Here is a 72,089-nt window from a genome sequence, read left to right on the forward strand (position 1 = left end):
CGCATGTGTGTGTGTGTATATATATATATATATATATATATATATATATATATATACGTGTGCAGAGTGCAATGGTACCAAAAGTATGGAACCAAATTTGCACTCTGAATGGAACCAAACTGCACTCTAAATGAAATGCAACACAAATGGGATGAATTAATCCATGTCATGTGACACACAAAGCACCAATCAAATGACAAGGATCCACTCAGCCATTATATAATGAATCATACGGGACAAAAATGTATGGTAAGATGGACAGTACATGACATCACTCATACAAATAATGAATGTCAAGGATCATACAATCCATGAATCAAATGACAAGGGTCTATTTACGTGTCATATTATTTTAAAATAATAATAATAATTGTCAGGTTTGTTCTCGGCTAGACATACAAGAAAAGAGCCAGACAGAGAGCCGACATGTCTTTAGTGGCCTTTGCAAAGGAGAGACCCACAGAGCCTGACAGTCTCGTGCAGTTCTCTGATGTCCCCTCATTGCATGGCCCTTTTATTGAGTAAAAGAAAACAAAAGACAAGAGGAGTGAGCTGAGTCCATCGTCACAACATGTTTGTGCAGATACATTTGTAATCAACTGAATCATTCATGTGTCGTGTAGATACGTTTGCAAACAACTGAATCATCCTGATTTTTAGGTACAGAGTGACAACTGAATCATTGTGTCATTAGTGCAAACAACTGAATCATTCCTGATTTTTAGGTACAGAGTGAGTGGTTTTTGCTGAAGCTTGCTAAAAACTATAAATAGGCTGCAGCTGTGAATATCTGAAAGAAAACAGTTTGCAGATTCTTAACATACAGAAAGAACAATTTGCAAATGAGCAGATGTTAATAGATGATAATAAACGATAAACATCTTTGACAATATAATTTATCTAACAATAATAATATGAGCGAAGTGTCGTGCAGCGGTGTGAAGCTCACGCATGGTACAGGACGTCCTAAGCAGGAAGTGCCTATTTTCAAATCCACAGTAAAACAGGAAATGTTCAAATGTCAAACACTTCCTGGATTGACAGACGAGATCCCATGGAATCTCGTGGGAACTCAGTGGCAAGCTCACACTCAAACAGGAAGAGCCAACAGGAAATGTTGAACACTTCCTGGCATGGGTGGAGCTCGAGTGGAGGCCGGGGCTTCACTGGACTCCCCTGAAATCTGATTGGACACAGATGATTGACATGTCACCACACATCTGCTTGAAAGACCTGCATTTTCAAATCAGTGAGTCACATTGACTGCTTGGTTCCCTGTCCAGTAGTTTGTGCTGTGTACCACAAAAGGTTCTAATCCACCTTAGTAGAAGAAGAAAAATGTTTGCTTCAGATTTGAACTGAACACGCCGTTTGAACTATGGACTTCTAATCACACCAAACTTATACTGGTGAGTAAACGACCGTATTTTATGCCAGAAATGAGGTCCAGGTTGTTAAATGCAGCATTTCTCCTTTAATTTGGGTTGCCTTATATACACATGTTTAAGCTAACAGACAGCAGCTGGTTCATGCTCTGTTAGCTTATTGGTGCAGCAGACAACTGAAATAATCCTTCAAATGGCGATACCTGCATCAAATTCAGCACAAATACAGCTGGAGCAAAATTAATGGAGCAATTTTAACTTTTGACCCCTATACAAACTGAAACTGACCTTTGTCGCTATTCTTGCTGCTTTTACCTCATAACTCCATAACATTCAGTCACAGATTGTCCAAACTATACCTTGTTTGGAAACTTTATGATCAGGCAAATAATGTGGTGTAGTTTTCTATATGATAAGAGCATCTTTTAATTTTGACCCGTGTAATTCTTCAATTGACCAATTCTTCAATTGTGGTTCCTACCTGGCTGCCTATTGAAAATTCAAGTGGCCAATCAGTTTTTTAAAGAGTTAATGTCTATGGATTATTTGTGCCAAATTTGATGCTTATATCACCATTTGCAGGATTCCACTCTAAATATTCTCTTATCTGCTGCACTATATATGAGATGTAAGATGTTGCTCCTCAGTGTTTCTCAGTTGCCCTCAAAAGTATTGGAACACTTGGTATTTCATACATTTTAATTTGTTTGTTCCATTTCAAATACATTTTTTTTTTCTAAAATTACCTTCCTTAACTCAAACTGAAAGCAAATATCTCCAACTTGATATAAATTAATTAAAAATCTAAAATCCAGCTTCCTGATGAAGTGGTGTAGAGGAGGATTTTTTTAAAAAGAAAACCTGAAAGTTCAGCTACAATTTGACAGAAAGTATATTTGAGATGAAAGCCTAGATTTGATGTTTTGTTGAAGAAACTTTTGTATTTCTTTATAACTGATGCAAATAAAGTCCATATAGCTGCTCCTAATAGGTTTTTTTGTTGGGTGCAGATAAAGCCACGATTCAACTGATGTTTTGTCAGCATTTATTTTCCAATAAGGCGTCTTCTGACCACACCGTGAAAAACTATAGCGAAGACAAACAAAAATATACATATCTGGTGAAACTTGTACATAAAATTAAATTAAATTAAAAACATCCACATTCAACAAAAATAATCTCACGTACCGTGTGCGCTCTCCACACCAACATATAGGAGTGGCTGGAATTATTTTCTTTAGTCACAGTCTTTATTTTTCAACTTCTTTTTCTTTATTGCTCCTCGTGTCTGTGTCTGCCATCTCTAGAAGCTCGTCATCGTTCTTGCTAATTCAGACACGTGACTTTCCTGCCACTACCCAATTAAACCACTAGAGGTCTGTAGCACAACACAGGTACTCCAATATTATGTGGATACAAAAATAAATAAATTACAACCATAAAAATATTAATGAAACGTAGCTGCGACAGCTACACTGCCACCAAAATTACAAATTTCTTATTTACACACAAAATAAAGATTGTAATTTTCAAAACATTAACCTCAGAACTGTTTGTTTGTTGTTTTTTTTTTGTTACCTAAGCTGACTTATTTTCAAGTAGTACCACCAGTTTCTGAACCGGTCACTCAAGAATAGATAACTGTTTCACATGTTCTCCCTTTTTTCCTAAATCTCTCTGTCCTATTTGGATCTTAACTTTTCGTACCAAGCCATCATCATCTTCTTTAGCCTCTATTACCTTTGCTGATTTCCATTCATTTCTAGCAACGTTCCCTCCCTTGACAATCACTACATCTCCCACCTGTACATTTCTTTTGGGTGTATGCCACTGTTGTCTTAGGCTTATAGTCGTTAAATACTCTTTGCACCAACTGTGCCAGAATTGTTCTGACAAATACTGTACTCTCCGCCATCTCCTTCTAGCGTACAAGTCTTCTTTGACAAAATTGCCTGGAGGTGGAAGTGGCTTTGACTCTTTCATCGTAAGTAAATGATTGGGTGTCAAAGGTTCAGTGCCCTTTGGGTCATTGATAGTAACAGTAGTGAGTGGGCGACTGTTTATGATTGACATGGCCTCATAAAAGAAAGTTCTCAACGAGGTGTCATCCAGCCTTCCTGTGGCTTGTGCAAGGACAGAACTCAAAACATTTCTGACACTTCTGATTTGACATTCCCAAACACCGCCTCGGTGACTCGCTTCAGGAACATTCATTTAAAAGTCACATTGGTTATTAGCTAAATAAGAAGCTAACCTTTCTTTGTCAAGCTCCAAGAGACCCTTTTCAAACTCATTCTTAGCTCAGACAAAATTTGTACCTTGATCAGATCTAATCTGTCTCACGGCTCCTCTGATCGCTATAAAACATCTCAGGCCATTTATAAACACATCAGTGGAGAGATCTTCTAACATTTCGATGTGAATAGCTCTGTAGCTTAAACACACAAACAAAAGACCATAACGTTTGAATTTTCTCCGCCCTTGTTTTGTGTGAAAAGCTTATAGTTAGGGCTGGATCAGGTGACCCTGAACCATCCCTTAGTTATGCTGCTATAGACTTAGACTGCTGGGGGGTTCCCATGATGCACTGAGTGTTTCTTTCTCTTTTTGCTCTGTATGCACCACTCTGCATTTAATCATTAGTGATTGATCTCTGCTCTCTTCCACAGCATGTCTTTTTCCTGATTCTCTCCCCTCAGCCCCAACCAGTCCCAGCAGAAGACTGCCCCTCCCTGAGCCTGTTTCTGCTGGAGGTTTCTTCCTGTTAAAAGGCAGTTTTTCCTTCCCACTGTCTCTAAGTGCTTGCTCATAGGGGGTCGTTTTGACCATTGGGGTTTTTCTGTAATTATTGTCTGGCTTTTGCCTTGCAATATAGAGCGCCTTGGGGCAACTGTTTGTTGTGATTTGGCGCTATATAAATAAAATTGATTTGATTTTGATTTGATTTACTATCCAATAGCCGCTGGCTCTAAGTGCATTTAATGTCTGGCCTCTACCCTGGTGTTGTGTTTTCTTGTGACAATGATCAATGACAATGATAATGATTCCCAGTTTCTCCACTCACAGAAGCCAAACGTTCTTCCAGAGTTATGTAATTATACTACAATAGTAGAATATAAAGAAGGGGGAAAAAAAAAGAGACAATATATTCGTCAATCGCAATTATTTGTCTGACAATTAATCGTCTCCAGAAATTCCTAATCGTGACAGCCCTACTTGAGATCAGAGCGCAAAATGCTTGAGGATTTTCGAAATGCGGTGTTTTCTGTATCGATTTTCTATTGCGATAATTGGGTTTTGCGCAAAACCAGAGGTAATAGAATTATAATATTATTTTGGTTGGTGGTGTGCCGCAGGATTTTGTAAATATAAAAAGGGTGCCGCAGCTCAAAAAAGGTTGAAAATCACTGCTCTAGAAGCATGATCAGCTGGATTTTGATCTGTTTTTATGTAGCACCATTGTTTTGGATCTGTAAAGTCTCTTATTTTCTGTACTTGATTGGCGACAAAAACATGAAAGCGCCTGGCTTCATTTTTAATGTACCCAAGTACTACCTGGGAATCAGTCCAGAAAAATTCCTCGTCAATTTTTAGCTCAAGCTCGGTTCTCAGGAAGTTACTTACTCCTGGTGAAACTGTAGCCGCGGTGAGCTCGAGACATGGTATTGTGACTACTCTAGTCGGAGCCACTCTGGCCTTTCCCATAACCAGAGCACAGTGTACTTTGTCTTCAGCAACAAACCTTATGTATGAGAACTGCCTGTAGCCACTGCTGCTGGCATCGGAGAAATGATGCAGCTCGATCCTTTGCAATGTGCCCATGTCATCAGGAATGAAGCATCTTGGTATTTGAATCTTTGGTAGATTTTCCATATAATTTAACCATATTTTCCATTTGGTTTCCAATGCAGGGGGACTAGGTTCATCCCATCCTATGCCACGTTTGCACATTTCCTGTAGGACTTGTTTCCCCGTTAGAATGTATGGAGAAAGAAATCCTAATGGATCATACACACTTGCAACTGTTGCCAGGATTCCTCGCCGTGTGGCAGGTTTTTCTTTGAGCACAACATTGAATGAGAGCGAATCTGCCTCAACATTCCATTTTACTCCCAAAACACTTTGCATTGGAATGTCAGAAATTCTGCCACCACAGGAATCTTAAGAAGTCTTCTGGAGTGACATGAAAGTGGTGGAACATTTTGTCTACATCACATATAATGGCGATTTGGTGTTGTCTAAATCTGCAGAGTACCCCAATGAGAGTATTGATTAAGTCATAGTTATATCGTATATCATATTGATATGAAAATTCAGTAAGGTATATCTTCTATTATACATTCCAAATCTAAGGTGGAACTCTACTAGTGTTTACTAAGGTACACCGAAATATCTTTAAAGAAAAAAAAAAAAGAGAGTAGAGCCACTTAGCCTGGTCTTGAGAAACAGGGATGGTAGGTTGAAAAGCTTTTTTATCCCATGGGAACTCTCCCTACCCACCTAAGCAGCTCAAGAATATGGTCAGCATGTATATATAATTATATAATATATAATTTGGCCATATTGTACAGCCCTACTGTCATCTAGCTGAAAACTTTGAATATTAATTTACATCTACATTAAAAAAAATGCTTAAAGTGGCAGGGGGTTAAGAGGGCTGTAATTAAGAGGGTCAGCTGAAAAGCAAAAAAGAAAAATGCTTAAAAAGGTGGGGAGTATGGGGGGGCAGAGCCACTCCAGAAGATGAACAGCAAAATAAGGAAAATGCTTAAAAAGGTGGGGGCTCTGAAGCATTTACTAAAAATAAAGTCTAAAGGACCTAAATGACATGGTGAGATGAAGAGCTTTTCAGGCATGTGAGAGACAAATAAAGAAAAATGCTAGCGGTCTGGGGGGACAGAGCTTCCTCAGAAGCTGAAAGGTTTTTGCCATGCTAATGCTTCCCTGAGCATTTACTCAAAATAAAGTCTGAAGAACCTAAATGACATGATGACATGCTGACGAGTTTTGCTCGTTCTTGTCTGCATTATATGCATATTAATAATAATAATAATAGTTACTAGAATACAACTTGCCTAATGATTGTGCAAGCAGTGTACTTTACAGTGATTTAAAGAGTTTGCCACCTGCTCTTAGTAAATGTTTATGGTGTGTTGAAATAGTAAACTTTCTACTTGTTTCAGCAGAATATTTGTTACATAATAAGCAGTTCTTTTGAACAGATCTGATGCAGCTCAGCTCCATTCAAAAGAGGATCCAGCTGAAACTAGAGTCACAGTGCCTCCTGCACTGCACATGAGGGCTGGTAATCCTGCCGGGGTTGGTAAAGAAATAAATCTTTATACAGAACAGTCGGTTTAAACATCATCCTTGATCTGCTGTGTCATTTATCAGAGAATTGCTGTTTTTCAGAAACATTTTCATCATCTCCATGCATGACCACCCTTAAATCTGTATTAAAAACAGTCTATGTTGCAGCAACACAGCCTTGACCCTGAGATGCAGGCTGTGCCTATCTATTTATTTATTTTTTTTAACTGAATGTGGAGTTCAACAACCTGACAAAAAGGTTGCAGCCAAAGTTTGGAACTGGAGATCAGATGTGTGCCAGTCCATGTTTCATTACAAGGACAACAAGGGCATGGTTTAATATTTCACAATATTTCCTAATATTTTATACACATCACACACACACACACACACACACAGTTGCTTTTATATGCAGGTACGACCCTAAATCAGACCAAAATTGGGACAGTATTATGTCTATTTTGACTTGTATTTCATTGCAAACAGTATGAAGCCAAGATATTTCAAGTTTTGTGTTGTCAACTTTATTCCATTTGTTAATATACATCTATTCCTGCATGTAAGGGCTATAACGCATTCCAGGAGAAGCTGGGATGTTACAGTTTTTGCTGATTGCTTACACAAGCAAGACAAGACACAAAACGTCTTGTAAAACACCTCACAGTTTCATCAAAATGAAACCCTTCAATCAAAACCTAACAATCCCTTCTAAAAATATCATTCTAGCAACAATATGTATGATACACGCATGGACCATTTTGAAAATCATTCAAATCTACAAAAACACACTGATGTGTTTTACACAAAACACTGAAGTCAATATATATTTACAGTTTTTGCCAACTGCTTATGATGAGTTTACACATAGGCAAGATGCGTTTCGAATGTCATGTTTGCATCATTCTTGGCACATTCCTGACATTCTTAATGTGACTTAATGCATCTGAATAGGTTTTTTTAATACTGCGTGTTGGTGTGTGACATTCGTGATTTTCTTGGAGCATGTTTTTGGCTTTCAAAAAATCTTCCACAAATGTCACGCACTACTCTGATTTCGCGTCATGTCTTGGAGGTTGCAACTGAGCGTGTTGATCCGTCTTGATTATTGCTGATCTTTAATAGAGTGTGACAGTGTTTTTCTCTGACGTGCGCACAATTAAACCCTGCTGCACCACATTCAGTTTCATTGCTGCAGTATGAAGAAGGACAGTGATGCCAAGTCAGCTAAAAGCCTCGTTCCAATGTTCATCATCGCACTCCTGCAGGTGTTCCACCTGCTGCTGTGCCTGATGTTTGGGAAAACGAGCGAGATGAGAGCCGCATGGAGCCACACATCTGGGTCTCTCAGTCCCCTCCTCCTCTCTGTGCCACTCCATGGCACAGAGCCCAACTAAGCATACAGTCACAAAGTTCTTATGCTTCTGCTGCTTCTTCTGCTGGATTTTGAGGAGCAAACTGGAGCGATCTGAATTGTTCAGCAACTGACGGTTGGATTAATATGGGTGTGTGTGTGTGTGTGTGTGGAGACAATTCACCTAATTCACAACGTGACAGAACTTAATGATGCACTGTTATGCACGATAGCGCGCAACAACGCGGAACATTATTCTTGACCGTGCGTAATGGTTCATGATCATTCTCCAGCAACACATGCCATTAATCGTAACGCGCGGTAACAGGTTTCAGCAGTTCCTGAGGACACCTGACCTCTCTGCTCTGAATCATCACATTTGTGAACAGCGGCCAAGAATGTATACTTCGTGGCATTCGTGACTTGTCGTCGTTATATGTAAACGCAGCATTACACCCAAAAAGCGAATGCTTGGACTAAAACTTCAAATCCAAAACTTCTTGTAACAATAGCTAAAACACAATGTGACAATACCTTAAACACATTTTCTGCTTTGTACGTTGCTTGCAATTCCTCACAGTTGATGCAGAACATTACACACAGTTTCCTACACTAGACACTGAAGTCAAAGATAAAATACCTTGTTGTCATTGGGAAAATACTTTTAATAAAAATGCAAAACACATTTGGCAATTGGAAATACTTATGCACACATCTGAAAACACTCACACAGAAAATTCACCACGACTCGGTCTGACATTTGGCATGAAAAACAGAGCTCAGGTAAGACATTTAGTCAAATCTGCAATCATGGAGGTGATAAGACCAGGAGAAAAAGGAAGAGGACAAGGAAGACAAACACAAAGAGAGATACCTGGACAAGGACATAGACAAAGAAGAGCAAGAAGGAGAAATGTTTCAGATGAAATTCAAGCAACTTTGGTGGACCGTGTGATGAACCACGGCCTCACACTGAGGGAAGCTGCACTCTAAAAAAGATGCTGTCTCAATGAGAAAAACTGATGTAACAATTTGCATATTTTTTCTTTTATTTCAATTGAGTTATTTCATAATGCCACAAGACTTCTCTAGTTACATACGTAAGTTGAAATAACTTTACTTAGTGAAATCACAGTAAAACTATGCAAATTGTTACATCACTTTTACTCACTGAGACAGCAGTTCATTTTTTAGAATGTTGACAAAGGGTTCACCCAAACCTCAGCCACCACACAGTGGATAGTACTGTCAAGTGCAATATCCTTCTGATGTTACCGTACCATGTATGTAATCTGCAGTACTGTAAACACTTGTTTTCTTTGTTTTGAATTTGAACTGTTCAGTACTCTATTTTTCTTTAGTTATTTGTAAGAAATTTCCATTTCTTTGTAAAAAAAAAAATAAAGCAGGGAAATAACACTTTTATTGCTAAATACTGTAGCTTTCAGCTGTTGTTTGAGAAAAAGTAAATACAAAGATTTTGACTTCAGTGTTTTGTGTAAAACACATCAGTGTATTGCTGTTGATTTGAAAGTGTTTCAAAATGATGCATGTGTGTATCATTTAGTTGCTAGAATGATATTTTTAGAAGAGACTGTTAGGTTTTGATTGTAGGGTTTCCTTTTGACAGAGCTGTGAGGTGTTTTACAACAAGTGTGTCTTATCTTGCTTGTGTGTAGAGTTTTGACACAGCAAGCCAAATTTTGCTAAATGTGTGTAAGCAATTGTCAAAAACTGCAATAATTTGAATGGTGGTGTTCGTCTTTGGTCCAGAGCACACGACATCGATTTCTAACTCAGATGCCTCAGAGCCCAGAGAAGTTGATGCTATTTCTGGACAAGCTTAACATAAGCCGCCACACAGTGGATAGTACTGTCAAGTGCAATATCATTCTGACATTGGTGTGTGAGTGTGTCTGTGTGACTGTGAGGCATCACTGTAAAGCTCTTTGAGCTTCTGATATAGATGGAAAAGCGCTATATAAATGCAGTCCATTTATCATTTACCATTCTGATGTTACCGCACCATGTAGACTCAACAAAAATATAAACGCAACACTTTTGGTTTTGCTCCCATTTTGTACGAGATGAACTCAAAGATCTAAAACTTTTTCCACATACACAATATCACCATTTCCCTCAAATATTGTTAACAAACCTGTCTGTCTGTGATAGTGAGCACTTCTCCTTTGCTGAGATAATCCATCCCACCTCACAGGTGTGCCATATCAAGATGCTGATTAGACACCATGATTAGTGCACAGGTGTGCCTTAGACTGCCCACAATAAAAGGCCACTCTGAAAGGTGCAGTTTTGTTTTATTGGGGGGGGGGGGGGGGATACCAGTCAGTATCTGGTGTGACCACCATTTGCCTCATGCAGTGCAACACATCTCCTTGGCATAGAGTTGATCAGGTTGTCAATTGTGGCCTGTGGAATGTTGGTCCACTCCTCTTTAATGGCTGTGCCAAGTTGCTGGATATTGGCAGGAACTGGTACACGCTGTCGTATACGCCGGTCCAGAGCATCCCAAACATGCTCAATGGGTGACATGTCCGGTGAGTATGCCGGCCATGCAAGAACTGGGACATTTTCAGCTTCCAAGAATTGTGTACAGATCCTTGCAACATGGGGCCGTGCATTATCCTGCTGCAACATGAGGTGATGTTCTTGGATGTATGGCACAACAATGGGCCTCAGGATCTCGTCACGGTATCTCTGTGCATTCAAAATGCCATCAATGAAATGCACCTGTGTTCTTCGTCCATAACAGACGCCTGCCCATACCATAACCCCACCGCCACCATGGGCCACTCGATCCACAACATTGACATCAGAAAACCACTCACCCACACGACGCCACACACGCTGTCTGCCATCTGCCCTGAACAGTGTGAACCGGGATTCATCCATGAAGAGAACACCTCTCCAACGTGCCAAACGCCAGCAAATGTGAGCATTTGCCCACTCAAGTCGGTTACAACGACAAACTGGAGTCAGGTCGAGACCCCGATGAGGACGACGAGCATGCAGATGAGCTTCCCTGACAGTTTCTGACAGTTTGTGCAGAAATTCTTTGGTTATGCAAACCGATTGTTTCAGCAGCTGTCCGAGTGGCTGGTCTCAGACGATCTTGGAGGTGAACATGCTGGATGTGGAGGTCCTGGGCTGGTGTGGTTACATGTGGTCTGCGGTTGTGAGGCTGGTTGGATGTACTGCCAAATTCTCTGAAACGCCTTTGGAGACGGCTTATGGTAGAGAAATGAACATTCAATACACAAGCAACAGCTCTGGTTGACATTCCTGCTGTCAGCATGCCAACTGCACGCTCCCTCAAATCTTGCGACATCTGTGGCATTGTGCTGTGTGATAAAACTGCACCTTTCAGAGTGGCCTTTTATTGTGGACAGTCTAAGGCACACCTGTGCACTAATCATGGTGTTTAATCAGCATCTTGATATGACACACCTGTGAGGTGGGATGGATTATCTCAGCAAAGGAGAAGTGCTCACTATCACAGATTTAGACTGGTTTGTGAACAATATTTGAGGGAAATGGTGATATTGTGTATATGGAAAAAGTTTTAGATCTTTGAGTTCATCTCATACAAAATGGGAGCAAAACCAAAAGTGTTGCGTTTATATTTTTGTTGAGTGTATGTAAACTACAGTACTGTAAACACTGTTTTCATTGTTTTGATTTGGGTTTTGAATTTGAACTGCACAGTACTCTATTTTTCTTTAGGTATTCATAAGAAATTTCTATTTCTTTGAAAAAAAAACAGAACAGCGAAATAATTTTGTTGCTAAATACTGTAACTTTTACCTCTTGTTTGAGAAAAAGTAAATAAAAATATATTGACTTCAGTGTTTTGTGTAAAACACATCAGTGTGTTGTTGTTGATTTAAAAGTGTTTCAAAATGGTGCATGTGTGTATGATTTTGTTGCTAGAATGACATTTTAAGAAGGGATTGTTAGGCTTTGATTGTAGGGTTTCATTTTAACAGAGCTGTGAGAGGTTTTACAACAAGTGTTAGGGTTAGGGTGTGTAGAGCTTGTGTGTAGAGTTTTGACACAGTGAGACAAATTTTGCAAAATGTGTATAAGCAATCAGCAAAAACTGTAATATCACAGATGATATGAAAATGCAGTATCTTTACTTGCAGTGGAAGTACAGTGTACTGAGGTAACTATTTAACACTAATATAAAGTTGTATATCGCCTTTCTTTTGGTCACATGACCTTTGACCTTGGGTGACTGAAAGCTCAAACTCAAGAATTATTACTGTTTAATTCAAACAATTAGACGTATAGAAGTATGCTTTCCAACAAACTAGTTTATCTTAATTATTGCTTATAACTTTTTACTTTTGATAATCTTACAAAAATGAAACCTAAACAATTGCACTCCCTCACATTCACTTGCTAATGATTTAACAAGATGTCATTAACTTCAGAGAACTGGTGCAATTTTTTTAATCCACAGGAGAGCAGAACTCTACACTGAAAATCATGTTTTATTGTCTCATCCAGTTCCTGAGATGTGATCATGAATGCATTTTAAGTGGTGACTGCTAATTTAACCTTGACCTGTGACCTTGACATCACCTGCTTTGAGAGGGTGGTCTGCTAACTTTATCTCCCAAGTCTGATTTAAGCTGCTCCTCACATGTTGAAGATATTGCCACAAACAGGAAATGATAGTCTCTGATTTGACCTTGACCTTTGACATATAGCTTTGTCATGACCTGTGCTGTTTTATGGACAGACAGAAACACGGGCATAACTCTTAAAATAGCTTCCATCCAGAGCATTCTGCATTATGGTGAAAGGTTTACGTAAAAGTTATGCGTTTTATTTTCACAGATATAATCGGAAACTCTTTGATTTTTGTTGTCTGACTTGACCGCATATTGCGGTCCTCGGGGTTGGGCGTGGCTGAAATGCGTTTCGCTTCTGATTGGTGTAAAATTGAGCCGGTAGGCGGTGAGACACGTCAGAGTTTATAAAGGAAGAGCTTCGGTTAAATTCAACAGAGAAGGTTGAATTTACCATTTGCAAAGAGTTCTTTTTTCTTTGAAGATTGAAATAAAGTTGTTCCTCCCTCGCCGGTGAGTTGTGGCTTTTAAACTTCAGGAATCCGACCTTCACTTTTATTAACCTTGGCTGTGAATGAAAGTCGCTCTTAGTTTTTAGCAATAGTTGCTGGGCACGCGCCGGGTTGGATATATGATATATTATCAGTCAAAAATAATCTGCGAGCACAGATGTAACAGAACATTCTGATCTAGTCTTACTAAGTGCATGTAACATTCACGTTTTGTTGCTTACACAAGTTTTCTTGCACTTGCCCTCACAGGGTGAGTTATATAATCAGCAAATTGGCTACAGTCATTAAATGTGTTTTAATAATTATTGTTCAAATGTAAAGTGATATGACTGCATGATATTCTGTTGATAACAAAAATAGCCTAACATTTTAAAAAAATCTTGTCTAGGTGGTTGATGTAATAAGATACACTTTTGACAAACCACGCTTGTGTTTCCAGGGGCGACACTATGATTTCTTGGGCCTGTGACAGTGCTCCCATCAACATACACAATTACTTAGAGAAATAACTGAAAACTATTAGAACAAAACTAAACCTGATGGCTTATCTGCCCAGTAAACTTGTGCATTATTTTATCTTAATTGGTTTAAGGTTAGGATAAGTTTAGTTTTTGTGAAATAGATAAAAAGTTTGGAAATTTTGAGCACTACTTCTGCTCCTAGACCAAGGGTTTGTGCATGTCTGGGAATCTTGTACAGTAATGGCATTCCAATACGCTCCAGATCTAATTCTAGAATGTTTCTGATTTGCATCCTATGCAAAACACATGTACTCATAGTTGTCATGGATATTTAACACAAAGTGGCCACTTTGTACAGCATCCAATAACAAACCAGTGTGACCGTATGGCATCCAAGCGGTAACTGCCGTGATTATCATGAGATAAAGGAGGGACGTTATGCTGTCTAAATTGTACAGCAGATAGCTAATGAATTCCACCCTCAAACGTTTGAGTTAGGGTTAGGGTTGTGCATGAGCTGTGATGTTGGGTGGTGCTGTACTGATTGCAGTTTGAGGTTTGCGTACTGTAATATAGTAATAGCAGCAGCCTAATTTAAAATGTTCAAAGTCATTTTATTGTAATAAACCTAAGGAATTCATATTCACAAGACTATTTGGGGGCTCCTAGTGACCAGGATATGTTGTAAAACAGTACTAGCTGCTTTTAATGTTTGAATTCAATAATGTAAAGTACAGCTTAGGTTTGGTACAAGTGGTGACGTTGCTTTTTGCCATATCCACCACATTGTGGAATGGCCTTGGGCCCTGGATGACAACCACCCAGGGAGACAATTGGTCCATCCTTACCTGTTGAAATGAACCATCTATATGCTCCAGCAAGATGAAATACAGATGTCCACATGGCTTTCTTCAGCCACTGGGGTCCTCAAAGCTGCTTGTGCTGGATCATGTATACAGAAATGCACCATATGGCTAAAATACCATAGTTGACATTGTCTCCCAGTGCAAGTGATACTCCTCATGTGAGTCTCCCTAAGTAACTCACTTCATTCGACACAGTCATTCCAGCAGTACCCAAGGATCCTTGGAACCCACATGGACATGGTGCAAAAGATATCGGGTTTTTTTTGCCTTTGGCTACTGTTTTTTGTCCAAATCTCATTCTTTTTGAAAATACACGTGAATGTACATTCACATGTACTTTTTCCTTCTATATATCTGAACATGTGATGTGTGTGACTATTGATGATTTGCAGGCTTGGGGAGTAACGGAATACATGTAACGGTGTTACGCAATTAGGATACAAAAAAAGGTAACTGTATTCCGCTACACTTACAGAAAAAAAGACGTATTCAGATTACAGGTATATTTAGTAAAATGGGGGTTAGTTTGCAGGATTACAATTTTAATGCATTTTATGATATTATCGGTATATAATATATTTTTTTCTTTGAAACGAAAATGTCCCTTCATGGACAGCGACATGATGTCTCCTAACCGTGCAAAATATTGATGAAGTTCCTGGATGTTAATGCATTTTCAATGGAGATTCGCGACTGAACACATTCAGAAAAATTATGTCAGGAAAGTATTAAACTTACTCTGACACCCACACATTCCCAAATATTAGTGTTGAAAGTTACACAGATCTGCGCTGTTCAAGCTGCTGAGCTGAGGCGTCCTGCTGCAGCAGCTGTTCAACGCAGCGCGGCTCCTAAAACCATTACAATACATTTTTATATATATATATATATAATATTATATTATATTTTTACACAATTATCCTTTATTGACCGAGTTTCATTTATGAAGTCAGTGGTGTGGGTACACATCTCTGTGTGTGGGTGTGACTGTGAGCGGCACAGTGCGCGGGTCATTATAATCTCATTATTTTAAGGTGCAAATTAAAAAAGAAAAAAAATCCCCAGTCTTGTCGAACAATTTTAATCACTAACGACAAGGATTTTAACTAGACATTGGTCTAGCAGTGGAAAATATCAACAAGACATAAGTGAAGAGTTAATGGTCCGTGTCATCGGGTGACACAGGTACGGCAGGAAACACAGCTGTTTATCATCCAAATATCACGGACAAAGTGACAAGAAGAACCAAAACCACTTACTTATGGAAGGAAATATTGTCTCCCTTGTTCCTCCATTTGTGGCTTTGCCAACATGCGCAGCTTTCCGGCATATTCCACCTGTTTCTTGAACTTCTATGTGCGCAAATCACTAACTTGCCCAGAATTAAAATGGCGACCACACCTCCTTACTGACAGTATTTACTTCATGGTTTTCATTATGCTGCTGTTCTTATTTTGAAAGTTCAATAAGTGGACTGATATGTTAAACATGGTGCGAATGCTATGTGAAAGACTAAAGTAAGATAATTTTATGTTTACTGAACAAGTAGTAGACTTTTTTTTGTTTTGTATATTGTTCTGCAAGCCACTTTTAATTACAAATTCATCCACACACCACCTGAGTTTTCATTATCCTTCATTAGTTTGGCATTTTTTGTTGAAAATTTAGAAGGTGAACACTGGGTGTGTTTAAAACAATATTGTGGCACTCTTAATTCATAATGTGAAGTAAAACAGAGCATGCTATGTAAAAGAAACAGTTTTATTTTTGCTTAATAAACTGTACTATGTGGTCAAGACTATTTCTATTTAGTTTCTTTTGTCTGTATTAGCATATTTGATATTGGAGTAATCCAGAAGTAATTGAAAGTAATCAAATTACATTACTTTAATATTATGGTACTTGGATTACATTACTGACTACATTTTTCAACAGGTAACTAGTAACTGTATCGGAATACATTTTTAAAGTAACCCTCCCAACCCTGATGATTTGATTACTTGCTTGACAGCAGTCTTTGCATTCTTGATTTATTGTATGGCTGTTGGAAAGATATTTTCACATGACCAACCTCATTACTATATTTATGTAGGTTATCATAGTGCTTTCACTATAATATGCAAGTACCAAGTGTCTGCTATAGATTGTTATTGAGGTATGGTGTGTACCCACAGAGAGGCAGACCGACAAAACTAAATGTAATGCCCTGCATACAGTGAACATCATGGTGGAACATACATAAAACAGCACTACTGTACATTTATGTGTATTGTTTAGTATGCTCCATTACCTACGTTTTTCAGTGTTTCTTTCTAATGTTAATATGTTTATTGTAATGGTGTACACAGTGATGTGTAGGAACAGTAGGAAAAAGTTTTTACACTCCATTGTTGCACTTGTGTGTTGGCTGTAAAGTGCAATACATACAAATTATACATACTGAAGTCGGTGATCAAAATGGCAGTTATGTTTTTTTTTGGGGGGGGGGGTGGCACCTGCTGTTTGGAGTGTGACTGTATCTTATTTTTCTCAAGCAGTGGCTTTTATTTAAAATTATGACATCACAGTATTCCATTATCATAATTGTTGTGTCACCCTGTATGTCTGCATTCCTAGAAATGACGTTAAGCACCATAAAGTGTTTCAAGATCCAGCTGGACAGACCGTCCGATGCAGTATACACTGGAGGGGAGGTGGTGTCAGGCCAGGTCATCCTGGAGCTTCGCAGGGACACCAGAGTGCACTCCCTCAAGATGCTCAGACAGGGCGTGGCCACAGCACACTGGCTCGAGAACCGTGGCATGAACTCCGTCTATAACGACTACACCTCCAAGATCACCTACTTCAGGAAAAGACAGTATCTTATTCGAGGTCAGTAGCAGTTGCAACAGGTGGTTAGGTTTTTCAGAACTTTACCAGATTGAAGAATCCACTACCACTTGATTGTACAAGTTTCTAAGTGTTCTGCCATACTTTCTAGGCTATTATAGGCTAGGTCTAATGATGTAGGGTCAGGGATGATGGTGGTTCAGTTGGTAGGTCGAGGTCTACTGTGGGGTACACGATCCGTCACATCATGTTGTTGTCTTAAAGTACTTTTAATTGACTTTGAATAGGTTTTAAATTTGAATGTTTTAAACTGGTTATGGGAAATGGACTGCATTTATATAGCGCTCTTCCATCTGCTTCAGATGCTAAAAGCGTTTTACAATTATGCCTCACATTCACCCATTCACACAAACGCACTCACACACCGATGTCTGAGTGGTGCTATACAATGTGCTCACTACACACCAACAGTTATAAACTTGTTTAACTGCATTTAACTTGGCTTCATTTGCAATAACTTTGGGTTCTGGATTTTTTATATTTTTAGTGCTGCAGATAAGTGAATATTTACTGAGGGATCCTTCAAACGGTGATGCAAGCACCAAATCTGGCACACATACTCCTTAGACTTTCCTCTTTTAAAAATGCTGAGTGGCCACATGAACGTTCAATAGGAGGCCAAGTAGAGGTCAATTGAAGAATTACACAGGTGTGAAAATTAAAAGATGCTCCAATCATATTGAAAGGTATTCCATATTATTTGTCTGATCATAAAGATTCCAAAAAGGTATAGTTTGGACTATCTGTGAATGAATGTTCTGGAGTTATGGGGTAAAAACAGCAAAAACACTGACAAAGGTCGATTTCAGTTTGTACAGGGGTCAAAAGTTAAAGTTGCTCCAGTTTTGGTAAAAAGTGGTGCAAATTACTGTTTGAGCTAATAGGATTAATACATGGAATAGTTTCGACTGTGTTGAGTGCTTGGTTTGCAAAGTAAAGGTTAAACAATATCAGCATCTATTGGATTCTATGACATGTGACATATGCTACCCTGTAACATGATAACTAAGCATGATACATGATGCAAACTATTCCTTTTTAAAACCATATTCATTCAACTAATAATTTGCAGTACTTTTTACCAAAATTGGAGCATCTTTAACTTTTGGCCCCTGTACATATTGAAATTGACCTTTATCACCATTCTTGCTGTTTCTACCCCATAACTCCAGAACATTCATTCAGATAGTCCAAACTATACCTTTTTGGAATCTTTATGATCAGACAAATAATATGGAATACATTTCAATATGATTGGAGCATCTTTTCATTTTGACCCCTGTGTAATTATTCAGTTGAAAGTTCATGTGGCCACTCAGCATTTTTAAAAGAGTAATGTCTAAGGAGTACGTGTGCCAAATTTGGTGCTTGCATCACCATTTGAAGCATTTTTTCAGTTATCCGCTGCACTATTTGGAAAAAATTACTTAAATGTCCTGTTGGGTTCAACGGGCAATTAAAAATATTCCCATATTTTGACGTTTAATTGTTAAAAAAAATAACTAATTGAGTTGACCCTAGCCAACTGTATCATTATTTTTCTTTTGTAAGGGATCTTGTATCATTTTCAGCAGATCAACCAGACCTAGACTTTGGAAATGTGGTTGGGGTGGGGCGGGGGAGAATTCAAAACCAGATAATGCATCTGGAAAGTATTCACAGCGCTCTGCTTTTTCCACATTTTATGTTACAGCCTTACTCCAAAATGGATGAAATTCATTTTTTCCCTTTAAAATTCTATACACAATTCCTCATAATGAGAATGTAGAAAGTTTAAGATTTTTGCAAATTTATTAAAAATAAATAACTAAGAAATCACATGTACATAAGTCTTCACAGCATTGCCATGAAGCTCAAAACTGGTGCATCCTGTTTCCACTGATCATCGTTGATGTTTCTACAGCTTAATTGGAGTCCACCTGGTGTAAATTCAGTTGATTGGACATGATTTGGAAAGACACACACCTGTCTACATATAAGGTCTCACAGTTAGTGCATGTTAGAGCACAAACCAGCCATGAAGTCAGAGGAATTGTCTGTAAACCACTGAGACAGGATTGTCTCAAGGCACAAATCTGGGGAAGATTACAGAAACATTTCTGCTGCTTTGAAGGTCCCAGTGAGCACAGTGAACTGTATCATCTGTAAATGGAAGAAGTTTGGATCCACCAGGACTTGTCCAAGAGCTAGTCGCCCATCTAAACTGAGCAATCGGGAGAGAAGAGCCTTAGTCAGGGAGGTGACCAAGAACCCAGTGGTCACTCTCTGAGCTCCAGTATTCCTCTGTGGAGAGATGAGAACCTTCCAGAAGGACAAACATCTCTGCAGCAATCCAAAAATGAGGCCTGCATGGTAGAGTGGCCAGATGGAAGCCACTCCTTAGTAAAAGGCACATGGCAGCCTGCCTGGAGTTTGCCGAAAGAGGCCTGAAGGACTCTCAGACCATGAGAAACAAAATTCTCTGGTCTGATGAGACAAAGATTGAACTCTGAATGCCAGGTGTCATGTTTGGAGGAAATCAGGCAGCATCCCTACAGTGAAACATGGTGGTTGCAGCATCATGCTGTGGGGATGTTTATCAGTGGCAGGAACTGGGAGACTACTCAGGATTGAGGGAAAGATGAATGCAGCAATATACAGAGACATCCTGGATGAAAACCTGCTCCAGAGCGCTCTTGACCTCAGACTGGAGCAACGGTTCATCTTTCAGCAGGACAATGACCCTAAGCACACAGCCAAGATATCAAAGGAGTGGCTTTAGGACAACTCTGTGAATGTCCTGGAGTGGCCCAGACCTGAATCAGATTGAACATCTCTGGAGAGATCTGAAAATGTCTGTGCACTGACACTCCCTATCCAACCTGATGGAGCTTGAAAGGTGCTGCAAAGAGGAATGGACAAAACTGCCCAAAGACAGGTGCACCAAGCTTGTGGCATCATAATCAAGAAGACTTGAGGCTGGTATTGCTGCCAAAGGTGCATCAACAAAGTATTGAGCAAAGGGTGTGAATACTATGTACGTGGGATTTCTTAGGTTTTTGTTTGTTTGTTTGTTTTTTAAATAAATTTGCAAAAAAAAGAACTTTTTTCATCTCATCATTATGGGGTATTGTGAGTAGAATTTTGAGGGAAAACATGAATTTCATCCATTTTGGAATAAGGCTATAACATAACAAAATGTGGAAAAAGTGAAGTGCTGTGAATACTTTCGGGATGCACTGTGCATGCTGAGAGAGACAAGTGTCTGCTTGAACTATATTCATACAAAGTCCCCTCTGCAGGACTCTGTGGATTTATGCTTAAGAACATAACCAGTATTAATTTCTCTCTCTCTCTCTTGTCTTTGTGTATGTGTGAATCAGGAAGTAATAGTTGATATGCTTCTCTGATTTGCTCTATTTCTGTGCAGAAACAGTCTGTCACTGACAACCACACCTGCTCCTAATCAATCACCATTCCAGCATTATCTAAACACAGAGCACATGGCAGACAGGATATTACATGGGGAAAACAGTTGTTTTTGGGACTGATCTGGTGCAGCAAATTTTGACTTTGTCCTTATTGTAAGCCATTTGAAACTGGAGAGGTACGTACCTGATACCACTTATTGTTCTTGAGTTATGTTAAACTGGAGGGGACAGACTTGTCTCTGACTCATTGCTTTTTCGAGGGTACATACCTAACATTTTCCAAAGCCCAGGAAAAGACATGCTGGCGCACTAAATATATTTATAGTCAGTGAATGAATAATTTTCCTTTCAATTGTGAGTAATGTGCTGCAAAACTGCTGAGCTACAATGTGAAGCAGCTGCTGAGAGCCATGCGTTCTTGTAGTTGCTGCAGTTTGCAAAACAAAACCACTTATGCCAGGTGTGTTGCATGGAAACCTGGTAGAGATGTCCCCAATGGACAGTGCAGGTCCACCAACCAGATCTGCTAAGATTAAATGCAAATCCATTAGAGCTGAGACCAAATAAACATGACTGGTTTACTGAGGAAAGTGTCCGGCGAGGCAGATTGTTGCAAAGTGCGAAAGCTATCAGACAGCTTATTTTTAAAATGAGTCCAGGAGGGAAAACTGGCCACAGGTCAGGATGTGAGTACAAATAAACAGTAGACAGTGGTTAATGTTTTATTAGAGCCCCGCACATAATGTATCTGGTTTCACCATCCAAAGCCAGTGTGGGTACGTGGGTCAGTGAGGTTGGAGCTCACACAGGGTCTGAGATGACGACAGAATAAATTGTTTTTCTAGACTAGACATAATTGAAACATACGTAATCTCTTAGACCCGAATCAGCATCGCCTTCATCATGTGTTTTAAGGTGTACCAAAAAACACTACATTTAGCTGTAACTAAATTTTTTTCCCCCCATTCGTCATTACGTTTTTTGCATCCGTTTACCAGAGTTTATCAAACTATTTATTCGGAGCAGCTTCCTAAAACCTTAGTGATGTAAGAAGCACAGTTGCAGATATATTCAGTAACATCTGTTTTCATTAAAATAATAATCTGTAAAAAGTGAAGCTTTAAGTTGCCATTTGTTCCCTGTGATTGTCAGAGCAAGCATAGGAATAATGGAGTTAGTCAGTTGTCCTTAAACATTTCTGAAAGTAAATCCCTAAAAACGACTGCAAATTCAGCTATGAAACTCAGGGTTCCAATAGATACAGATGAGCACCAGTGAACCTCCTATTTTGGGCTACATTGGTATACTTTAACATACATAATGACCATATCTTAAAATAAAGATAGACAGGGCTATCGAGCTGCTTGTAAAGTCTCCTTACTAATCACAGGGTCTTGGGGCCTCATGTACGAAGACTTGCGTTGATTTTCTACTAAAAGTTGGCATACGCCAAAACCCTGAATCAGGTGTAAGCACAAATATATTCAGATGTATCAAAGTGTGTGTAGGCATGAATCCATGCATGTTTGGTTTGTACATGCCACTGAATGTGGAATCGAGCACACATGCACACGCAACAAACTCCTCCCTGGCTGCACCTCTATCTGAATATGCAAATATATTCAAATGGACTGGTGCTGATAGAACCATAAGTGTGAGGTGTGATTGACACCCGCCATCGTCTGTGTTTTGTGTAAGAAAAAAAAAAAAATTAAAGAACGTTCAGAGAAAACATGCAAAAACTACCAAAGCTGTGGCTAGATCACCATTCTCTCAGCTCGCTGTAATGTAAAATGGAAATTAAATACGTACTTTCGTGTGTGTAAATGCTGAACTGAGCTGTGCACAGACACAGAAGTAAAAAGATATTAGGTGCACGGCGGCTGACTGTGTGACATTAATATTAAACACGCTTTTATTGACAAATACTGAACACAGTGGGGCTTGTTAAGAAGCTCATCTCTAGCTTCACCATCAAGAAAAAGAAAACATTATTAATAATAATAATAATAAAAACATTTGAATGCACACATGCCCAAATGTGTCTGTGCTGGTATTCATTAGGAACAATTACATGGATAAATTATTTAACCACCAAGCAGCCCCCCCCCCCATTGCACACCGCACTTCCAGCCTGATGCACATTTGCGCATCACATGATTTGAACCTTGATGGAATGAAAATGTTTCCTATTAACAAAAACAATCTCATCATGTGATGGCACCTTCATAGGACTATTTGTGCAGTTAGTAGCTCCGATTACATTTGGGAAACCGGCTCTCGCTGTAAAATGCACTGTAATATTGGAATGTGATGTACCTAGATGAGAATCGGATGATTATGTTCCACACAGCTGGCATGGCTCAGCTCAAGGTTGACTGGCACACGCCTGACCAATCATCCAGCTCACACTGGAATGCCCCTGATGCCAGGATGCCCAGCATGGTCAGCACCTTTGTGGGCACAAACAACCCCTGGCTCCTCGCTGTATTGTGCTCTGGGCCAACTGCAGTTCTGTGCGCCACTGCAGTCACAGTGGCCTTGGTAATCGAAATCAGTTTGAGGCAATTATCGTCATTTGCAAGTAAATCCTCGCGTTCCTTGAATACAAGCTCACGTCTGATTGCACCATTTGCAGTGTGCTTTAACAATGCCAATGCAGCCATTTAGTGCCATTTTACACATCACTTTATGCATGCTTTTATATCCATCCATATAATTGCAAACACGTGGGTGCGTTAATTGCTCATCATGTCGCTGATGTGCACATCACTCTGACTTCTTGTTTCACACTATTAAGTGTCCAAGGATCATCTTTACATGTCCACAGTGGAACAATAACTGTAGAAACGTGGGTATGCCACCCAGGATTTTGGTGTGACGCATCGCACATTTCCATGGTCATTTCACTTTTGATACATCTGGACGTTTACGTGGCGACTGACGTACGCCAGGTTTTTGTGCATAAGCATGCTTTGTACATGAGACCCTGGTATCCATGAGAGGCCACTGTTGCTTGTGGACTTATTGTTGATTGATGTTCTCCTTTGTTGCTATTGTAGAGGCTTCCATTTTACCTAAAATTAAATGGTATTGTTTTGTTTATTGTTAGAGTTCTGCATGAAGGGACAAACCTGTAGCTTTGGTCCAAAAACCAGCAGTGTTTACTATGTATTCAGTATTTATTTATTTATTTTCTACACCATGGAATGTTGTACAAAGATAACACTAACATCAATGGCCACAGTGAACTCAAATGTAACATAAGGACTTCAGCTCATGGCAATTTGCACTCTGTTGGTTACTTTTCTGGTTATTGTTGACAAATGTAAACTTGTCTTATATTGGTTGAATATGCACATTTTTTTTCCGTACTTAGGTTCTGATTTAGTAAAGGTTTACGTGCATAAATTTGTGTGCAAACTCCATACTGCCCACAAACAAATGAACAACCCGATCTCCTAACACTGCATATTGATTGCCTAGATACGAGGTCTGTCCATAAAGTATCGTACCTTTTTATTTTTTTTTTTAATTATATGGATTTGATTCATGTTTTCACATCAGACAAGCTTGAACCCTCGTGCGCATGCGTGAGTTTTTCCATGCCTGTCGGTGACGTCATTCGCCTGTGAGCACGCCTTGTGGAAGGAGTGGTCCCGCCCCGTCGTCAGATTTTCATTGTCTGGAAATGGCGGTATGATTTGGGGGTTTTTTCCATCAGAATTTTTTCAGAAGCTGTTAGAGACTGGCACCTGGAAACCATTCGAAAAATGTATCTGGCTTTCGGTGAAAATTTTACGGGCTTCACAGAGAATAAGGACTATTACTACAGCTTTAAGGACGGCCCACAATGGCGCTTGGCGCGCTGCGCTCCGAGCCGCGACGACAGGCACGAACCACCGGATTATTTCTAAACGGATGGCTGTGTGGAGCTGGGACCATTGTGTGCACTTTCTCTGGTTATCACAAGAGCTGGACATCAACCATTTTCCGGCAGATTTCACTTTTAACAAGAGATTTTGTCGTGGAAAGCCGCGCGGAGGCTTTGTGCGTCACGACTGATTCGCTGTTCGAGCGAGACAAAGAACGTCTCCATTTCGGCGTGTCAGAGGACAAGTTCGGACATGCCCAGCTCTCCACAATTTCTCTTATAACTCACTCGACTGGTAAGCATTGAAAGCCGAGATAGGCATGTATGCATTTTCCATGCCCAGTCAGCCAAAATTATAGATATTCTAACGAGGGCGAATATCTATAATTTTGGGCGACTGGGCATGGACGGAGGGACTCTGAAAATGCCTACCACACGACAAACTGCATGTTTTTTTACATTATCACTTACTGAGATACACAACATGTGGAATCACATTAACAATATTTAATGTCATTTCAATACGCACGACACCAGCAAACTCATACATAAAAAGTTGGCTCACTTTAACTTTTGTCGTGTTGGCTGGTACCGCACTGCTCTCCAAATTCTTTAGGGTGTCCTCGTCAATCTGGCTGCTTTGGCTGCTGTTTATTGTCATACTATCCATGATAAAATCATCCAGAATATCCATATTGGGACCAACACACATTTCTCACCTTTTCATGTTATCGTCTGTGGACAGTTCTTGGGCTGCGCGCGCTATGACATCATCAGTTTATGCACAGCAGGCGGGTATACTGCGGGCAGGTACAGCCAGGTAGCGTAAATGTAAATCTATGCTACCGGCCCCGCAATGCCTCAGTAAGTGATAATAATGTACAATATACGCATATTCTCTGGTTATTTACTTTCTATTTTTACAGTCGGTCTGAATACAACACTGTTTTTGTATGTTCTGTTTGTATGTGCGTAGGGGGCATACAAAACTTGTCTGGTCCTACTCTAGGGCAGTAATGAACTCTGTCTTTCTGAAAACAGAAACTCGACACAGTGCAACATGTTTACTAAAATAACAGCCAAAGTAATTTCAGCGGTGACTAGTCTGATCGTAGTGGCTCATCTGTACAGGAGCAGCGTTTATCTGTGCAGAGCCACATGCTGATCTGAAGCAGTTCTGCCTGTGCTACTGCTGATCATCACCACCAGGTGGCAGTCTGAGCTATAATTTTAAACAAAGACTAAAGATTGCAGAACTATAAAGAAGATAAAACATAATTGATGCCAAAAGGGAACACTGATGCTGCTAATAAAGTAAGAGAGGAATGCTGAGGGGGATAAACCTGAAGTTAATATATTTATTTTACCACTCATTGATCCCACATTCAAAGCTCTTATGCAGCAGACTGTCCTGTAACAAAAGATGAGTGAAAATCACTTTAGATTTTCACCAAATCAAAGTGAGACAGTTAATAGCTCAAACATCTATCCACTTTCTATGCACCCTACTCCATTTAAGTGTCGGGCGGGTGTGGTGGTGGTGGGGGGGGGGGGGGGGGGGGGGGTCTGGAGACTATACCAGCAGTCATATTGCATGAGTTGGGGTGACCCTGCAACAGGATGCCAGTCTGTTGCAGGGCCAGATGTAGACAAACACATTCGCAACCACATGTACACCTACAGACAATTTAAAGTTTACAATTCACCTAACATGCATGTCTTTAAATGTGAGAAGAAGCCAGAGCACCCGGAGGACATCAACGCAATCATAGGGAGAACATGCCAACTCCACACAAAAAGGCCACAGGTGGGAATCGATCCCGTGATGTTCTTGCTGTGAGGCAACAGTGCTAACCACTAATCCACCATGCTGCCCTAGTGTAAACATTATGATAAATATCTCTAGCTAGCCTTTTCATTACTTAAAAAAAAAAAAAAAAATTATTTCAAGATATAAAATAGAAGACCAGCCTGTAGACCCCATGACCAAACTCTGGGAACAAAGGTTCAAAAGTGTTTTTTGGGTTCCCTGATGTATTTGGAACATTTTTGACTTGGGCTGCCCTCTTTAAACTTCCAGACATTTTCAGGAGGGGGCAACAAAGATCAAACAAGTGTCAAAATTTAAAACTGTCTCATTTGTGTCAATATGCATATCAAATTTCTTGTCTACTCATAACGATTCCAGAAATATATAGTTTTTGCATCTAACCTCAAATGAGGGTGCTATGGCCCAAAAGCTAAGTCTAATCATATGTATTTCAACATGAGAAATTCATCATTCCTTTAGTTGTATAGAAATTTTAGTTGTATAGAAACTGCATAACAAACTATATATTTTTGGAATCGGTATAAGTGGACGAGTAATTTTGATATGCATATTGACTAGGAATGGGTCCATTCAGTCCAATTCCTTATCAGTTCCCTTATCAATATCTCCTGTGAATTTTCTGTGTACTAAAAGTAAGCTTTACAGGTTTTCTATGTCACCAACATTTTGAGTCTTAAAGTAAATAAATATGAAATTGGTCACTGGATCCTTAATCTCTGAAAATAAATAGAAATAAACAAAATCTGTCGTTTTTGTAAAAAGCATTTACTTTCAGATATTAATGGCACAAATGTAACGCCATACCTCTGAGCTGAGCTTTTCAGCTGGCTACGCTGCAAGACAGGATGTAATTCATAAAACACGGACGACGTCTCATTTTGAGAGGGGGAAAAAAAGGCTTTGTTTGTTGTCTGTATTACAATGTTTGGAAAGAGGTGCCATTTGATTTAAAACGGAACGGAGGACGAATCTTGTTTCTTGCTCGCAGCAAGACAAGAGTCCCAGTTACTGACTTTAATCCACACAAAAGTGACTCACGATTGACTTGATTTAATGGCTTTGAGAGGGGTTAAGACTGGACTTGTCTCTTCTGAAAAGCAGTGAAGCAGAGAACCAACGAAGCAGCAGGTCCAAACACTGTTTCGTTGCTTCAAGCACAGCTGCTGCAGAAGCGGTTGATTACAGACCCGCTGCAGGGTCTGCAATCAACGTAGAGAAATGATAGTTTTCCAATAAACACCCTCAAAAACAACAGCCACTCTGAAGGACCGATAAGGGAATCATTAAGCCAAAAGGCTATGGATGTCGGTGGATTGAATCATTAACAATTCTCAAAGAACCAGTTCTCGATACCCAACCCTAATATTGACACATTTGGGACAACTTAAAGTTTTTATTTTGCCATCTAGTTCTCTGATATTTCAGCGGTCAATATGTTATGTTCTTCAGATAGACGACAAGTTGAGTGAGTTAAGCAAAGCCTCCATATGCAATTCGCTCTCTAAAGGTGGTTTTGTGTACAAATTTTTATAGTACTTCTTGGAAGTGTTTTGCGATTCTTCTTGTTTATACAGTACAATGCCAGAGTTGGGCTCGTTAATTTTGTATATTGTACTGTCTGCACTTTCTTTTTGCAGTCTTCTAACAAGAATTTTTGATGCTTTAGGAAGCTTCACAATATTTTTGTTTTATAAAGACAAACTTATTTTCAATTTCCTGTGTGTACAAAAAAATTCACTTTGTATTTTATTAATCTCATTCAAAGATTTGGGTACTGTTTCTTTTTCTGATTTATTTCTAAGTCTTGAAATTTTTTGTTAAGCTTGACCTATCTTAATTGTTTGTCTTTCTTATTATGGGCACACCAAGAAATTATTTTTCCACAAATTCTACCTTTTAAAGTGTCCCCTACTATAGAGCAGTCAACCTCCTGTGTTATTAATCTCCAAAAATTGTTTTATTTCCTTTCTCATCTGAGTCACAAACTGGGGGTTGTTTAAACCTGTATTAAGTCTCCAAAATGTGTCGTGGAATGTCACCAAAATGTATAGTGCAAAAAAAATAGGAACATGGTCAAATAAATCCAAAGAACCAATGTCACAACTATTAAGCCGATAAGTCTCTCGCTTAAAGATAAAAAATTGTCTATTCTAGAGTATGTATTATGTGGATGTGAGTAGTAAGTATAATCACGGCCTGAAGGATAAAAATCTCTCCAAAGTTCTAATATCCCCAATTCAGCCATGACGTTACTCACTTTTTTCAGTACATTTTTGGATGCGTCTAGGTTAAAGTTGAGACAAAGGTTCCAATCACCTCCACAGATTACAATTCCTGGGGCGCCAATCATCAAATCAAACACCTTTCTGTAGAAGGCAAAATTACTTTGAGGTAGAATGTAAACATTCTCATCACTCATCTCTCACTCATCTTCAACTGCTTTTCTGGTTCGTGTCGCGGGGGCAACAGCTCCAGCAGGGGACCCCAGACTTCCCTTTCCCGTACCACATTGAACACCTCTGACTGAGGGGTCCCGAGGCATTCCCAGGCCAGTGTGGACCTATAATCTCTCCACCTAGTCCTGGGGCTTCCCCGGGGTCTCCTAGGAAGCCCATTTCAGTTGCTTTACCCGCGATCTAGTTATTTCGGTCATGACCATAGCGGTCAATGTAAACATTATAAATGGTTATTGTTACATTGTTTATTCCCTGAAACTGCTATATATGTCCCTTCTTTATCAGACTCCTCAGAAATATAATAAAATTCTTTTTTTTTCGTGATATTAATACTGTAACACCGCTCCATCTGTTTCTGGAAGGCGAATAATATGCTCTTTTATTATATGGCTATGACGGTACGCCTGCTCTGATTGGCTGATTTCCAGTTATATTTTCCCATATCAGCCCGTTACCATGACAACTGGCCAGCTCGCGTATCACATTTGCGACTTAGTTTTCATGGCGCGAAATAAAACCAAACAAAATGCGAACAAAGAAATTATAACTGACGAAGAGGACCATTCTCTGATTGAATTTTATTACACTGATGAGTTTGAATTGGAGGAATTAACAGCAAATGAGCTTGAAGTGGACTTGCAAAATGAAGACCAACAAGATGAAAACACAGCGCCGAACAGCCATATAATAAACAAATCGCTTGCTCAGTCTGTACAAGAATATAACTGCGCTCTGTCTGTACTGTCAAGACCTTGGTCTGATATTTTCCCGTACAGACCCCACGCTCGGTTAACAATCCTTTAATATAACCCATTCTTTTCAGGTTTTCATGCTCTGACACAGAGAGGTGCATCTCCTATAAAAGTACAATTTCAGCATTTTCCCTTTTTACGTTTGGCAGTATTTTATTCCTTTTAACCAGATTTGAAATCCCTTTCACATTAAAGGAGACTATCTTAATGTCCAGTCTGTTCATAGTATCTTAAATTAATGTGGGCTCAGGTGTACCCCACGCCCTCCATGGCTAACTTTAGCTCGACCCTCATGGCTTTTCTGTGTTTTGGCTTCAGTCAAAATTGTAGTTTTCATACTTCTTGTGACTACCCCCTTTTCCATCTTCAAAAACAAACACCAGTGTTGACAAACGAGTATCGTTTGGGGTTATTTAAAAAAAAAAAAAAAAAAATCAGTCGGAGTTCGCAACCAGACTGCCATTCTGGAACTGGATGCCTGGGACAATTTTAACTTTTCACCCTTGTTTGACCTTTGTTTCTTCCTCCCAAAAATGCCCAGACATTTGAAGAGGGTAGCCCAAGTGGAAAATGTTCAAAATCCATCAGGTAACCCCAAACCACTTGCAAACCTTTATTCCTAGAGTTTGGTCACAGAGTTTACAGGCTGATCTTCTACTAAAAGTCAAAATACTGCAGATAGTTGAAATGTCATTTCATCAGTACGCTGTCTTTAATTTCATTCATTTTGCCAATATGTTCTACAAAGATATATTAGGTGTCTTTATAGCAAAATATTAAGCACATAACCAAATGAAAAGACTAGAAAAAAAATGTCCAGAATAAAGTTGACATTTCAACAATATGTTGGCTTATGAGAATCAGTCAAGCTATTGGTCACCTCTACAAAAATGCACCATGAGAATGAATTGTTGTAATTATTTCTAAATGGTGTTAGTAACAAGGAAATTATTTCTTTTAGCTCAAAAATGCTTTGAAAACACTTTTGTGACTTTACTTGATTTAAATGTATATGTTAGTTTCACATGATCAGAATGTATCATAATGTGCATGTGACATAATTTCCTCTAGATGTAATTGGGATCCAGAGGAAAATGTCAGTTTGATCATGTAGGACCAACGTACACATTTAAATCAAATAAATTCACAGAATGCCCCCCCCAGTGCACTATGTTAATATAGAGCGTTTGAAGACACTGTACTGAAAATTGGCTCTGTTGAATAAAAACCACATGTATGTGATAAAACACAAATTGTCTAGTTTTCCAGTGGCTAGTTTAAGCTGAAACTCTATATTTAACCTGCTCCAGTCAGGTTAAGTTGTCATAATGATCTAGCCAAGTTAAAAGAAAGCCATATATCTCGCCAAGCCTCTATTTACACCTTGCAGTACCCCACTCTGGTTGTTTGTTCTGAAACTGCCAGGGGCTCAGTCCTGCCCTTGAAATGTTGTCTGTACATGCTGCAAAGCTCTAAAAGTATAATGGAGAATTTAACATGGTGAAACCCGTCCACAGCCCCCGCTGTGCTTCGTTACGTGAGCATAGCCTGTCAAGAACTCTGCACCTTTTTTGGCACTAAACGTGGGGGTGTTTTCTTTGTTGTTTGGGGATTTTTTTTTTTTTTTCCCCTCACTGCCTTAGAGGTCCAGTTGTACTTTTGGTTCCAGTTTCATTATGTGGATCCAGTTTGAACATGTGGACCTTACAGGACACACCTGCGCCATGGGGGGAGGACTGCTGCTCTGTTTGACTGAAATGCAATCCAAAACAAGAGCTACACATCGTTCCTGGTTCTAGTACTTACTCCTTGTTTACTCCAAAAGAGGCCAAAGCGCGTGGCTGTGCACACGTAGTACCACAAGGTGGCAGTAGAGGGCTAAAGACCTCAGCCCCGAGAACCAGAGAACAAAGGAGTAAACAATTTTGTTTTTCTCAGCTGAGACTTGTTCCCCCCTCCCCCCTTTTTAACCCCAGTATATGTTTGTTTAGCAAATTGATTGCAATCAGCCTTGTGTGAAAATGTATTTGAATAACACAGCACACCTAAATATTAAGTTCTTGATTTTGGTTTTGTGTATCTGTGGTATATGATCTCTTTACAGTAGGATATGTAGTTGTTTTTTGTTTTAGTTAAGTTACTTGTTTTTGTGCTGAGCTGTGTTTTCCTTGCATGAACATGATGTTCTATGTGACACGAGAAAGTGGCGTAAACACCTTTGATTCAGCCTGAAACTATTTAGCCAGAGCTGTGCTGAGGATCTCTGCCAGACTGTTCTGTAAGGCTGGTTTCTTCTAAGAACCTGTAACCAATCATCACAGGCTCTGTTTTGCTCTCTGCTGCCTCCACACCCAGTCTGCATGTTTATCATGATACCTTCCGTGTCAGCCCGGAAATATGACTACTTTACAAAGAGCGGCTCAGCAAACTTGAGCCTGAAGTGAGTGGAGAATGAAATCTTTGACAAAAGTTATATTTATAATTTTGTATTGTAAAAATGACAAAATATGGGAACGAGGGGATATAAACCCTGGACAGTACTCCAGTCTGTCCAACACATATTTGCACACTCATTCACACATGCAAATGCTACACTAACCTGGGACCTTCCATAATCCACCATGCTGCCATAACAAACTTCTGTATTAAAATGTGATTCTCTCACTAGATGTTTCATTTTAAATTTAATTAGGGTCATTTTTATATTTCTTGATAAATTGCTGACAGTTTTTATATTTCCATATGCATAATGTGCTTTTTATGTACTATTGTACACTTACTTTATCACACTACTAAATTCCTTAGGAATTGCTGAATTAATGTTCTACCAAATTTCATTAAAATCCCTCCGTAAAATGTACGTTGTCCACAGACAAACTGAACCAAGGACTCGTAGTGGTTGTTGAGTGTGAAGTCTTTTCCGATGAGCGGTCCGTGAAGGCAGCATGGTGCTGACTTCAAGCCTTATAAATTCATAGGTCACGCCCGCTTTCTCAGCCTGCTAAAAGGACTGCGAAGCGAAACTTCCAACATTCGACAACTGGAAGAACAGGACAAAGGCAGTTGCCATTCCGAACAGCTGTTAACGCACACTGCGAACAACGAATCCACGGGAGACCTCTTTTAAATTTGAAGAGCAGCACGAAGCGCGCAGGATGATTTTCGACAAGTTAAAAAAGTTCGACATCGTCTTTGACTCCCCGGAGCTGGACTGTCCTCCGGTGTTCAGCAGCGGGGACGTGGTGTCCGGAAGAGTCCTCCTGGAGTTGTCCGGGGAAAGCCGGGTACACTCGGTCAAGCTGCACGCCGAGGGCTTCGCCAAAGTGCACTGGACCGAATCCCGGTCTGCCGGGTCCAGTACTGCTTACACCCAGAACTACAGCGACGAGGTGGAGTACCTGAACCGCAGAGAGGTTCTCTTGCAGGCAGGTCAGGTTCCGAACCGCCGTCACAGCTTTCAATGAATGAAAAGTGACCTTAAAAACAGTTTTCAGCTCTTATCTGATAGTCTATGAATAGAATTATAAGCTGAGGGAGAAGTCACCAAAACTGCTGCAATAACAACTAAACAACTTTTACACCTTTAATCAGTATTACAGGTGTAAAAGTTTGAATCATTCATATTTTATCCTGATTTGAAGAAGTCTTATTTTTAGAGAGGAAATTCTGCACCCACATTAATCTTTGCAACTTTTAACATCTGCTGGAAAAATAGTAGTCAGCATTTTCCAGCCTTTAAATGGGTTCTGGTTGGGTTTGGTGCACTGCAAGTGTTGGATCCTCAAGAGTTTTTGTCTTTATTCACAGGCTGCAAAGCTGGTTTTAATGATTCCCTCCTTCCAACTCCTCATGTAGTTGATTTGACCAAGAGTTCACACGAAGAGCTGAATCAAAATGCTTACAACTTTTGCTTTTGAATTTAAGGATTTGCTTGTTGTTGCAACAACAAGCAAATCCTTAAATGAAAGAGTTGTGCAGATTTTGATTTTGTATTTAAGTGTTTCTTGCAGGCGTGCATGAAAATGCGTTACTAAAAGCATGTTTCTAGATTGTGAACAGAGGGGGGGAAAAACAGAAGAGCTGAGACCGGCTGAATAATAGAACTCGAGGAAAACATGTTCTCCGTCAACATAATGGAGAAGAAACCTCCCCTCTGAGCAAACATGATATATGCAATTGAGAAAAATATTGGGAGAGGTTTCTGATATTTATGCAGTGCTCATTCCATGATTTTGTGCATATTTGTAAAGAATACTTGTCTTTGCACAAATTGTCATTATAGCATGTGAAGCAACTTCAGTAGAGCTGTGGACAATACAGCTTTAAAAAGAATAAAAGGAAAAAAAGAGGGGGCGGGGAATCTGATGACCTGCTTCCATACCCTCAAAGTCTGTCAAACAAGTTTCTAATCTTGAATGTCTGTTTTCTTTCTTCCTCAGATAATGACGAGGTGACCGTCCTTCCTGCTGGCAGACATGAGTTTCCATTCAGCTTCCAGCTACCTGAAGCCACGCTGGTTACCTCCTTTGAGGGGAAGCATGGCAGCATCCGCTACTGGGTCAAAGCTAAGCTGCACCGGCCTTGGGCCACAGTCAGGAAGATCAAGAAGGAGTTTACAGTCATTGAACCAATCGATATCAACACGCCAGCCTTACTGGTGAGCATCTCCGTCGTGAACTTTGCTCCCTGCTCCTGTTTGATTTTTCTAGTTGTCCTCGAGCTCAATTGATGTCATTATGCTCAGGCGCCACAGGCAGGAACGAAGGACAAGATGGCACGGGCGTGGTACCGCAACTTTGGACAGGTGTCGGCCACTGCCAAGATTGACCGCAAAGGTTACACACCAGGTGAGAGCCTACATTCTAAATGTCACTCGTATGAGCTCGTTGTTTGTAGCCCAGTTGGTAACAAGCTTTCCTCTCTACAGGTGAGGTGATTCCCGTCTTTGCTGAGTTTGATAACTCAACCTCCCGCTCAGTAGTTCCCAGGGCCTACGTGACTCAGACCCAGACGTTTATCGCCCGTGGCACCATGAAGCAGAAACACTCTGTGGTGGCTACACTGTGCGGCGACATTGTGGGCGCCAGATGTCGTGAGAGTTGGCACGGTCGTGCCATCAAGATCCCACCTGTTGGCCCGTCCATCTTGCAGTGCCGCATCATCAAAGTGGAGTATATGCTCAAGGTGAGATCTATCTCTGGGTCAGTCTTATGAAGTTGGAGGTTGCAGATTCCATTGTGCGAGTTGCCACTCAAGTTCTTCTTTCTTGCAACCAGGTTTGCGTCGATGTTCCTGGAACTTCCAAACTCTGTCTGGAACTTCCCTTGGTTATGGGCACAATCCCGCTCCATCCCTTCGGCAGTCGCACTTCCAGCATCAGCAGCCAGTACAGCGTAAACCTGGAGTGGCTCCGCATGACGATTCCCGAGCAGCCTGAGCGTAAGTACCACGTGAACCTGCAGAAATGTGCTGGTGCAGCCGCTCTGTCACATGCGTCTGTCAGGGTAAATGATCTCCATGTTCAGGGCCAAATGCTGTTAGTTATGTTGGTTGAACTAGATGCCTGCAGGGGTAGATACTGCCAACCACTGTTTAACATTCTTAACTATCCCTGTAAAACTCAGCGTTTGGACCGTTCTCAGTCAGACCTGTGGATTAATTCTGCCTCTTTTTTTTTTTCCTCTCTCTCCTCAGCTCCTCCAGACTACAGCTCTGTGGTGACTGAGGAGGAGGAGGCAGAGCAGCAGAACACTGTGGTGCCACAACCCCCCGAAGACTTGAGTGGCATCCTACAGCGCCCCCTTATGGCTTTTGTGCAAGAGTTTCGTTTCAGGCCACCGCCAGTGTACAGCGAGGTGAGTAAGCATAAAATATCGTAGTCATAGCTGATCTAGATGTTTTTTTTGTTTGTTTTGTTTTTTTCAAGGCCTTGATTGTCTGCTTATGACTAATTTTATTTATTTTTGCTACTCTCCCCCTCGCAGATTGACCCCAACCCTCAGCCTTTCTATATGAGACCTCGCTGCATGACGTGTTGAACCATGAACCACCTTTGCATTACGTGAAGATGATCTGAGTTAAATGAATGAAACAAATCAAGAGATTTGTCTTCTTCAGGATCACTTCTCTTTGATAAATGCTGCCTGGTTTCATCTAGCGTCATGGAGAAGGGCTAGAGTGCCATGGAGAGATGTGAGAAAGAAGGTGGTCCTCCCCGAAACTGGACGCCAGTGGAGGCGCACTGCTTTTCAGGTCCATAAAGTAAAATGGACTGTTTCCTGGTTCTGTCAAAGATGAGAGAGAACAAATTTCTCCCCATTAGTTTCTGCCCTCCTCAAGTGATTCTCCTTCCTGACAAAACACAACACCCCCCCCAATCTGCCCAAAATCATAGGTTCCACTATGCAAAGACATTTGAGTTTGGGAGTTATTGGGGGATCGAGATCACTTGATACTTTTAAGGGGATGAGTCAGTGTTACGGCTGATGTCATTAAGCTAACAGTTTTTCAATGAACTCATTGTCACCATTTATTAATGTAAAACTACAAGTGCAATTATTCTCTTTGGTGTCTTTACCTGTTTTCTTGATACTGTGGCAGATTTTTAACATTCTGCATTTATGTTGCGACTCAATGGTTTCTACTGTTAAGCACATACTGTATCTGACATGAAGCAGATCTAGATCGTTTATGCATGTAAAAGGGAAAAGTACTTATGCCTTAATTATCTGCAGCTGAAGATTGCATGAGAGATTCAGGGAGTCATTCTCTCATAGTGGATCTGAATGTACAACAGAACAAAATGGTTGTCTTAACTGGGATGAACTCTAAGAAGTGTTGGTATTGTGTTATAGAAAAGCTATGGCATGTCCAATAGTTTTGCTTGTTGGCTGGAGCACAATTATGGAGGATGAACAGTGTGTTCAAAGCTGCAGAGAGCTCTGGTCGGGTCTCTTGAGCTGCTACCCAAAGAACTCTGGGCTTGTCAATAGGAGCCAGATGCCTCGGTGTTAAAGTTGAGCTTTAAGATGAAGATGCCACTGAAATATACGGTCAAGGAACATTCCACAAACTGACTCGAGGATTAGATTTCCACCTCACTTCCAAAAACTGTTAGGGGAATGCAGGAAGTCTTCAGGATCAGTGACTGGCAACACGCACTGGAAAAAAAAAGAATGTATTTCTGTTTTTATATATATATATATATATATATATATATATATATATATATATATATATATATATATAATGTAAATAGCTATTGATTCACAATCTTGCTATAGTTTTGTAATTTTTTAAATAAAATTATGTAATTGATGCGTGTGTTTTTTTTTTTTTTTGCGTGTAAAAGGTGAGTCACTGGAAGATGAGTTAGCTGTATGGCTTAAAGGCATAGCTTTGTTCTTCACAGGGATTGAAATCAAGAACCAGTTTGAAATTGTCTGATCCGTCGGAAATGTACACCTCTGAGCTGAATGATGCTGGAGTGTTTTACTGTCTGTTCCATATATTGCAAAAACTTGTGCAATATGATCAAGTGGGAACCACTAGTGTTGAAAAAGAAATATACATAAGTGCTAACACTTGCAATTCCTCAAGGGTCTCTCCAGGTTGATTCCAAAAGTGGGTTAATCCCCATAAACAGCATGTTAAAATGTTCAACTTTACAGCAGAAATAAGAAACCTGATATAAAAAAGTGGTTTGGTTTTGTAACTAGTTTCTGTATTCTGTAAAAGGGGATCAAATTTTATATAACTAATCATTTTAAATATTACAAAGCCAGAGTTGTGCATAATAAGGGGTGAGGTTGATTGGATAAAGAGCTTGGTGATTGTTGCCAAAGGTGCATCAACAAAGTATTGAGCAAAGGGTGGAATACTTAAATTAGTTTTTTATTTTTAATACTACATATGGCAAAAAAAAACAAAACTTTCATATCATTATGGGGTGTTGTGAGTAGAACTGAGAGGAAAAAAATGAATTTACTCCATCTTGGAATTAGGCTGTAACATACAGTAGTGTTCAGAATAATAGTGCTATGTGACTAAAAAGATTAATCCAGGTTTTGAGTACATTTCTTATTGTTACATGGGAAACAAGGTACCAGTAGATTCTCACAAATCCAACAAGACCAAGCATTCATGATATGCACACTCTTAAGACTATGAAATTGGGCTATTAGTAAAAAAAATAAAGTAGAAAAGGGGGTGTTTACAATAATAGTAGTGTGGCATTCAGTCAGTGAGTTCATCAGTTTTGTGGAACAAACAGGTGTGAATCAGGTGTCCCCTATTTAAGGATGAAGCCAGCACCTGTTGAACATTTTTCTCTTTGAAAGCCTGAAGAAAATGGGACGTTCAAGACATTGTTCAGAAGAACAGCGTAGTTTGATTAAAAAGTTGATTGGAGAGGGGAAAACTTAAACGCAGGTGCAAAAAATTATAGGCTGTTCATCTACAATGATCTCCAATGCTTTAAAATGGACACAAAAAAATGCGTGGAAGAAAACGGAAATCAACCATCAAAATGGATAGAAGAATAACCAGAATGGCAAAGGCTCACCCAATGATCAGCTCCAGGATGATCAAAGACAGTCTGGAGTTAACTGTGCTGTGACAGAAGACGCCTGTGTAAAGCTAATTTATTTGCAAGAATCCCCCGCAAAGTCCCTCTATTAAATAAAAGAAGAGGTTACAATTTGCCAAAGAACACATCAACTGGCCTAACGAGAAATGGAGGAATATTTTGTGGACTGATAAGAGTAAAATTGTTCTTTTTGGGTCCAAGGGCCGCAGACAGTTTGTGAGATGACCCCCAAACTCTGAATTCAAGCCACAGTTCACAGTGAAGCATGGTGGTGCAAGCATCATGATATGGGCATGTTTCTCCTACTATGGTGTTGGGCCTATATATCGCATAGCAGGTATCATGGATCAGTTTGGATATGTCAAAATACTTGAAGAGATCATGTTGCCTTATGCTGAAGAGGACATGCCCTTGAAATGGGTGTTTCAACAAGACGACCCCAAGCACACTAGTAAATGAGCAAAATCTTGGTTCCAAACCAACAAAATTAATGCGTCGCAGATGTGAAGAAATCATGAAAAACTGTGGTTATACTTGTACAACTAAATGCTAGTTTAGTGATTCACAGGATTGCTAAAAAAGAAGTTTGAACATAATGGTTTTGAGTTTGTAGCGTCAACAGCAGATGCTACTATTATTGTGAACACCCCCTTTTCTACTTTTTTTTTACTAATAGCCCAATTTCATAGCCTTAAGAGTGTGCATATCATGAATGCTTGGTCTTGTTGGATTTGTGAGAATCGACTGAATCTACTGGTACTTTGTTTCCCATGTAACAATAAGACATGTACTCAAAACCTGGATTAATTAAACACACCACAAAAACAAATATAAAGTGCATGAAAAATACAACTCACCATAACACTGAATCAGTGGGAGCCCTAATCTTGTTTCTCTGCAAGGACACGGCCCCATCTACGAGTAATAGGATACAATAGCGTGTGTTGCTTATGTCCAGTCTACCGTGTAATTTTGTTTTGATTGCTGTCACTGCAGAAAACCCAGTTCCACATAGGATGTCATAAATGGCAACAGGTGTTTCAGTGCTGTTGTGGCGATCTTAGGGTATTCTGCTTTGACTTCAATCCAGAACACCGGCAGAGTTGTTGTCTCAAACATACTTGCTGTCATTTACGATCTCCAACAGTTGATCATCTTCTTGCATAGACATGGTGGATTCACCTGGTTAGTTGACAAATGGGTCGTGGATCCATTCCTTGACAGTTTGTGGGTCTTTTGTTGTTGGGAAGTAGCGCTTCAACTATTTTAAAAGCAAAGACAGGTGATTGTGCACCAACTGGGAGAATGAAGGGTTGGGCTCAGTCTCTTCCAAAATCCCTGCTAGTGTTTGAAACATTTCAAATATACCTCTGTTCACAGGCTGTCCCCACAAATCCATTTTGGCTTTAAATGCAGCTACTTTATCTGCCAACTTGAGGACAGTTGTCATTTTCCCCTGAAGTGAAAGAATGGTCTCCTTGAATGGTCTCCTGAAATGTGCTGCCAGCAATGAATTTTTTTGAGAGCAATCTCTGCAGCAACTCTCATAATTCAAACACTCTGGCTAGCGATCTCCCTCAGGATAATCATCTCATTTCTGTGTACAAGAGAAGGTGTCTGTGCTACATCCATCTCCTTGCTAAGCTGCTCAAACAGGCCTGAGTTAAAGACATGTGCTTTGATGTGTTTAACACCTTTAACAACATAGTAAAGAAGCTTGAATCTTCGACTGGACTGTTGAAGATTCAAGCTTCTCTACTATGGAAACCACCTGGACAACTGAGAGCCTTCACAGAAACCTTTAACAACATCATTCAATACACTGATAAATTCCGGTGGCATTTTTCGGCGAGCCAGCCTTTCCCTGTGAATGATACAATGCGTAGACTCACATTCAGGTGCGACCTCCTAAGGGCCCCTTCACACATAACATGATTGAAGCCAACTGGCGCACGAAGGAGGAATCGGATGACACTCGTGAAAAATCGGAGCCGCCTCAAACTCCTCGTACAGCTGTCTCCACAACAGCACACAATGTGCTGCTTGCACCTGTAACCCATTCCAACGGCGGGCAAGATGAGGTCGCATTGTCAGCTGATCGTGTTCGCAGCATTTGCACAGCATGTCTTACGCAGGTCGGATATATTGTGCTGCGGCAAGATATGCTGCATGACATCATCATCCATGTCACACCGTGGCCGAATGACACAATCGAGGGAGCTTTCACACCAGCAGCCGAAAGATGGCACATGCCCTGTGAGTGCCCATTCGACCCCCTCTCAGCAGGTGTTGGCTGGAGTCCAGGTGTCACCCATGAACATCCAACACCACTCGTGGAGCGCTTAGAAAAGGCGGGGCTATTCGTGCAGCCGGCACGAGTAGAGGGCAGGTGACCAGATTCGAGCTGTGCTGTGCAAATGGCTCCACAATATCGTTACCAAGCAACATATATGTCATGCAAGTGTGCTCCCCCCTGCAACACATGTGGCATGCGAGTGTGTCGTTCTCCCCTCCCCCCACCACTACGAACCAACATTGTCAGGTGCAACTGAGGTGGCTGGAGTTTGATCGCTGTCCAGCGCAGTGCGCATCTGGACAGCCGTAATGTCCAGCTGGAATAACTGACCGCTGTGTACTCGCAACTCATCTGGAGGACACGTCGTGCCATCAACAACATGAACAACACTTCACTCAATGCACATGTATGGAGGAGGTCTTATGCTCTCATGACATACTGATAATTATGTACAGACAAGATGACATGGGGACCGGCCAACCATGTCTGAGCACGCACAGCACAGCAAGGTGCCTCATAATTCCAGCGCCTCACTGACAGCTAGAAATGACGGCTCACTGTACACGATGTGTTACATTAAAAACACAGAGAACACAGCCAGGACAAGTATATAAATAAATACTACAATAACTACATACATAATTATGTAACATATACATAAAATAAATAATCACAGAACAAAGGTTCAGAGAGTGACACTTTGTTCTGTGCATTGATCGCAATGGTGGGCGTGTCACTGTGAGTAGCAGCTGTTGGGATTTGTGGACCCGCAAGTCACAGCTGGAGAACACATACCGTGTTATGACGGACATGACCTTACAACACTCCCCTGTGATTTGCGTGCATGTACATGCTGTCCTCAGACTCAGACTCACTTTTATTGTCACTCAACCCTTACAGGCAGAACGAAATGCAGTTTCTTCAGGTCTTGGTGTAGTTAACTGGGACATTTTTTTTTAACCTAACCTATTGTATAAACTTTTGCAATATAAACTTTTGCAATGTGCAATATGCGCACCCCTGTGGCCATAGAATATATATACAAGGCACAGGGTCGGCAGCAGCAGCAGCGTTAGAGTATTAATAAGGTGACAATGTGCATGTAGTGCAATGTTCACAGTTTGGTGGTGGATGTTGAACTGTTCAACAGTCTGACAGCATTCAGGTAGAAGCTGTATTTCAGTCTGGACGTTTTTGCCCGGATGCTGCACAGCCTCCTTCCAGAGGGAAGGGGTGTGAACAGACTGTGCGCAGGGTGGGTGGAGTCTCGGAGGATGCAGGCGGCTTTGTCTCTACATCTGGAGATGTAGATGTCCCCAATGGGTGGTAAGCTGCATCTGATGGTCCTCTGTGCAGACTTCACTACCCGCTGCAGCCCTTTCTTCTCTGCCACTGTGCAGCCACCATACCACACAGGGAGGCAGCAGGACAGGACACTCTCCACTGCACAGCTGTAGAAGGCACTGAGGACCTCAGTGTTCAGTCTGGCCCTTCCCAATTTCCTCAAAAAATAGAGACATTGGTGGGCTTTCTTGATGACAGTCATGGTGTTGGTGTGCCAGGTGAGAGTGTTGGACAAGTGGACTCCAAGATACCTGACGAAGGAGATGATCTCCACCACAGCTCCGTTGAAGTAGAGGGGGGAGGGGATGGTGGGGGCTGACCTGCAGAAGTTAACAAATATCTCCTTGGTTTTCTGGGTGTTGAGGATGAGGTTGTTGTCTCTGCACCAAAGTGTGAGGTTCTCCACTTCTCGCCTGTATACTGTCTCATCCCCTTGGCTAATGAGCCCGATCACTGCTGTATCGTCTGCAAACTTAACAAGAAGATTATTCTTGTGCTGGGCTCTGCAGTCGAAGGTCATCAATGTGTACAGCAGTGGGCTGAGCACACAACCCTGGGGTGAGCCAGTGTTCAGGATGATGGTGGAGGATGAGGTGGTGTTGATCCTGACACTCTGTGGCCTCCCAGTCAGGAAGTCCAGGATCCAGTTGCACAGTGCTGAGGAGGCTCCTAGTTCAGCCAGCTTGGAAACCAGTTTCTGCGGGATGATGGTGTTGAAGGCAGAAGTGAAGTCCAGGAACAGCAGCCTTGCATAGGAGTCCTTGTTCTCTGTGTGGGAGAGGGCCTGATGCACCACGGTGGAGATGGCATCAGCTGTGGACCGGTTTTGACTGTACGTGTACTGGTGCTCATCTACAGTCACATCGATGGTCTGCTTCAGGCGCCTCATCACCAGCCTTTCAAAGCACTTTGTGATGATGGGGGTGAGTGCAGCTGGCCTGTAGTCGTTGAGGCAGGATGGTGCAGAGGTCTTTGGCACAGGGATTATCCTTGATGTGTTGAATATATCTGCAAGAACCTCAGACAGCTGGTGTGCACAGTCTTTAAGGACCCTCTCTGGTAGTCCGTCAGGGCCCGGGGCCTTTCGGGGGTTGATCCTCTGCAGCACGTTCCTCACTTCAGCTGTAGTGATGTTGCTGACTGGGGGGTCTTTGGGAGAGGGAGGGACTCGGGAGGGGGTGGTGGTGTTGGACGCCTCAAAATGCACATAAAAGGCTTTCAGAGTGTCAGGGAGTGCTGGGTCTGCAAAGCACTGTGCTACATTGTTTTTGTAGTCTGTGATGCATTTGATGCCCCTCCACATGCTCCGTGGGTCGTTGGATTGGAGGTGGCCTTGAACCTTGAGGGCATATGTGGACTTAGCTCTTTTTATTCCCAATGACAGGTTCCTTCTGGCTGCTCTGAGTGCTGCTGCATCACTGTCTTTGAATGCAGCATCACGAATTTTCAGCAGGGAGCGCACCTTTCCGGCCATCCAGGGTTTCTGGTTTGACCTGATGGTGATGGTCATGGAGGTGGTCACATTGTCTATGCAGCCCCGGATGTAGCAGTGCACAGTCGATGAGTATTCCTCCAGGTCCACATTGCTCCCTGTTGTTGCAGCCGCTATGAACATTTGCCAGTCGGTGGTCTCAAAGCAGTCTTGAAGCATGTACACAGCACTAGTTGGCCACACAGAGATGGTCTTTGTGATGGTGTCCCTACTTTTCAACACTGGACTGTAAGCATGAGGAGTGAGATGTGGTCTGAGGCACCGAGATGGGGGCGGGGGGCTGCTCTGTAAGCTTCACGTATATTTGTATACACTGTCCAGCATGTTTTCCCCTTGTGTGGCGATGTTTACATGCTGGTGGAACTTGGGGAGAATATCTTGCAGGTTTACGTGGTTTAAGTCCTCTGTTACTACATACAGCGCATCTGGATGTTTATTTTGATGCAAGCTGATGGAGTTATGTAGCTGCTTCAGAGCGTTGTTAGTATTAGCTCGTGGGGGGATGTAGACGGCCACAATAAACACTGCTGTAAATTCCCGCGGCAGATATTGAGGGTGGAATTTTACTATAAGATATTCTACAGCTTCAGAGCAGTGTCTTTCCACCTCAGAACAGTTTGTGCACCACGTGGAAATACAAAAAAAGACTTATCGCCTTTGCAACAGGCAGCAGTGACTGCACCAGCACGCAAAACATCAGGTGGCTGCCCCATGTGACAAGCGCCATGTGATCACGTGAACACTCAGTTGGCAATCGGACTGTCACGTCCATCACATGAGTTATTGTCCATATGATGCGGTGTCCTTCGGTACGCCGCTCGCTGGACATGCAGGGCCGACTGATGTATTCACATTATGAGTGCACAGCTTCATTCATGCTTATGTGCATGACCATGGGTCCTGTGGAACAGGAGGGTGACCTGTACTGTCCGCTCTTCATAACAGGAATGAATTATTAGAGACTGCAGTGTTTTCTTTCTTTTCTTTTTTTTTTTAAATACAATGACAACAGATTCATGACCAGTCACATGACTGTCACATTTAAACAGTACATTCATTGATCCTCTAATGTTCGGAATCTGTCCTTCGCATTATTGTGGGATTCCATGTATTTGTTGATTTATGTCCTGCATCTAATTGCACCGCTGCTGTGGGAGCGCAATGTGGTGCCACACATTCCGCGTACTCACACGGAAAACCATGCACAAAACCGTCGCCGCAGTATCGTGCGCGCCTCTCAGACCGTGTGTCCCTCCCGACAGCAGGTGGAATGTTTCGCAGTTTCCTATTTCGTTCGTTTGTTTGTTTTTCGCGGTTTTTCAGCCGGTTTCTGCTTCTTTTGCCCAGCTTTGTGTTACGTGTGAAAGGGCCCTAATCTGCGCAGTTAAACCAGACAGCCTTCTGTGCATATGATGTCACAAAAGGACCATTTCAGTTTTCCTGATATATAATCATCTAGAGACTTGAACAGTTCTGCGGCATTAGTTGGCAACGATAGTGCACATAACATACAGTATCTTCATGCACATCCTCCTGATAAAGATATCGCACATAAACATGTAGTATTGCCTGTACCTGTAGACTCATGAAGCTGCAGTGCGTACCATGGTGATGCATTAATCCTCTCCAGCAACTGTGTCTCAATGTTCTCTGCTATTTCCTCAATGCACCAAGTGATGGTGCTTGCTGAAAGAGGCACCTGTGTTATCTTTTTAACCGTAGCCTCTCCAAGAAGTTCACGGCAAATGTCTTTAGTGGTGGGCAGGATCAATTCTTCACCAATAGCAAATGGCTTCTTAGCCTTAGCAGTATGGTTAGCCACCATGTACGATGCTTTCAGTGCACTCACATTTGTTGATGTGATGGCCCTCAGTAATTGCTTCTGTCCTTCTTCACGCTTTTTTCTTTCATAATACTCCAAAGGCTTGTCTTTTAATGCAGGGTGCTTGGTCTCCAAGTAGCAAACCAGTTTTTGAAGGCTTCACTGCCTGATTACAGAGTCCGTCGCCACATATTATGCAGAGTGGGCTTGGTGTGACAAACCGGTCTGGTTTGGGAACCACAGAATCTCGTCTCTGCTGTTTGCGGACGATGTGGTTCTGTTGGATTCGTCAAATCAGGACCTTCAGCGTGCACTGGGGCGGTTTGCAGCCGAGTGTGAGGCGTCCGGGATGAAAATCAGCACCTCCAAATCCGAGGCCATGGTTCTCGACCGGAAAAGGGTGCTTTGCCCTCTTCAGGTCGGTGGAGTGTCCTTGCCTCAAGTGGAGGAGTTTAAGTATCTCGGGGTCTTGTTCACGAGTGGGGGACGGATGGAGCGTGAGATCGATAGACGGATCGGTGCAGCGTCTGCAGTGATGCGGTCGCTGTATTGGACCGTCGTGGTGAAGAGAGAGCTGAGTAGGGGGGCAAAGCTCTCGATTTACCGATCGATCTACGTTCCGATCCTCACCTATGGTCATGAGATTTGGCTCATGACCGAAAGAACGAGATCGCGGGTACAAGCGGCCGAGATGAGTTTCCTCTGCAGGGTGGCTGGGCGCTCCCTTAGAGATAGGGTGAGGAGCTTGGTCACTCGGGAGGAGCTCGGAGTCGAGCTGCTGCAAGGAGTCAGTTGAGGTGGCTCGGGCATCTTTTCCGGATGCCCCCTGGACGCCTCGCTGGCCCGGGGAAGACCCAGGACACGCTGGAAGGATAACATCTCTCGGCTGGCTTGGGAACGCCTTGGGGTTCCCCCGGAGGAGCTGGGGGAGGTGTGTGTGGATCGGGAGGTCTGGGCGGCTTTGCTTGAGCTGCTGCCCCCGCGACCCGACTCCGGATAAAGCGGAAGAAAATGGATGGATGGATGGATGGATGGGCTTGGTGTGTGGGAAACACCCATCCCGATAAATCTATATTTTAAGAAATACTCCATTTTCTGTTAAATGCAGCTAGTGGATTTAATCTTGTCGGGAACATATCGCAGGACTGAGACAAGCATAGGAGCATATCTGAGTCATAGGCAGATGTAACAGACAGAATCCAGTCATTTTTCAAAATAAGACATCGTTCAGACTCAGATAATAAATAAAATGAAAATAATGTAAGTTATTTAGTCTTTCTGTTACCTGGTACCAAATGACCCACAGACTGGTCTGCGGTCCATAGGTTGGGGAACTCTGGTTTAGAGTTTTCTGCTCTGAGTGCAAATTGACAAATGACAAATGTGACTTCAGGTGTCACGGGGTTAAAGAGAACACAAGTGTCATACCATTGAAGAAGAAAACACCTCTTTGTGTCTGAATGCATACACTCACAGGTGGCAGACATTCTGAGGTTCAAGACGCTCCCATCTGTGACCTCACCGTGACCCTGCACAGGGATCAGTGCTGTGTGATGTCACAAGGAGACAAAATGTTTTGGGATTTTGATTTCATCCAGTAAACCTCGTTTTCCACCACAGTTCTTCATAAACACTCTAAGATCCAGATGAGTCACAAAAGCAATACTGGATTTCACTGTCAAACAGGCTGAACTCGTTTGCTGTATAAAGTATTTGCCAGTATATATGTATGTAAATTCCCTGTTTGTTATTTTGTATATAGATAGATAGATAGATAGATAGATAGATAGATAGATAGATAGATAGATAGATAGATAGATAGATAGATAGATAGATACTAGTGCAGTCCCTGTGGATTATTCAATCAAGTGAAATTCCCCAAAACAAAAAATAATTAAATTCTACATTTTAGTAAATTTATTAAATTAAATAAATGAGGTATATAAAATCTTCTAAATAACAATAGTAGGTGTCTTTAGTCACAGTATTTGTGAAATACGATTTGATGAATAATCCATCTATTAAAATAGGCTGATAATGATTTCATAAACACACTCCAAACATTCTTCATATACTTAGAATTTTGTTTTGCTCTGCTCAAGAAGTGACCTTTGACCTCCTTGTTCGTTTTCTTCAGCACTAGACTTTTTCAGACACATTATACTGATTGCAGGTTATTTATGTTCAAACAACCCAACGGGCATGGCCTGCGCTCAGCAGCTTTACAATCATGTTTGTGCATGACACTCATTATGAGCTGTTGTTTACTGGGTGTTAAACGTCTTGGCTTATCACGCCACCAGACACACGCCTCACATGTAAGCAGCAGCCAATTACAGCAGAGGCAGTGCCACAAACCAACAATTTGCAAACATTAACTGACTCACCCATGTGTGAAATTATATAGCTGTGGTCAACCACTTTTCTAATATCACAGATGAGAAATTAGTCAAGTTGTGTAACAACCGCACACACAAAACAGGACTAACAGGATCAGAGGTCAGAGCTTTCTTCAATAACAACCTCTGCAGCAGGTGTGTTACCGTGCTCATACAAGATGTCTTGGGTAGAAAAAAACAAACAAACATGAGGTCGGGTTGCTGATGTGGCGCTAAAGGTGCATCAGTGAGTCAGACACACAATAGCAACAACACATTATTACACTTAGGAGAGGAGGAGGAACAGAATGACAGATTCTAACTATTATATTGTACTGCCAGTACATGCAGGGTGTGTGTGTGTGTGTGTGTGTGTGTGTGTGTGTGTGTGTGTGTGTGTGTGTGTGTGTGTGTGTGTGTGTGTGTGTGTGTGTGTGTGTGTGTGTGTGTGTGTGTGTGCAGGGCTGGATCCAGAGTGAAAATCTGACATATGCATTTTTGCCCAATGATAAAATAAAAATCGTACACGTCTTGTTATTCAATAATCTTCATTCTTCTCTCATCCTTCATTCTCACACTTCTTTTAATATATTTATAATACTTCATGGACCATAGTGAACACTTATTTGTATAAATATGATGTACTAAAAAAAACAACACAATAACAAAAATTGACATGGTGGATCCTTGATCTCTGGACATAAATAGGAATAAACAAAATCTGTAGTTTTTGTCAAAAGCATTTCCTTTCAGACATTATTGGCATGAATGTCTTTCCATATATCTGAGCTGAACTCTTGCAGCTGCTGTGCTGCACGTCAGGGTGTAATTTGTAAAGAAATACAGCACGTCTCATTTTGGGAGGAAAAAAAAAACATTTTAGTCGAGTGTAGTTTCTTGTCTGTATTACAACCTTTGTAAGAGGTGTCATTTTATTTAAAGCGGCAATTCATTTTGAAGTTTTTTTTTCCCCCATCTGTATATATAGTAATGGTAAATGCCAACTGACAGCTTCTATCAGGAAGGGCCGACCACCAAAACAACACAAAGACACAAGAACGAGAGACAAGTGGTGAAGACAATAACTGTGACGTGAGACACCGAGGAGACGGGGCCCCAATCATACAACATACCATGATGACAAACAACCACACATGAACAAACAGTGACAGCAACAGTCTGTTGTCTAATTAGTAAGCATCCATACCCTAATCTAGAACACCGTAGTGTTAATCCCTTTAAGAGCACCCAAAAGCCGAACTGTGGTGACGGCCACAAACACGCAGCCATCCACACACAGAGATCCAGATCACAGCTAAATATCATATCACTACTGTGGCTGGTGTGTTGGGCCAAGACAAGAGTACAGAACCTTACCATATGACATGGACCACTCCGGCACATCAAAAGCCACGCGGCCGGCCGCGAGCGACGATGGAAGTGGGTCCAGGATGCAGGGCCCCGGGGGAACCAGGAGAAAAGAGGCAGCAGAAGGGCATGGGGCCAGGAAAGGCAGCCCCTGCAGCCACCGGACAGCACAGCAAACCAACAGGGGAGCGGTCCGACGGTGCCGGAACGCACCCCGACAACACCCCCTCCCACAGGGTCGCAGGGAGCTGCCCCAAACCCGAGGGAAGCACGCAGGGCGCATGGGCCCACCAATGGGGGAGCCCCAGAACCACGCCACCCGGGCCACGGCGCCCAAGGGCGGGAGCGAGCAGCGGCAAGGACGGGGAGCAAAGGAGTCACCACAACCGAATCCAAAGCACAAGGTAAGGACCACCAAGCCACACAAGGGCGTGGCCCAGCCCCCAGACAAGAGGCAAGGCCCGACCCCGGGGCCAGGAAGAGCACAAGGCCCCCGGACAGCCAGGCCTCCCAGCGCAGCCAGCAGTGCCCCCCAAGCCCCCCCATCCCCCAACCAACCCCCCACCCCGGATCCCACCCCAGCCACCAAAGCCCATGAACAGGAGACCACCCGAGCGAGACCCATCCCGCGGAGACCAGGACCCCCATCCCCCCAGCAGCCGCCCGCGCCCCACCACCACCACCCACCCCCACAATGGGCCACGGAACCACGTGCCCCACAGGCCCAGAGGAGGGCCAGGGGACCACGGAGAACCGGCGAGGCAGACCCCCTACTCCAGAGCCCCAAACGACCACAGCCACCCAGGGCCAACCACATGTGCCACACTCACCCTACCTACCAACCCCACCATAGTTGTTACAATTAATCTCCCTTGCTGTGTACGACCCCCTAAGTGTGCAAAGATAAAGTGTTGCATTAAAAGCAGGGCAAGAGACAGCAGGTGGCAGACTGCAGTGGGTGGCCACGGCACACCGCTGTACCACAGCCAGCCCTGCAAATCCACCATCGCCTAGTGACCCTGACTCTAAATTGGTGAAGGTGTTTACTAAACGTGTAGAAGGAAGGTGTGTGCATTAAAATTGCAAGGCAGGGGTGGCGGATGGAGATCGCAGTGGAAGGCTGCAGCGCACAGCTGCCCCACAGACTGCCCTGCAAACCCATCCCCAACACCCTACCGCAAATCATGTGAACCCTACAATGTGCTATTTACAACCCAATATGATGTGCGTGCAGGTGCTAACCTGGTGAAGTGCATTAAAAAGGTGTGTCACGTGAGGCCCAACCCCAAGCAGCAGTTGGAGGGAGAGGCGTGGCAAGGGGAGGAGGCCACCCACACCGGCCCCACTGGGCCCCCAGCCCAACCCCAGATCTGGCAGAGGTGCCAGAGAAACCACGGGACGGGGGGAGGTGGGCAGTCCCGGAGGAGCAGCGGAGGCCAGGGAGGAGCAAACCAACAGGGGGGACATGGGGCCAGGGAGCCACAGATGGACGGGCCACCCTGCCCGGAGGTCCCCGGACCAGGGAAGGTGCAGGATGAGACCCCGGAGCGGCAGGGGCAGCCGAGGAGCAGAGGGGAGACAGGCGGGCCCCACAAACCCGGAGGGAGAGGACGGGGCACGGGGGGCCACGCACAACCAAGCCCCGGGGAGAGGCACCACCCCCTTCCCAGGCACCGGACCCCAACCCGCCAACAGTACAGCAGACAGACCCAACTGAAAAGGAACGATGGCTGCCAAACTCCCAAACCAGACAAGTGTAATTGTGTGTCTACATGGGTATTTACAAGCCTACTAATCTGTTTGTTATCAGAGGAGGATAGGGACCAGGGAGCAAAAATTCTCAACCCCCATGGGAAAAGTTTATCTAGCAGTTTCCCCTTTCATCACTTAAGGCATTACTCTGGCAGAGGAAATTGAAACTTGAGGGTGTGTGATAATAGCTGTGTAACAGTTAGTGCTTGTTGCTTATTATCAATGAAAAGAAAATACATAACATTGATATCCAGATCAGAAAAAATCAGCAGAATTCTCGGGGGGGGGGGGGGGGGTTGAACCCCCTGAACCCCCTCTATATACGGGCATGTTTTATACTTGGTTTTTTGATGAAGCAGCTATTTTTCCATCGATATATATTCAATAAGGAGGTTTGACCAGTGCTTAATATTGATTGATTGATTATTTTTCCAATTCAGCAAAATAGTTTTTTTGGCAATAGTCAGTGCTATAAGTATAGTTTTAGATTGTTTAGTTGGCAGTTCAATAATTGTTGTGTCTCCAAGTAAACATAAATTAGGAGATAAGGGAATTCTATATCCCAAGACAGAGGACAATTTTTCAATGACTTTTGGCCAAAAACACTGGACAGGTGAGCAGAGCCAAAGAGCATGATAATAGGTATCAATGGTGTTTAGCTCACACTGTGAACAAACAGAGTCTGAGAAGCCCATTTTATACATCTTATATTGTGTGATGTGTGTTCTATGAAGAACTTTGTATTGGATGAGTTGTAAGTTGATGTTTTTTGTAATTGAAAATGTGTTTATACCGATCTCTGTCCAGTGGTCAGGGTCAGAGGTGAGGAGGAAGTCGACCCCATTTTAAACTGGGTAAATGTAAGACAGTGGCTACGCCTGATATTAACTTATATACCTTAGACCAGTGATTTTCAACCTTTTTTGAGCTGCGGCACCCTTTTTATATTTACAAAATCCTGCGGCACACCACCAACCAAAATAATATTATAATGCTGTTACCTCTGGTTTTGCGCAAAACCCAATTATCGCAATAGAAAATTGATACAGAAAACACAGCATTTCGAAAATCCTCAAGCATTTTGCGCTCTGATCTCAAGTAGGGCTGTCACGATTAGGAATTTCTGAAGACGATTAATTGTCAGACAAATAATTGCGATTGACGAATATATTGTCTGTTTTTTTTTTTTCTTTTTTCCCCTTCTTTATATTCTACTATTGTAGTATAATTACACAACTCTGGAAGAACGTTTGGCTTCTGTGAGTGGAGAAACTGGGAATGGTGCAACATTTTTATTTTTAACTTCATTTTACATACAGTCCCAACTTTTTCTGATTTGTGGTTGTTTCTGTTGCATTTCTGAAATTGTTTCTCCTCATCAGTCACGTTTTGTGCTTAAACACTGCATTAAGCTCAAGATTGAACAAATAAATACCTTTGGAAAATAACAGCTGTTAAAGTTCAGAGTTCTCACCTGCTTTTTGTGATCTCTGCCTCTGAACATTGTTTTTTTGTGGCTCAGTTCATTCATATATTCTCATTTTTTAAATATGTTTTTAAAGATATTTGACCATTTATTTCATCTCATGATCTCATAAATTCAGCATACGACGCGCACATGGTGTGAACAGGACGGTAACGGCAGAATCACACCTTTAGAGAAAGTTCAGAGAGAAGTAAAGGCAGCTTCATGTTTCCGTTTTGTTAACGTTCACTCGGGTTAAAATCCTCTCTCTGCTCCACGCTCGCTGCGCACTGAACGTGTAGCGCCTGCATTCAGGAATCTCCCTCACCCCCTCCCCTCCCTCACCCACCCCCTCCCTCACAGTCTGCAACCTGTTAACTCCGCGCGCGCACACACACACAGGCACAGACACACACACCAACAGCTCCGCATTTTAGACGGCTTCTGAAGGAGACAGCACTGTTTTAATCGGCCGTCAGCCTCCTTGTTATTGTCCCGCCTTAAGACGAGAGCGAGGCTGCAGCACGTTTGACATCAGATTCTGAGTCATTTTATGCTTTGTGGATAAAATAATTCACGGTAATTGCGAATATGAAAAATACCCACGGCACCCCTGACGATTGATCACGGCACCCCGGTTGAGAATCACTGCCTTAGACAAGGTTTTCTTTATTGGGAAGAGGTTCTTGATGTCTGTCACTAATGTGGATGGTTCTGGTGGGCACTGATGCGTCTGAATTTTTGACATCACAGCATGCTTTACTTGATGGTAATGAATAAAATTTCCTCCTATAATTCCAAACCTCTGCATCAAGTTGTTAAATGGTATAAACCTTTAATTTTGAAAGAGGTGATTCAGGTGTGTGTGATTCCTTTCTATTCCCATATGTGCTGACATGAAGAGTTGCTTTATTGATCTGGGTTGTGCCGAATAGGAGCATCTGTACAGATTTCCATTAGTGAGTTTATAATTTCTAAGGTTTTCCACCAGGCAGTCAAAGTGGAAGTTATTAATACCAACCGGACTCTGTCTCAGCAGTGAGCCGCGCAGCTCAGGACGATTCTCGTTTCTTGACTGCAACAAGACAAGAGTCCCAGTTAGTGACTTTAATACACACAAAAGTGACTCACGATATTTTAATGGCTTTGAGAGGGGTTAAGAAGCAGACTTGCCATTTCTGAATAGCAGCGAATCAAAGAACCAACGAGCTAGTGGATCAAAGCATTGCTTCAGTGGTTCACGTTTCAAAGTGGAGCTGCGCTGCAGAAACGGTTGATTACAGACCTGCTGCAGACCAAACCAGGAATATCCGACTTTATTTGTACGTCCATATGACTCTGAAACTCGGAAAAATCCGTATAATTTACGGACAATCCGTATAGGTTGACATGTATGGTCGGACAACCACTGAAAATGTAATTTCAGTCATCATACAATGCCTTTCAAACACACTATTGTCTGAAAACTATTTATAAACCACTTACTGTTTCTTGCTGAAATAAGGGCCCAATTTTCCTGCATTTTCGACTGGACTGGACTGATGCTATGTTTGTTTGATCCGGTTTGAATATGGACACCTGCGTGATGCATTGTGGGATCAAATCAAAAGCTGTGTTCACCGCGGGGACACGTTTGGCACTATTCGGGATTATTTGAGATTTTTTTTTTAACCAATGACGAACGATGCATAAAAAAATCTGACTGAGGCAACTGCATCGGTCCAAACCGGTCTGGATCCGGGCCTGGTGTGGGTCATGTTTTTGGTCATGTGCTCCCATCCTGCCATGTGTATGTGAACAAAATAACCCAACAACTTTTGATGCAATTCGGACCAAACCTGGTGGAATGTTTAAGGGTTATACAAGGACAAAGTTATCTGATTTAAAGAAAAATCAGTAAAAAGCCAATATCTGTTTAATTTAACCAGGTAAAAGCCTCATGAAGATTAAAAATCTCTTTTCTAAGAGTGACCTGGCCAAGAAGGCAGCACAACAACATGGCCACAAAGAGACATAACATACAATAAATATACAAAACTAGGATGTTGATCCATCGGGCCCAGAATGTGATCTTTTGACCTCTTAAAATAGGTTTGCTATATAGTTTACTTATTTTTAAAATAGGTTAGCCATCTTTGAACTTGACCAAGATCTGTGTCCCGAGAATGCTCCCTGTGAATTTGAAGACCCTGGCAGTAATAGGACTGGACTTATGCTGCCGTATGAGCATAACAATAGGAAACAGAATGTGACCTTTTGATCTTTTTCAAAGGGGTGACCCTTCTTTTTAAGAAAATCCTCCTCTACACCACTTCATCAGGAAGCTGGATTTTATATTTTTAATAAATTTATATCAAGTTGTAGAGATTTGCTTTCAGTTTGAGTTAAGGAAGATAATTTTAGGGAAAGAAATGTATTTGAAATGGAATAAACAAATTAAAATGTGTGAAATACCAAGTGTTCCAATACTTCTGAGGGCAATTGAGAAACACTGAGGAGCAGCATCTTACTTTTTATATACGAGGTCTGCCCAAAAAGTATCGGACCTTTTTATTTTTTTCAAAAACCATATGGATTTGATGATTGCATCAGCCAAGCTTGAACCTTTGTGCGCATGTGAGTTTTTTTCATGCCTGTCAGTTGCGTCATTCGCCTGTGAGCAGGCTTTGTGTGAACAGTGGTCCACCCCTCTCATCGGATTTTTATTGTGAATAAATGTCTGAACGATTTGGAGCTTTGCTGCATCAAATTTTTCCAGAAACTGTGAGAGACCTCCAGGTGGACACCGTTCGGAAAATTAATATGGCTTTCAGTGACGATTTTATGGGGATTACACAGATTAAGGAGTGCTCCGGCCGGTTTAAAGACTGCCCACAGCAGCTGAGAGCGCGGCGCGCTCCGAGTGCCGATCAACAGGCTGACACCCCACTCAAACAACCAGATCATTTCCAAAGTGAAGGCTTTGTTGATCCGGGACGTCGTCTAACTTTCACAAAAAAGGCAGAAGGCGTGGACATCACCACTTTTTTGGCACATTCTACTGTTACAGGAGTTTTTTTTCGTGGAAAGAGAAGTGGAGGATTGCACCACCATGCCGCTCATGGCGCGGGACAAAACCACCTCCATGTTGGTCTCACAGGACGGCTTTCAGATGGCTTCCGGTTGCTTTTCAGTCGTGTGAGTATCCGAGAAATTGTGCATGATAATATAGACAAATACAGCTGGAGAAAAATTAATGGGGCAACTTTAATTTTTGACCCCTGTACAAACCGACACTGACCTTTTGTCACCATTCTTGCTACTTTTACCTCATAACATTTAGTCACAGATTGTCCAAACTATACCTTTTTTGGAATCTTTATGATCAGGCAAATAATGTGGTGTAGTTTTCTATATGATTGGAGCGTCTTTTAATTTAGACCAGGGGTAGGCAGCTTCTTCCAGAAAGGGCCAAGAGGGTGGAGGTTTTCTTTGCAGCCACTGACTCCACCAGGTGATTTCACTGATTAATATCACTTTGAGCAGATGGAATCAGTTAATCAGTGCAAAGAAAACCTGCACCCTCTTGGCCCTTTCTGGAACAAGTTGCCCACCCCTGGTCTAAATTAAAAGACGCTTAAATGTAGATGTAAATTCATATTCAAACTTTTCAGCAAGTTGACAATAGGGCTATACAACATCCGATATGACTATGATTTCACACAAAGTGCAACGATGGTGAAAATTAAGCATTCTTAAATGAAACAGTAATAATACCACACTCATTTTGCACTCATCATAAGGTTAGGATACTGTGCCCAACAGAAGTATTGCAACACTTGGAAATTCACACATTTTAATTTATTTAGATAGAATGTCAACAATCAAAGGCAACTAAACCAAAACTATGTGCAAAAAATGTTCTTGGAAATGCCGTGTTTGTTGTCACGTTGCCACAAGCTCAATTTTACAAGTTATATTTGTATTGTATCTTCCAACAAAAAATGAGTCACCAGCTTAAATGTAGCCTGCAGATTTTGAACTGCTCACTTTGCACAATCTCTCTCAGTCACGTGAGCTTATTGTTGCACTTTTCATTTGTTGCCATAGCTCTTACAACTTCGTGATGTTTACCGCTACCAAGGAGATAATGATTTCAGCAACATCAGTTTTTTTCTCTCAGTTTATTGGAATGATACCAAGATTACTCAAACACCACTAGTTTCACTTTATTTGACTTTCCTGATAAGAGTCAGATTTGGCCTGAAACAGAAATCATAATATTTCAAGACATATTAAGGGAATTTTAAAATCATTCTTTAACATTGTTGGAGCTCACATTTTATTGTATCATGAGTTATTTGAGACAATTACTCAAAAATACTGCAAATAAAGTGATCTATAGATACTCGACCTTGTCAGCAGAGAAGATTCACAAAGAACACGGCTTCAGGGAAAGTCACATGACAGCGTAGGTCACTCCCACAGATATACTAGATAGGGCCGAGCCCGCCCCTGAGCGGATCGCGGCCCCGCCATCTTGAAAGGCTGAACCGCTGCAGCTGTCAGTAGAAAATGCATGCTCTGCGCTTGTAATCACTGTTGATTCCTTGGCCGATTTCTCCGCCGTTATTTACATTTAAGATGTGAAAACTTGTGCTTAAGTCAATTCAGATACGTAGATTCGACTTCTGAAGTCAGATTTATCATAACTGTTGATCGTTACTCCCTATAAGGCTGAAAACGGAGCGTAAAATGGGGCTCCTATCAATAGAAAACTCATGTCAACAGTCCTTTTTTTGTGCTTTGACAGCGAAGGATTAGAACGAAATTCGCGACCCGCTCAGGGCAGGCCTTTTCTACAGGTCTTGCCTATCTAGTAAATCTGTGGTCACTCCATGTGCTACCAATCCCCTCAGTCGCTGTTTCCACATTCAATCAGGACTTTAAGTTGAGGGGAGGAAACCACCTGCTTGGTGATACTATATTATGCTCCTGTGACACATTAAACAAACAGATTAAAAAGAAAAATGTGAGAAGATTTCATATCTGAACCTGAACTAGTCACAATGGCCTTTCAAAGTGGAATTTGTATCTTTAAGTCTTTTTGCAAATTGAAAAACAAGAAAAACCCGTGAAATGTATTCCGCTGGTAACAATCAAATTAATTAGGTTTGAAAAAAGTTATGTCAGGAAGCTGGTGTAAATATTACTTATTACCAGTGTTACCAAAGTAACTTTGAAAAATTACTTCATTAGTTACTTTATACAGTTACTTCATTAATTACATTCAGCAGCTGCGGAGAACTTGTCGGCAGCTGCTGAATGTAATTAATGAAGTAACTCATAATCTAACTTGGTTATTTTTAAGATTTAGTACTCAGCAAAGTAACTAATAGTTACTTTGCTGATTAGTTACTTTGCTGATTGCTCAATCTTAAGAGTAACCAAGTTAGATTACTAGTTACCTTATTAGTTACATTACTTATTTAGTTGCAAGTTTTCGGCAGCTTCTAATGAAGTAACTGCATAAAGTAACTGTATAAAGCAACTTTTCAAAGTTCATTTAGATCAATTTAATTCACATAAGTGTGACCAATTGAAGCACATTTTTAACTGGCTGCAACTGCAAATTTCCACTTGGCTCTCGGGTTCAAATTGACTGTACAGTAGTGTTCAGAATAATAGTAGTGCTATGTGTCTAAAAAGATTAATGCAGGTTTTGAGTATATTTCTTATTGTTACATGGGAAACAAGGTACCAGTAGATTCAGTAGATTCTCACAAATCCAGCAAGATCAAACATTCATGATATGCACACTCTTAAGACTATGAAATTGGGCTATTAATAAAAAAAAGTAGAAAAGGGGGTGTTCACAATAATAGTGTTGTGGCATTCAGTCAGTGAGTTTGTCAGTTTTGTGGAACAAACAGGTGTGAATCAGGTGTGCCCCTATTTAAGGATGAAGCCAGCACCTGTTGAACATGCTTTTCTCTTTGAAAGCCTGAGGAAAATGGGACGTTCAAGACATTGTTCAGAAGAACAGCGTAGTTTGAATAAAAAGTTGATTGGAGAGGGGAAAACTTATACGCAGGTGCAAAAAATTATAGGCTCTTCATCTACAATGATCTCCAATGCTTTAAAATGGACTAAAAAACCAGAGACGCGTGGAAGAAAACGGAAAACAACCATCAAAATGGATAGAAGAATAACCAGAATGGCAAAGGCTCACCCATTGATCAGCTCCAGGATGATCAAAGAGTTACCTGTAAGTGCTGTGAGAGTTAGAAGACGCCTGTGTGAAGCTAATTTATTTGCAAGAATCCCCCGCAAAGTCCCTCTGTTAAATAAAAGACGTGCAGAAGAGGTTACAATTTGCCAAAGAACACATCAACTGGCCTAAAGAGAAATGGAGGAATATTTTGTGGACTGATGAGAGTAAAATTCTTTTTGGGTCCAAGGGCCGCAGACAGTTTGTGAGACGACCCCCAAACTCTGAATTCAAGCCACAGTTCACAGTGAAGACAGTGAAGCATGGTGGTGCAAGCATCATGATATGGGCATGTTTCTCCTACTATGGTGTTGGGCCTATATATCGCATACCAGGTATCATGGATCAGTTTGGATATGTCAAAATACTTGAAGAGGTCATGTTGCCTGATGCTGAAGAGGACATGCCCTTGAAATGGGTGTTTCAACAAGACAATGACCCCAAGGACACTAGTAAATGAGCAAAATCTTGGTTCCAAACCAACAAAATTAATGCCTCGCAGATGTGAAGAAATCCTGAAAAACTGTGGTTATACAACTACAGTAAATACTAGTTTAGAGATTCACAGGATTGCTAAAAAAGCAGTTTGAACATAATAGTTTTGAGTTTGTAGCATCAACAGCAAATGCTACTATTATTGTGAACACCCTCTTTTCTACTTTTTTTTTTACTAATAGCCCAATTTCATAGCCTTAAGAGTGTGCATATCATGAATGCTTGGCCTTGTTGGATTTGTGAGAATCTATTGGTACCTTGTTTCCCATGTAACAATAAGAAATATACTCAAAACCTGGATTAATCTTTTTAGTCACATAGCACTACTATTATTCTGAACACTACTGTACCACCCAGCACGGATTTTCGAAAAAATTAACTGAAATGTTGCTGAAAATGTACCAGTTCGACCGTATTTCATAGTTTGCTTTATTTTGCAATTTCAACCAAATAATTAAAGAAATAAGAAATATATATCTAATTTTCTTCGTACCAAATCCGCCTCAAACAGCAGAGATCAGTAGTCAGCTGCTTTCAGTGTTCTGTGAAGCAACAGTGCTGAAGACAGCTCAGAGCGGACATGTTTTCATGTTAATAGTTTTACATTCTTTTTTTTTTAAGTAATGCAATCCCATTTAAAAATGTTGAAAAAAACATAAATGTCATGACAGAAAAACTGCCTGTTTCGCTGGAGGGTGTCATTTTTGAAGAAGAGAGCAAATGCTATGCCCATCAAATATTAATGTGTTTTTAGCCTTTTCAATGTTATTTATGACCTTTTCAACATTATGTATTTTACTGACTTAGATTTTGACAGAAACATGCAAAAAAGAACTTTGGTATTCAACATAAATATCATTTTTTGTGCTGTGGTTAGAGGTCCAGATAGGACTGAACCGTTTCAGGCGATGAACTCAAACGCTGGGAGCAAGGAAGAGAACTTGGTTGTAAACAAAAAGAGATTTATTTAGAATAAATAAACAATATTGCTGTGCTGGAGATGTCTGCAGAGTCAGCCTCAGGTAGTGGTGGAAATTAGGGAGTTCCCGAGCCAGTCTTGTAAGTTGGAGAAGCGAACAGAAATCATGGAGTATATGGAACTGGAGCCAGAGCCAGATGGGATGCACAGAGCCAAGGATGAGGAACTAGGAGGATGGAGAAGAACAGAGGTGACTGACTGCACTCGTAACACTGGAAGCCTTTAACAACAAACAGCTCACTGAAGGCTTAAAACAGCAATGTTCACAGGTCCAGGAATAAAGTTCACTTTCTAGGAAATAATGTTTAGAGTTCAGGAATTGATCACAGTTCATGAATTATCCTCAGAGGTCAGGTGCTGTGCGTCTTATGACGCAGTTTCAATTACGCAGGACTTGGCTTCAGAAACAACTTGGAAAGTTCTTAATAGTTCACCATCAGAGTTCATACAGTTCTTGGAATTAGTTCTTGGTCATGCACAGTCACAAACAGGAGCAGGGTGAGAGCGGGATCTCACAAACTCAGAATCATGCAGGAACTTAGCTGAATGTGGCAGAGCTGTGCGCTCTGAGGCTGAGAGCAGATGAGTTCCAAAGTGACGTAGTGCTTGGTAGCGGTGTGGGAGCCAGGAGCAGTGCAGCATGGAAGCCACACAGGAAGGTGTCTGGAAACACCAAAAGATCAACGAGCTCTACTACGGAAATTAGAGGTAGCCAGGTTACCTTGAAATGCGCTGTGGTAAGCAGACGTTGGAAGCGGCAAGAAAGACGAGGTAACGATCATGAAGGACCAGTCTCAGAGAATCTTATGGAGGCTCATGGAATGGATGAATCTGGCAGTGACTGAGCTCAAAGCCGGGGTTTAAGTAACCTGCTCCTGATTAGCCGCAGATGAGCGGCAGGTGTGAGTAGCTGATGAGCGGTAGGTGTTCCTCTGCTCTGCAGTGCGCCACGTGGAGGGAAAACACACAAACTACACACAAGAAGTTAGAAAGGGAAGGAGAGAGGCAGACAAAGGCAGCCCACATTTTGTCTATTATTCTTTCTTTCAATGCATTTAGACCACTCAAAATGAGTTAAAATAGGGCTTGCCAATAACGTTTTAGAGGTATAAAGCCCTATAGCTTCAGCAGGCTCCACCCCCTCGACCTCTGGCCGTGACCCATGATCACGTAAATTACCCGGCACTAAAATGGTCCTAGCTTGAACCCTGGCTGCAACTATACTTTTTTCTCTTTAGATTTCTTTCTGGCATTCTACTTTCCTCCACTGTTGAACCATTCAGAAATGGAAACAAAAAATGTTTTGTGCCTTTAAACGCAGTGTTGCCACAGTTACTTTGAAAAGGTACTTTATACAGTTATTTTATACAGTTACCTCCATTAGCAGCTATATACAATTACTTTATTAGCAACTGCTGGCAACTTGTCGGCAGCTGCTTAATGTAACTAATAAGGTAACTAGTAATCTAACTTGGTTACTCTTAAGATTGAGTAACCAGCAAAGTAACTAAGCAGCAAAATAACTGTTATTTTTCTGAGTACTGAATCTTAAAAATAACCAAGGTAGATTACTAGTTACTTTATTAGTTACATTCAGCAGCTGCTGACAAGTTGTCCGCAGCTGATAATGAAGTAACTGTATAAAATAACTGTATAATATAACTGAATAAAGTAACTGATAAAGTAACTTTTCAAAGTAACTGTGGCAACACTGTTAAACAGCACTTACATTGAAAAAGAAAAAGTAAATTAAAATGTTTCAGTTGGTCATACACAAATGAATTAAGTTTGTCTAAATTAAGTTAGCATAAATATGACTTATTAAGTTAATGTGTATCAACTTAATTCATTTGAGTGTCACTAAATAAAGCATTTTTTTAAGTTGGTCCAACAAGCATGTTCATGGGGATGTAACAGGCAAATGTTGAACCATTCACAGCTTCTTCACTTACTGTACATCCACAGAAGCTATCATTTTTCAGAGCTGTAATGGGTGTCTTGGTGGCTTCCCTCACTAGTCTCTTTGCAGCATGGTCACTAAGTTTTTGAGAACTACCTGCTTGACACAAATTTACCTTACAGTACCATGTTTGTATTTCTTCATATTTGTTGATGGAAATGAAGTCAAATGCATATTTAATGACTTGAAAATGTTTATGTATCCATCTCCCAACTTCTTTCAAGAAACCTGGCTGTAAAAGTGATGATTTAGTCCTTATGTTCAGATTAAATTACCCCTCATACCTTTTTTTTGGAATATGTTGCCGACCACCCTGGGTGGCTGGGCGCTCCCTTAGAGATAGGGTGAGGAGCTCGGTCACTCGGGAGGAGCTTGGAGTTCAGCCGCTGCTCCTCCATGTCGAAAGGAGTCAGTTGAGGTGGCTCGGGCATCTTTTCCGGATGCCCCCTGGACGCCTCGCTGGAGAGGTGTTCCAGGCACGTCCCACTGGGAGGAGGCCCCGGGGAAGACCCAGGACACGCCGGAGGGACTACATCTCTCGGCTGGCTTGGGAACGCCTTGGGGTTCCCCCGGAGGAGCTGGGGGAGGTGTGTGTGGATCGGGAGATCTGGGCGGCTTTGCTTGAGCTGCTGCCCCCGCGACCCGACTCCGGATAAAGTGGAAGAAAATGGATGGATGGATGGATGGATGCTGCAGGCCTTTAAAGAACGAATGGATGTGTAAAATGAAATTAAGTTGAGCAGAAAAAAACCATGAACTCTCTTAGGTTGATACTGACTGCAATAAAACAGAAGACAAATTAAATATATATATATATATATATATATATATATATATATATATATATATATATATATATATATATATATATATGTAGACTCAACAAAAATATAAACGCAACACTTTTGGTTTTGCTCCCATTTTGTATGAGATGAACTCAAAGATCTAAAACCTTTTCCACATACACAATATCACCATTTCCCTCAAATATTGTTCACAAACCAGTCTAAATCTGTGATAGTGAGCACTTCTCCTTTGCTGAGATAATCCATCCCACCTCACAGGTGTGCCATATCAAGATGCTGATTTTACACCATGATTAGTGCACAGGTGTGCCTTAGACTGTCCACAATAAAAGGCCACTCTGAAAGGTGCAGTTTTGTTTTATTGGGGGGGATACCAGTCAGTATCTGGTGTGACCACCATTTGCCTCATGCAGTGCAACACATCTCCTTCGCATAGAGTTGATCAGGTTGTCAATTGTGGCCTGTGGAATGTTGGTCCACTCCTCTTCAATGGCTGTGCGAAGTTGCTGGATATTGGCAGGAACTGGTACACGCTGTCGTATACACCGGTCCAGAGCATCCCAAACATGCTCAATGGGTGACATGTCTGGTGAGTATGCCGGCCATGCAAGAACTGGGACATTTTCAGCTTCCAAGAATTGTGTACAGATCCTTGCAACATGGGGCCGTGCATTATCCTGCTGCAACATGAGGTGATGTTCTTGGATGTATGGCACAACAATGGGCCTCAGGATCTCGTCAATAAATGCCATCAGTAAAATGCACCTGTGTTCTTCGTCCATAACAGACGCCTGCCCATACCATAACCCCACTGCCACCATGGGCCACTCAATCCACAACATTGACATCAGAAAACCGCTCACCCACACGACACCACACATGCTGTCTGCCATCTGCCCTGAACAGTGTGAACCAGGATTCATCCGTGAAGAGAACACCTCTCCAACGTGCCAAACACCAGCGAATGTGAGCATTTGCCCACTCAGGTCGGTTATGACGACGAACTGGAGTCAGGTCGAGACCCCGATGAAGACGACGAGCATGCAGATGAGCTTCCCTGAGACGGTTTCTGACAGTTTGTGCAGAAATTCTTTGGTTATGCAAACCAATTGTTTCAGCAGCTGTCCGAGTGGCTGGTCTCAGACGATCTTGGAGGTGAACATGCTGGATGTGGAGGTCCTGGGCTGGTGTGGTTACACGTGGTCTGCGGTTGTGAGGCTGGTTGGATGTACTGCCAATTTCTCTGAAACGCCTTTGGAGACGGCTTATGGTAGAGAAATGAGCATTCAATACACGAGCAACAGCTCTGGTTGACATTCCTGCTGTCAGCATGCCAATTGCACGCTCCCTCAAATCTTGCGACATCTGTGGCATTGTGCTGTGTGATAAAACTGCACCTTTCAGAGTGGCCTTTTATTGTGGGCAGTCTAAGGCACACCTGTGCACTAATCATGGTGTTTAATCAGCATCTTGATATGGCACACCTGTGAGGTGGGATGGGTTATCTCAGCAAAGGAGAAGTGCTCACTATCACAGATTTAGACTGGTTTGTGAACAATATTTGAGGGAAATGGTGATATTGTGTATGTGGAAAACGTTTTAGATCTTTGAGTTCATCTCATACAAAATAGGAGCAAAACCAAAAGTGTTGCGTTTATATTTTTGTTGAGTGTATATTTTAGCATTTTCCATATTGTCTGATCCTTTTCTGGTTTGGGATTGTAAATCATAATTGCTGGAGTCATTCTTATCAGGATATGTTTGGTGCATTTGTTTCCCTTTCAAATAAAACTATATCAAATGCAGCCCACTGAACAGAGACGCTCTTTCAAGGTTACTAGGAGGAAGTCATGCTCCAATTTTTAAATCTGTATCAGCCCACATTCCAGACAGATCACAACAACAATAGTGGCAGACAAACCAAAAGGAGCCAAAATTACTCGTCCTCCAGTCTGTGAATATAAAGATGTGTCACTGAGGCATTTTGGAAGACATCACAATGTTTCATTTTGTGCTGCGATGGGATTTGACTCATCAGATTTGTCCATGAACAAATGTTTTGTCTTCATGGCCAGAGACAATTTCAGTCTATATACTGTTGTCGTGGCGACTTCAGACAAAGTCCTTGATCACCAGATGACAGTCTAAGTGTTTTAGTTGTGCTCAGTTATTCAAAAAGATCTCCTTAAAGGTGTCCAGAAAAGTCAGAAAAGATCAAAGTCTCAAAGCAACAGTTATTTTGCCGGCAAAGGAAGCAAAATTAACAGTCATCAAGAACACCGGAACAGCTGGGATTTACACAGGTTTGCTCACTGTCACTCATCTTCAACCTTTACTGCAATTAAATGGGGGAGACTGAAGCCTGTCCCAGCAGTCGTAGGGTGTGAGGCAGAGTACACCCTGGACAGCACGTCAGTCTGTTGCAGGGCCACATATATAGACAAATAAACACATTCCCACCTACGGACAATTTAAAGTTTCCAATCCACAAACCTCCATGTCTTTGGAGGAAAACCAGCAGACATGGGGAGAACATGCAGCCTCCATCCAACGTCCATACAGTAAGGCCAAGAGGTGGAAATCCATCCAAAGACCTTTTTGCTGTGAGGCAACAGTACTAACCACTAAGCCACCGTGCTGCCCAAACACTGGTTTGCGTTCACCTGGAAGCGGGTAATTTCTCAACCCTAAAAGGGTTCTAACTATAGCAAGTCTTACACCAATCAAAATATCTGTGGATGATATATTTTGTTTTGTTTTTTTTTGTTTAGTTTTTTTTTTTGGATGTATCCAGGTTTGGTGAGATCACTTTTCTGGAGAGTACCAGGTCTTCTGAGTTTAACTCTGGGTCATGGAAATTCACCATTCAGGGCTTTGCAGGTACAGGTCTCATTTTATTTATCTTTTTCCTCCTGCTTCCTCTGTCAGAGCTTTCTTTGATCTAGTCTTTTTTTCTTTTATTAAAAAAAAATCATCATAATTTTCCACTGGTATGTTTGATTTATTTGAATTTTCCTTTTTCAAAAATTAAGATCGTTACTAAAATTTTCCACCCTTAATTTAAATTTCTTGCCTCATGGCATTTAAAAAAAAACAGCAACAAAAACATTTTTCACATGACTTTTTTTTTTTTTTGGCGTACAACATTTAAATATATCAGGTGTGTTTTTCTGAATGCTGTTTACTAGTCTATGTAGAAAGAGTATATACTTATTCAATTTAAATTTCTTTTCAATTTATTTCATTTACATAGCGCCAAATTTCCTTCCCACTGTAGCCAAGTGCTTGCTCACAGGGGGTCGTTTTGACCGTTGGGGTTTTACATAATTATTGTATGGCCTTGCCTTGCAATATAAAGCGCCTTGGGGCAACTGTTTGTTGTGATTTGGCGCTATATAAAAAAATTGATTGATTGATTGAAATCACAACAAACAAGTAAGGTCTAACCGTAAAAAACTAACTAACCTTACCATCCTTCTAAATATCTGTTAAATGTTGTCAGTAATACACAACATAATCATCTTCTGGCATTTGTATATCATCATAAGTTTGTTGTTAGCACATGGCTGGTCTTTGGTAAATATTACACTGCACTGTGTTTGCATGCCAAAGATGCACATTGCTTGGTTCTGATTATATTACCAAGAATACCACAGGAGCAACTTAGCGACTTAGCTGGATGGCTTGATGTGAGCCAACTGAAGATAAGTTGTTGAGCCCTTGCTGGCCGTTCACAGTGTGTAATCCAGGTGGCGAAGAGGAAAACTGTCAAGTCCACCATGGAGGGTGGAGAGAAAGCCTTCTGATGGCTTTGGATTAAAAGGAGGGACTCCTGGGGCTCAGTTGAGTAAGAGGGTATGATAAAAAACCTGAAGTCCTCAATGACCAAAGCAACTCTGCTGATGATGTGTTCTAGTGCATCTGTGTATGTGTCTTTTATCATCCATTCATTCTTTTTCTGCCACTTATCGCAGTTGCTGCAAAGCAAGCAACCTATCCTACCCTTCAGATATCCTCTGCCAGGTCCTTTAACTCTTCCCGGGGTATCCCGAGGTCTTCCTAAGCCAGATGGTAAATACAATCCCTCTAGTGTGTCCTGGGTCTTCCTCGTGGTCTCCTTCCAGTTGGATGTGCCTGGAAGACCTCCCTAAGGAGATGAACAGGGGCCATCCTTACCAGATGATGAACCACCTCAGCTGGCTCCTTTGGATTCAAACAAGCAGCGGCTCCGAGTCCCTCCCAGATAGTCGTGCTCCTGTCCAGGAGCGTAAGACCAGATACCTGATGGAGGAATCTTGTATCTGGGAACTTATTTTTAATTCGTCTAATCCAGATTGTTTTTGAAGCACTGGACATTTCTTACTTTCTTTTATTAATAAACTTCAATTCCTGCATTTAAGGCCTGCAACACATAGCTCTCTCAGCTCTTTGTGGTATTACTATGGTCATAAATGACTGAACTGTGTTTTATAAATGAATCTTTTGAAGTAGACAAAGCCAAGGATGTGACCAGTGAAACATCTCAACATGCTGTGAGACACCCACATGCTGCTCTCTCCATCCTGGACAGCAGGTGTGACTTCAGAACAAAAGTTTGTGTTGTCTCTTTTTAAAGCTTAAGAGGGGTCACACAGCAGACTGGGTGTTTCCTAAAGCAGATAGATATTCTCTAGAACATTGTAGAAGTTCAAAACACGAGGCAGGAACAAAAAGCATCTTCACACAGCACAGAAAAAGGACAGCCTTGTTTAAACTGGCTCCTCCTTGTTTGTAAGTCAAAGCTCCACAAAATTTGTGTGATGCTTTTTGTTGCCTATGATCTGTCTCTCTTTGTTTCAGGACTCTGTGATGCTCTTTGTCTGTGACCTATCTCAGTACAATGTAGGCTCCACACAGTCCAAAACACATGATGCCAGAGGCAGATTCTGGGCTGTAATGCACACCCCGTGCAAAGTAGCTCAAAGCCCAGCTCACCAATATCCACCTGACACAGTTGTCATTTTTATGCTCCGGCCTACGTCCTCTTAGCGTCTTCACAACTCACATGCACTCTGCATATTTTGGCCACTGTTGGACGAAGAAGAAAGTAAAATATTAAACGGACTGTATTTCTATATAGGGCAGCAGATAGGCAAAATAATTGTGCATTTTTGTGACAAAAGCATGAAATATGGCACACATATTCTAAATTAACTAATGTTTATTTCCAGATGTGGAGCGCACCCTGGAGCTGACCTCTAATGACCTACAGGGGTCAATGAAGAATTACACAGGGGTCAAAATTAAAAAATGTTCCAATCATATTGAAACTTATACCATGTTATTTGTCTGATCACAAAGATTCCAAAAAGGTATAGTTTGGACTATCTGTGACTGAATGCTACAGAGTTATGGGGTAAAAACAGCAAACACGATGTCAAAGGTCAATTTCAATTTGTACAGGGGTCAAACGTTAAAGGTACTCCAATTTTGGTAAATATTTGATGAAAATTATTGGTTGAGCTAAGAGGATTAATAAATGGAATAATTTTGACTGTTCTGAATGCTTAGTCTCCAAAGTAAAGGTCAAACAAGGTTGACATCCATTGGATTCTGTGACATGTTATCCCATAACATGATAACTACACATTACTGATGGTGCAATGTATTCCTTTACTAATTCCCAGTGTGCTGCCCGCAAGGTGCTCAACCAGACAGCAGGAGCCACTTGGGTAATAAAGACTTAGGCCAAGGACCTTTAGTCACTTTGTACTCTGATGGGGATTTGATCCTGTGGTCTCAAGCCAACCTCTTTAAGCTGCAGCACACTACCTCCCCAGAAGTAAGGACCTGATGCCCATTGGTTCTGGCGCTTATCCCAGATTCTCTCACATAAAGCAGATGAGAGTGTTCAACTCCCTCGGGATAGGATGCAAATCTGAAACAAGCTATGTCCCCAGCCAAGGGTGGTAGCCGTTTGCAGCTAAGTAGACTGGGACAATGCAGATCAAGTCTTGTCCAAGGAGAATACTAAATAGTACACATTGTGAAAGTCTCCCAGGATCTTTTAATTGTGCTGATCCATCATACTAACATATCTTTCATGGTACTTTGAAAAAATTGTGGTCAATATATACAGTATTAGTTACTCCCTCATACCCATAACTTCACATCTGCACAGTGGATTATCGGCTGAGTGGAGTGAAAAAGATCAGTTAACATGATCATAAACAGATGTTCCTCATGGCTCTTGCACCATGTTATGGCTTAGATTTATCTCAAAGCTTCGTTCAGTAGCACGGCGTTATGTTGTGTCCAGTGCTTCAAAGAAAATCTGGATTAGACCAGCAGTGCAAATGTTGTCCCTCTGTGTTAAATACGCAGAAAGCATACGGTGGTTATTTTTCCCCCCATGCAACCGTGCACGTGGCCAGTTTGTTTTGTTGGGAGATCTGGCTGAATGCCAGACCTGCAGGAAGAAACCTTTGCTTCCATAGTGACAAAACATCAAAGCAGGATTGAGGAATGTATTTTTCTTGGAACATGGGCAAGATTAGCACGTAGCACACCCTGAACTGTGCAGAAGGAAAACAAAGGCACGAGTAAACCGATGTGATGTGTTCCTTTGGACTCCAAGGTATTGCTCAATAATCTTGCTTTCTAGAGGGAAAAGAACACTGAATACCAAAAAATGAATAAGAGAGTATAAATACTCTGTGCCAGAATCTTTCAAAACATGAGGAGGGTGTGCACAGCAGAGTTGAGTATTAGATATCCTGCATATTATTGTTGAACTGAACAGAGGCAGGAGAAAGATGCAGGTATCTGGAATATTCCTGCCATGATTCTGAAACATTATAAATTATACAACTGAGCATTTTCCTTTTACGCTAAAGTGACTAAGCCCACTAACATCTACTCAGTTACAAGAGCAGCTGAAACAAAAAACAGGATAAAGCATTAAATTTCCATTAAAAAAAATCCTGATAAAATGCAAGGTCCCCAATAATTTGCTGGATGTCATTGCTAGCTTACAAACAAGTGTAACGGAGGCCAGCAGGTGTCACTGTGCAGATGTAGTTAGTAAACCTCACTCCCAGTAGCTCAAAAGGATTCTCTGGTCACAAGGCCAGAGCCCTGGGTTTTAGCCTTCTGGTTAGAGAGTCCGACTCCCATGGAGGGTTCCTTCTCAGGGCCATCCAATCTCTGTACTCACAAAGCAAGAGCTGTGTTCGGGTGCTCTGCAGTAAGTCAGACTTGTTTCCGGTGGGGGTTGGCCTCCGCCAGGGCTGCAATTCTGTTTGTGATATTCATGGACAGGATATTGAGGCGTAGTCGGGGAGGGGAGGGTTTCCAGTTTGGTGGGCTCAGGGTTTCATCACTGCTTTTTGCAGATGATGTTGTCCTGTTGGCTTCATCAGCCTGTGACCTCCAACACTCACTGGATCGGTTCATAGTCGAGTGTGAAGCAGCTGTGATGTGGATCAGCACCTCTAAATCTGAGGCCATGGTTCTCAGCAGGAAACTGATGGATTGCCTACTCCGGGTAGGGAATGTGGTCTTGCCCCAAGTGAAGATGTCAAGTACCTCAGGGTACTTGACATCATGAGTGAGGCGACAGTGGAGCATGAGCTTGGCCAGAGAATTGGTGCAGCAGGGCGATATTGCATTCGCTCTACCGTACTGTTGTGACAAAATGGGAGCTGAGCCAAAAGGTGAAGCTCTCGACCTACTGGTCAATCTTTGTTCCTACTCTCACCTATGGTCATGAGGGTTGGGTCATGGCAGAAAGAACTAGAGGATGCCCCCTGGGTGCCTCCCTAGGGAGGTGTTCCAGCCACATCAATCTGGGAGGAGACCCCGGGGAAGACCCAGGACTAGGTGGATAGATTATAGGTCATATACAGAGGGATCATACTTGTATTTTCTGCTCAATAAGAGGGATTAAATGTTACAAATTGCAGTGTTTTTTATGGTGTGTGGTTTTCATTTTTTTCTCCACAACGCGATGTTATGCAACACGTTCTAGCTGATTGTTCTTATTTGTGTTATGTGTGAAGGGATCCTAAGCAGTGAGATCTTTAAACACCAATACAGTGATCTCTTTTACACAAACCTATTAACTCAGTCATTAAGGTGTCGATCTCTTGTACACTGTGGTCACTACGACGTGGTTTAAGGTTGTCCTATTATATTTTACTATGAAAGTCCCAAAGTTTACTTACAAATTAATATGAAAACACAACATTCTCCATGTTAAAGGCTGCAGTAGTTTTAGTAGTGCGTTGGTTATTTTTCGTCACTTTCCTGTTGTTTTTTTGATGATAATTTTCACTTAAATCTAGCTCTGCTGCTGTGTTCATATTAGTTCTGCCAAGTTGCTAACCCTGTGTCATGTGTCCTCCTTGCGCCTTTACGGCATGCTTTGAAAAAGCCTAAAAGTAAACATGATTGTGGGAGTAACGTGACTCAGCCTGACTTGTTGTTGCTGTGCCATGAGAGGCTCCTTGTTTGGATCCGATCTGCTGAGCGGTGGTTTACCTCTGTGTGGACTGAAACTAAGTGGGCTTTCAGGGCTGATGCTGAGCTGTCTCCTCACCACAGAGTAACACCAAAAACAAGAAAGTATAACTTTGCACCATGTACATAGAAAGCGAGAATTTCTAGTCTTTATTTTTTAATAGTTTGAGAATTGGTTTTGGCAGAATGCACAAATTACTGTGGTTAATGTGTCAGCTGTTGATGGTCAAAGTGACTCAGTGTCAACATTCTCATAATATGTGCTGCCTTTAATTTGCTGCTCAGTCAAGCTTCCTGCACAGTTCAGTTACTAATGAATGATAATTAAATATATTTATGCTTACTTGCAGTGGACAGGGCAGGTGGCTCTGTGGGATAGGAGTTGGACTTCAAGTGTATAGACAAGGGTTCCATTCCAGGTGTTTTCCATGAAAAAAGACATTCATCTGCCCCCAGCTGTAAATGGGCACTGGCCTTGGCTGGGGAAGTAACTTGCAAAGGACTGATGCTTGATCCAGGGGAAGTGATAGACTGTCATCCCTGTCACGCTATGGTGATAGACACCGATGGATAGAGTCTGATGGGCCTCACTGTCTGATTAGGATTCATATGCAGTGCTGAGCAGCAGGACCATGACAGTGTCATGGTTTGGAATACTTCATGTGTAAGAAAATATTCCATAGAAACACAAAACAAGATCTCTCATCAAGATGAGTTCACGTCTCAAGAAGTCTTGAAGCAATAACTCAAAATCCATAAACACTACCATTTTCTAACTTGCCAAATTAAAAGAGTGCATAATGAGGATCAACAAATGAGGTGGTAGTTAACTTTGATGCACCAGATTAATTGAAAAAGACACTTTGTTTTGTACATATAATATCTTGATGTGTCTGCCACC

The 72,089-nt window shown here is 41.6% G+C and overlaps 1 protein-coding gene and 1 long non-coding RNA gene across 3 annotated transcripts in view; both read left to right on the plus strand.

Annotated features, from left to right (window-relative positions):
• Positions 1 to 1,735, plus strand: part of LOC117518862 — a 13,398-nt gene extending 11,663 nt beyond the window's left edge. The window contains exon 3 of the long non-coding RNA XR_004563105.1: positions 1,723 to 1,735. This is a non-coding gene — a long non-coding RNA (uncharacterized LOC117518862). The remainder of the gene's footprint in view (positions 1 to 1,722) is intronic.
• An 11,385-nt stretch (positions 1,736 to 13,120) lies between these two features.
• arrdc2 (arrestin domain containing 2) lies at positions 13,121 to 36,858 on the plus strand. 2 transcript variants are annotated; one of them, XM_034180103.1, is made up of 8 exons: positions 13,121 to 13,157; positions 17,100 to 17,354; positions 34,135 to 34,352; positions 34,440 to 34,542; positions 34,623 to 34,879; positions 34,972 to 35,134; positions 35,390 to 35,550; positions 35,680 to 36,858. In XM_034180103.1, exons 2-8 carry the CDS (start codon positions 17,102 to 17,104, stop codon positions 35,731 to 35,733), a joined length of 1,209 nt encoding a protein of 402 aa, XP_034035994.1. In that variant the 5' UTR covers positions 13,121 to 13,157; positions 17,100 to 17,101; the 3' UTR covers positions 35,734 to 36,858. The 2 variants fall into 2 exon arrangements, with proteins under 2 accessions (XP_034035994.1, XP_034035993.1); XM_034180102.1 differs by lacking the exons at positions 13,121 to 13,157; positions 17,100 to 17,354 and adding an exon at positions 32,716 to 33,124.
• Positions 36,859 to 72,089: the final 35,231 nt, after the last annotated feature.

Source organism: Thalassophryne amazonica, chromosome 10, assembly GCF_902500255.1.
Source record: "Thalassophryne amazonica chromosome 10, fThaAma1.1, whole genome shotgun sequence".
NCBI classification, from domain to species: Eukaryota; Metazoa; Chordata; class Actinopteri; order Batrachoidiformes; family Batrachoididae; genus Thalassophryne; species Thalassophryne amazonica.

Coding starts and splice junctions, on each gene's coding strand:
- arrdc2 (XM_034180102.1), top strand. CDS start 32,851: ATGATTTTCGACAAGTTAAAAAAGTTCGACATCGTCTTTGACTCCCCG. Junction 33,125..34,134: donor AGAGGTTCTCTTGCAGGCAG/GTCAGGTTCCGA, acceptor TTTCTTCCTCAG/ATAATGACGAGGTGACCGTC. Junction 34,880..34,971: donor AAGTGGAGTATATGCTCAAG/GTGAGATCTATC, acceptor TCTTGCAACCAG/GTTTGCGTCGATGTTCCTGG.